This window comes from Zalophus californianus, chromosome 14 (assembly GCF_009762305.2).
Source record: "Zalophus californianus isolate mZalCal1 chromosome 14, mZalCal1.pri.v2, whole genome shotgun sequence".
NCBI classification, from domain to species: Eukaryota; Metazoa; Chordata; class Mammalia; order Carnivora; family Otariidae; genus Zalophus; species Zalophus californianus.
In genome coordinates this window covers 23,657,366-23,726,905 of record NC_045608.1, presented here as the reverse complement: position 1 = coordinate 23,726,905, position 69,540 = coordinate 23,657,366, and the positions used below count along the sequence as shown (strand labels likewise).

The window sequence follows — 69,540 nt, the reverse complement described above, 5'->3', positions numbered from 1 at the left end:
GCTTGAGGATAAATGTAAACAAATATTGACTGCATAAAACAATACCAATAATGTCAAATAGTAAGAGCATAAAATCAAGATAAAAATGAAGCACAACAATTGTTTTTTAAGTCTAGAGGGTTCAGATTGGAGTTGGAGTATACTAAGATCCGTGTATTGTTCCTGAGGAGAATAATGGTTAACGTTAGGATCTGCTAAGTGTGTAAATTAAGATTTGGGGGTGATCATTAAAAGAACAGAAACAGAGTATATAAACTAGTAAAGGGTAAAACAGAATTAATACAGGGAGAATTTATTTATTTTATTTATTTATTTAAAAGATTTCATTTATTTATTCATGAGAGACAGAGGGAGAGAGAGAGAAGCAGAGGGAGAAGCAGGCAGCCCGATGCGGGACTCAATCCCAGGACCCTGGGATCATGACCTGAGCCGGAGGCAGACGCTTAACCATCTGAGCCACCCAGGCGCTCCAATACAGTGAGAATTTAATCCAGCCATCACAGTCCATGTACTAACAGTCTCTTGAGTCTATAGGAAGAGGATGATTGGTACTTTCCTAGGCTCTGCCCTATGTAATTCTTCCCTTGGTTGATTTTAATCTGTATCCTTTGTCAGTAATAAATTGTAAACGTGCATATAACAGCTTTCACTGAGTTCTGAAAGTCCTTCTAGTGAATTATCAAACTTGAGGATGATCTTGGGAGTCCGTGAACTTGTCACTGGTGTCAGAAGTGTGCACTCCTCCCTATCTTCACAGTTGGTGAACTTTTGGACTGTCTAATCTCCTCCAAAAATAAAATGGATAAAGTATGACATGAAAGAAAGAAAGAAAGAAAGAAAGAAAGAAAGAAAGAAGAAAGAAGAAAGAAAGAAAGAAAGAAAGAAAGAAAGAAAGAAGAAAGAAAAAAGAAAGAAAGAAAGAAGAAAGAAAGAAAGAAAGAAAGAAAACCCTAGTCCCCTGAGATTTGGAAATGTATATGATACAAAGATAGGCAATGCTTGCTTTCACTTCCCCTAAAAACATTTAACTTTTCAGACACCATGACATTCCAATCTGTAGCCTTTGTCTAGTTAATTGTCTTAACCAAAAGCAAAATAAAACTTTTTTTTTTAAAGATCTTATTTATTTATTTAACAGAGAGAGACACAGCAAGAGAGGGAACACAAGCAGGGGGAGTGGGAAAGGGAGAAGCAGGCTTCCCGGGGAGCAGGGAGCCTGATGCGGGGCTCGACCCCAGGACCCTGGGATCATGACCTGAGCCAAAGGCAGACGCTTAACGACTGAGCCACCCAGGCGCCCCGCAAAATAAAACTCTTATTTCCCTGCGAGGGCCAAATGCGTACAGTCCAACTAGGCCCCTGTTTAAGCTCCCAAGGTTCCAGGAAAACCAGACTGCTATCTCCCCATATATTTCAAAAGGGATAAAGCCGAGACATCCCAAACATCTCTACATTATAAAAGCCAGATACTGGGGCTTATCCAGTTCTTGGAGGGATGTATTTACATTCCATCAGATTAGGGTAAGTACCTGGGATCCTTTCCATTCAATTCTAATAAGCAGAGTTTTTTCTTTTTCCTTTCAGGAGGGAAGGAGAAGGCAGCTGCTTTGCTCCTACTTATAGAAATGGAGAAAATTCATTGTTCTCCATCCCTCATTTATGATATATAACCCACTACTCACACAGAAAGCTTCCATCAGCTCTCACTGAATTGTCTGTGGGTCTAGGTACAAGGAACTAGGTGCAATGCTACTCTGGTTGTTAATCTGGTTGTGGGTATCAAGCAAAAATTCTTTCCTCTGACCCAGAAACCTCATGTTTCTGCAGTGTTTTATTTAAAAATTATATATCTGTGCGAGTGGGTTAAGACCTTGGACTCTTCACAGTTCTTAACAGAAGAGGCTATGAAATTCATTGACACAAAGTTCAAAAACAGGCAAAACTACTGTATGATTTGGGAAGTGAAATTAGTGATTCTCATTGAGGAATATAAACTGAAAGGGAGCACAGTTGGGAGGGCCTCGGGGGTGTTGGTCATGTTCTGTTTCCTTATCTGGGTGCTGGTTCTGAGTATGCTTGCTTTGTAAATCATCATCAAGCTATGAATCTATGACTTGCTATGTTAGTCCACGTTCTCCAAGAGTAGATGCCAAGATGACATTAGGGGTGCACAGGATTGGGGAGAATTCTGTGAGTATAAAAAGGGAGGGAAGCAGAGGAGGCCAAGGGCCTCCTGTGGTGCAGGTCTGAATCCAACCCTGCAGAGCCCAGAGTTACAGGGATGGGAAGCACAATATCCCCCCAATGGATCACTGGGTGGAAGTGGGATGGCTTCCCATACATTGTTGCAGAGTATTTCCTTCAACCTGGTGCCTTTAGAAGGCCAGTAATTCTGTGAGGCTGGCTGCCTCTGGATGGTGCAATAGGTGTTACAACACTGGATCCCATGGCCATGGGCCTACTCCTACAAATCCTTACATGAGAAATGGGTCCTCTGGTTGAATGCAATGACATGTAGGATCCCATGCCTGTATCAGGCATTCCACAGGCTGCTGGATAGTGGTTTTGGCTGAGACTCTCCAGGCAGAAAAGGCAAACCCCTACCCGGATTAGATATCTATCCCTATGAGGACAAACCAGTGACCTTCCCAGAACAGAAAATGTGCCTTGTAGCTGAACTGCCATTGAGTGGCCAGTTGGCCTCCTCAAGGAACAGTGGTGTATTGGGGAAACAGTGTTTTCTCTATTACTTTCATCCTTGTGTCCATCAACATACCTCTACCCCAAGCCTCATCTCTACATTCTAATCCTTTCCTTTCCAGACCCTTGACCAGACACTCAAACCATTGACTACCGCCCAGGAATCTATATGTATTCTTACCTTCGGCCACTTTACTTGCCATTACTAGCTGATGACTAGTTACAGCCCCACCCATCGGAAAGAGTTTCCACCTCCACTGTCTTTCAAGACCAACCCTGAAAGTAGCTATAATGTAGATTTGGTCTATTTTTGCCTTGTACCTGTATACTAAGCCTACCCATCCATAAATCAAACTTGAGTCTTTTCCTCCTCCTTCAGCTAGTCATTCAGGACCTCCATACAGCCTTGGGCGCAAAGTGGGGAGGGATTCTGGAGCAACTGTTGTATGCAACAGAGAAGCCTTAGGCTACCAGTTCATGTTGTTTACTTAGGCCCTCTAGTTCCATAAAGCCTTGATTATACTTCCCATGTGGGAAACAGTATGGAGGTTCCTCAAAAAATTAAAAATAGAAGGCACCTGAGTGGCTCAGTCGGTTGAGCGTCTGCCTTCGTGATCCTGGGGTCCTGGGATCGAGCCCCGCATCGGGCTCCCTGCTCAGCCTCCTCTGCCTCTGCTGCTCCCCCTGCTTGTGCTCTCTGTCAAATAAATAAAATCTTAAAAAAATAGAAATACCACATAATCTAATAATTCTATGACCAGGTATTTACCCAAAGAAACCAAAACCACTAATTTGAAAAGATACATATGCCCCTATATTCATTGCAGCGTTATTTACAATAGCCAAGATATGGAACCAACCCCAGTGTCCATGGATAGATGAATGGATAAAGAAATGTGGTGTATATGTACAACGGAATATTACTCAGCCATAAAAAGAATGAAATCTTGCCATTTGCAACAACATGTATGTACCTAGAGTGTATTATGCTAAGTGAAATAAGTCAGAGAAAGACAACTACCATATGATTTCACTCATATGTAGTATCTAAAACAAAGGAACAAAACAAAACAGATTTTTTTTAAAGATTTTATTTATTTATTTGTCAGAGAGAGAGTGCGCACAAGCAGGGGGAGCGGCAGGCAAGAAGGAGAAGTAGGTTCTACGCTGAGCAAGAAGCCCGATGCAGGACTCGATCCCAGGACCCTGGGAACCAAAGGCAGGTGCTTAACTGACTGAGCCTCCCAGGCATCCCTGCAAAACAGATTCTTAAATACAGAGAACAGACTAGTGGTTGTCAGGGGGAGGTGGGGGGGTGGGCAAAATAGGTAAAGGGGATTAAGAGATACAAACTTCTAGTTATATAATAAAAAAGTTATGGAGATGAAAAGTATAGCATAGAGAATTTTTTTTAAAAATTAGTTTTGATGTAGTTTTTGGGATGTAGGTGAGGTCTGGAGCCAATGACCAAGAAAGAATTCTTGAGATGTCTTTGGTGCAAAAAGCTGATTTTAGGGGTGGTTCAGTCGTTAAGCGTCTGCCTTTGGCTCATGATCCCAGGGTCCAGAGATCGAGGCCCACATCAGGCTCCCTGCTCAGCAGGAGGCCTGTTTCTCCCTCTCCCACTCCCCTTGCTTGTGTTCCCTCTCACAGTCTCTCTCTCTGCATCAAATAAATAAAATCTTAAAAAAAAAAAAGCTGATTTTATTAAAGCACAGGGACAGGGCCCATGGGGCAGAAAGGGCTGCTGTACCTGGTTTATGAGCGGTAACTGATTATATACTCAGGAATTGGGGAGGTATAGAAAAAGGGAGGTTTTCAAAAGAACTTTCATATGCTAAAGAGGACCGACAAGATACTGGAGGCCTTTTCATTGTCAAGTTAAGGTTGTTTTTCCCTCTGGTAAAGCATTAACATTGAGATAGTTGGGAGTTTCCTTCCGGAAGTTAGGTTATTGATAAAAATGCTTTTTCCTTGTAAATCACTAAGACATTTGTAAACTGAGGGAGACTCCTGTCTTGCAGGACTGTGATCTCTGTAAGTTAACCATTTGTTTTTCATTCCCTTAGCTTTAGGGCAACCAGGAGTGCCTGAGAAATGTCATACAGATCCCACCCAGGTGTGCGTCTGTGTGTGTGTGTGTGTGTGTGTGTGTGTGTGTGTGTGTGTGTGTGTGTGTGTGTGTGTGTGTGTGTGTGTGTCGGGTTGTGCTTTGTCCTCAGCTTGCCTTCTGCTTCCTCATCAGTTTGGCATAAGGATATACATACAGACCAATGGGACAGAACTGAGAGACCAAAAAAACAAAAACAAAAACAAAACCCTCGCATATAGGATCAGTTGATTTTTGACATGTTACCTGTCTCCTCACTTTTTTCTCCCATTCTCTTCAGCAAGGTTGTTTCATACATTTGTAAATTAAGATTGGTTTGTCACATTGGGCATTCCATCCTGGGATTCCATGGACCTCCTAAGTGATTCTTTTCTTGTGGTTGTTAATTTGCACACATTAAGATTCACTCTTTGTGCTGTGACATTCTATGGCCTAGAGGCAAAAAGCAACCTTAGCTTGACAATAGCCAGATCTCCAGGATCCTGTATGTCTTTAACATATGAAAATCCTTTTGGAAACTTCCTTTCTCTCTGCCCCTCCCAACTTAAAAGTATATAATCAATTGCTCCTCACAACCCCAATGCAGCTCTTTCTGCCCAGAGGTTCTGTGTCTGTGCCTTAATAAAACTACCTTTTCTGCACCGAAGATGTCTCAAGAATCTTAACCATTCGCTTCCAGACCCCGACATCTCACATCATTTTGGTGTCCCAAAGTGCAGCCTGAGTCTTCTCCGTGGCTGGACTCCCATCCTTGGTGCAAACTGGGTGAGTACTTTCTTGTCTCTTCCTTTACTTTCATTTCAGGGGCTTTTCAAGGAGTATGGTCTTATTGGAACACTTTCATGAAGATGGCTCAGGCTGCAATCCTTCTAGCCCATGGCTACTCTACGGGGAGGAGAAAGCCTGCCTTTTGGCTGGAAGTTACTACTCTGGCCAGAATGGTAGTAAGACCCAGAAACTTGATGCCCTCTCTTTATTCCTGTCCTTATACAAAGTTGTCTGCCTTAGGCACAGGACTGCCACCTAAGGCACCAGGATGGCTGCCAATCTTAAGACTCCATTGTGAGGGGGCACCTGGGTGGCTCAGTCGTTAAGTGTCTGCCTTCGGCTCAGGTCACAATCCCAGATCCTGGGATTGAGCCCCGCATCGGGCTCCCTGCTCCGCGGGAAGCCTGCTTCTCCCTCTCCCACTCCCCCTGCTTGTTTTCCTTCTCTCGCTGTCTCTCTCTGTCAAATAAATAAATAAAATCTTAAAAAAAAAAAGACTCCATTGTGAGGTTCCCCCTGATTGATCTAACGTGATCCCCTTCACATCCCTGGTCTAGGCGCTTCTGGCCACGGGACCTCCACTGGGAGCTGGCCGAAATCAGTACCCGACTGAACTGTTTCCTATCAGTGTCCTCTACTAACTACTTAAATTACAAAATTGGGTAATTTCCCCTTGTAAAACTTTTCTAGTGTTTTTCATGGTTAAAAATGGCAGGCTTTTCACAGCCCGGCACAGTATTTTGTTTCATTCACTGGTACCCATTTGTAGTCTGGAATGCAATATGGAAGCAGGGGGCACCCTAGCATCCCTCCTACAGAGCAGGGTGGTGATCATATCGATTTCATTTGAGGGACTCCTCCGGTTGCTTTGACACCAGGAACCTCGGACATATCCTGTGGGGGATGCCTACTCCGGCGGGTGGGGAGGGGGGAGGAGTTCTGTGGTAATGGACCTTCTCTACTTTTCTAGGAGTATAGGATCTTCAGTTTCCAAGGACTCTCCCTTGGGATGCCTCTTAACCCACTGGAAACAATTCAGATTGCACGATTAAAAAAAAAAAAAAAAAAAAAAAGCACCGGCCCTCTGCAACACTGCATGGCCTCAGTACTCCTTAGGAGACGAGGAAAATGGCCCATTAATGGGACATTAAACTTCAGTACGATGTATCAGTGAGATCTCTTCTGCAGGAAACAGGGCAAATGGACAGAGGTACCCTAGGTCTAGGCCTTAATGTCTGTAAATCAGGACCCCAACCCAAGGGCCTCCTGCAGAACGTGTTTAGCCGAATGTGTCTGGCCACTAACCAGGCTAGTAAACCCCCTCCTGATATATGGGATGATAACTGTCTAAATAGGCCTTCTCCAAATAAACCCAGGCTGCTGGAGGAAACACTAACCAAGGGGATGCTGACTCTCTCACTGTTCCCTCTAATAGACCCAGGTTTCTCTTGTGGTATGCGGGAGCTCTTCCCTCATTCATTTCCTGGGTTAATGGCCATGATAACTGGAACCAATGGTCTCTGGTTAGTCTATCCCAAGAAGGGGACTTTAAGTTAAGGAATATTCCCAAACAGCTGCCAAACTCCCTTTGTTTTGGGGAAGTTCTCTGTCTTCTCTGGCCCAACATGGACTGCCTGTTTCTACTTTAGTGGAAAGAAAATCTGTCTATTCATCTGTTCAAGCAGATGAGCTGTAGAACTGGGAGTCTTTTTTCCTCCAGCCTTGGCTGGTGATACCTCACCTCTTCTGCCTTCTCCTCCCCCTCCTCCTGTTTCTGCACCACCTTGAGTGCAGCCTATATAACTAGCTCCTCGTTCCCTCGCTGTCAAGGAGCAACGAGCACCCCTTCGGCGCACATCACCCGCTTCAGTTTTCCCACCAGTGTCCCAGGTAAAAATTGACAATGGGTAACAAATTAACTTTTAAGTGGACTCAGGTGGAAGATACTCGGTATTTAAGCTAATTTAAGTTTGTTGGGTTTAAGATAGACATGTCTTTTTTTTTAAGATTTTATTTATTTATTTGACAGAGAGATAGAGAGCACAAGTAGGCAGAGGGAGAGGGAGAAGCAGGCTCTCCGCTGAGCAGGGAGCTGGACATGGGGCTCGATCCCAGGACCCCAGGATCATGACCGCTTAACCGACTGAGCCACCCAGGCGCGATAGACATGTCTTTAGAGTTATCAAAATTAAAGATGAAACTTTTATTCTACCTAGGTTTACTAAGGTCATAAGCTCATGATCTTGATGAGGGAGCAGAAGGCTAGCTAAGCTGACACCTTACAACCTCCCTCCAACCTCCTAGGTGGGATATGTGATGTTCTTCCAGGAAGATCCCAACTGTCTTCATGTTAATGCCTTTCTAAAGGGAAAAACAACCTTAACTTGACAATGGCAAGGCCTCCGATATCCTGTGGGTCTTTTTTTTAAAAGATTTTATTTATTCATTTGACAGAGAGAGAGGGAACACAGGCAGGGGAGTGAGAGAGGGAGAAGCAGGCTCCCCGCTGAGCAGGGAGCCCGATGCGAGGCTTGATGCGGGGCTCGATGCGGGGCTCGATGCGGGGCTCGATCCCAGAACCCTGGGATCATGACCTGAGCCGAAGGCAGACGCTTAACTGACTGAGCCACCCAGGCGCCCCAATGTGAGCCTTCTTTAAAGACAGGAAAATCCTGGGACGCCTGGGTGGCTCAGTCAGTTAAGCGTCTGCCTTCGGCTCAGGTCATGATCCCAGGGTTCTGGGATCGAGCCCCGCATCGGGCTCCCTGCTCAGCGGGGAGCCTGCTTCTCCCTCTGCCTGCCACTCCCCCTGCTTGCGCTCTTTCTGTCTCTCTCTCTCTCTCTCTCTCTGACAAATAAATAAATAAAATCTTAAAAAAAAAAAAAGACAGGAAAATCCTTTTTTGAAACCTCCCTTTTCCTTACCTCCCCCAACTCCCAAGTACATAATCCGTGCCCCTCACAACCTCGTTCAGCAGTTTTCTGCCCACGGTTCCTGTCGCCATGCTTTAATAAAATCACTCTTTGGACCAAAGACGTCTCAAGAATTCTTTCTTGGTCGTTGGCTCTGGACCTCACCCCACCTAACCTCACCTGTATTCCAAAACCACATCAATCTCTGCTGCAATTTGTCAGCAAAAAGATGACTTAAAATAATGATTAATTTTGTCTGTCTCAAAGTTCCCATGAGTAATTGTTAAAATAGCTTTCAAAGTCTTTGGAACCTGAAACTAAGGTTTTGTTTGGATGATAAATTGGATTGAATTCATTGCGATGTGGGGAACAAAGGCAGAAGGAAATGTAGATAAAATTAAATTTCCTTATAACCTGCAGCCCATTGACAAATACTTGAGGCAGTTAGAGTATAATATTTCTGCAGGAAACTCCCAACTATCTTAATGTTAATGCTTTGCTAGAGGGAAAACAACCTTAGCTTGACCATAGACAGGCCTCCAGTATCCAGTGAGTCTTTAGGATATGAAAGGCCTTTTGTAAACTTCCCTTGTCTTTAACTCTGCCAACTCTATAGTATATCATCAGTTGCTCCTCACAATCCTGGGGCAGCAGCTCTTTCTGCCCAGGGGTCCTGTCCTCATGCCTTTTTTTTTGTTTTTAAAGATTTTATTTATTTATTTGACAGAGAGAGACACAGTGACAGAGGGAACACAAGCAGGGGGAGTGGGAGAGGGAGAAGCAGGCTTCCGGCGGAGCAGAGAGCCCGATGCGGGGCTCGATCCCACGACCCTGGCATCGTGACCTGAGCCGAAGGCAGACGCTTAACGACTGAGCCACCCAGGTGCCACTGTCCTCATGCTTTAATAAAACCACCTTTTTGTACCAAAGACATCTCTAGAATTCTTTCTTGGCTGTCGGCTCCAAACACCACCACTCCAAACAATTGGACAGTAAGTCTTTTCCAAATAAATAAGGTACTGAAGCATTGATAACTGAACATAAGGTTTATCTGCTTTTGACCTCTTACTGTAAAGAAACTAAAGATACTTGGGTCTGTCGGTAAACACGCTTCGTGCTTTATTACAAGATTGTAGTATGGAAAAATATGTTTTTAAAATTGTAATATGTATTCATAAATTTCAGATCTAAAAGATCTGAGAAATTTTATGAATTTCAGATCTCGAATTCTGGTGTAACAGTTCACAATTGGTTACTATTTAGTTTTCACTGGAGACTATGGTTTTTAAGTTAAAATTCTTCTGCTAAATGTAATTAAGACTGTTGGAGAAAAAAAGGCTTCAATCGAAATCTGAATGAATAAGTTGTAAAGGTTTACAAAGGGACATCATTGGAAAGGAATTTTGTAAGTGGTCAGGACTAAGTTTGAAATGAATGGATTTTTAAAGTACACTGGTATAAGATTACAACCCTGCTTTTCTTTCTGTTAAAAAGACAGTTTTCAAAGAAGAAGATAACAGGAAGAAAAGGGGAGTATGTCAGAGGGGGAGACGAACCATGAGAGATGGACTCTGAAAAAACAAACTGAGGGTTCTAGAGGGGAGGGGGGGAGGGGGATGGGTTAGCCTGGTGATGGGTATTGAGGAGGGCACGTTCTGCATGGAGCACTGGGTGTTATGAACAAACAATGAATCATGGAACACTGCACCCAAAACTAATGATGTAATATATGGTGATTAACATAACAATAAAAAAGACAGTTTTCTTGGATGGTTGATCCGCTCTTGATAAGAAAATGTAAACAAAGTTTTTTTTCTCTTTTGTCTGCTCAGAAAACCAAAGTTTCTATGTTTGGTTTTTATCAGGTCTTTGATTACTTAAGATAGTTAAAACTTCTCAATATTAAAGGAGCTAAGTTTTGGGGCGCCTGAGTGGCTCAGTTGGTTAAGCGACTGCCTTCAGCTCAGGTCATGATCCTGGAGTCCCAGGATCGAGTCCCACATCAGACTCCGGCTTTTCCCTCTGACCCTCTTCCCTCTCGTGCTGTCTATCTCTCATTCTCTCTCAAATAAATAAATAAAATCTTAAAAAAAAAAAAGGAGCTAAGTTTTGCTAATAACTATATAACCCTACCTATTTGCCCTTGGGAATTTCTTATTGCCACCTTGGTTAAATAAATTACTATTTAGGCATGTGCTTTTAAACTTTCTGAGGGTTTTAAACAAACTCCCTCAAGATTTAAATTGTAAATGAAGTCTTTTTGACTAATTAGGCCTTTTTATTTGGTATGTAAGTTACTCCAGAAGCACTGTTAAACAAATGATAAACCTAAGGTTATGGTGTAAATGCTGTAACTATTCTAGAGATTATACGCAATTCCTAAAATTTTTAATACATTTTGGTATAAGGCCATCACTTGATATTCTGATTATTGAAGTGTTATGTATCACAAAAATAACTGGACCTCCTTGTCAGCTACATCATAATGAATTCTCGTATCAGATCTTTAACCATGTCCATTTTTGAGTCTTTTGTCATTTATAGTTATTGTTCTTAATCTCTTATGAAACAAGTTTCATCTTCAAGGAGATTCATAAAAAGGGCTTCTGACAAATACAGGTTTTTGAGATCTTTAAAATCATAAAACTAAAATGGGTAAGAATTTCCAGAACTAACTTTTATTTTTTTATTTTTTTTAAAGATTTTATTTATTTATTTGAGAGAGAGAGAACGAGAGATAGAGAGCACGAGAGGGAAGAGGGTCAGAGGGAGAAGCAGACTCCCCGCTGAGCAGGGAGCCCGATGTGGGACTCCATCCCGGGACTCCAGGATCATGACCTGAGCCAAAGGTAGTCGCTTAACCAGCTGAGCCACCCAGGCGCCCTCCAGAACTAACTTTTAAAAGCTGCATTCCAACTGAACAAGAATTAGTAACATGGAACTAAACGAACTGAAGAAGATGATTATAGTTTTTGTGACTCTTGTTTGAAACATTGGGGGCTCTCTAGTGTTTGCTCTTGCAGATTAAGGAAACTTTCTCTCAGGATAACCATGACTCACAGAAATATAAAATATTCCTTTGTGAACAATTTAAAGTGTTTACCTTTTCTCTCTACCTGAACCCTCCAGAATACAGGAAACTCAGTGAATATTCTTTTTTCCATAGCAACTACAACTGTTTGCTTAAGTACAATGAGAATCTGTTCTTGTAACAGGACACCATTGGAAACATTGGCTATTTTACCAAGGCTTTGACTGGAATGTCATATTTGAGAGACATGCATAGACTCAGATATAACCATACAGCTTTTTTTAGTTAAGATTTTATTATTTTTAGAGGAAGAGAGAGAGGGTGGGAGGTGTGGAAAGAATCTTAGGCACAGCCTGAATCAGGGCTGGATCTCACAACCCTGAGATCATGACCTGAGCCCAAACCAAGAGTCAGACCCCTAACTGACTGAGCCACCCAGGTGCCCCATAACCATACAGCTTTAAGGAACAAAGGTTGACTTTATAAAACCAATAGAGCCCCTTGGAAATGTTAGTCTGACACCTTGCTCACAGAGTTCCCAGCAGCCTCACCAGGTGAGTAAAGAATGTCACTTCCTGGCAGGCAGAGGAACCTCAGGATATTTGGGGGATCTTGAGAAGAGGAATTCCCTGGCATCTACAGGTATTGCAGGCATGTCTGATGGCAAGCACTTGGCTTGGCTTCTGGCCCAGAAAGCCTACTAAAAGTTTAACTGAGATTCCTTACAAAAGTTCCAGCAAAGCAGATTTTAAAAGATCTGTATGATCAATCACTACTCTTGCTGAGCTTATGTAAATAATTAGGCCAAGTTTGTTAAAATTGGACTTGTTTGATTTGGCTATCTTTGATAAAAATGAGGGTGATTATAAAGAGAAAATACATTTCAAGAACCCATCTTTGTAGATAGATTTAAACACCCGAGACTCAAGACACTGGGTTTGTAATTTGCTCCCACCATTACCTTATATTTTTCTTTTGTTTCCATAAAGGTGCCTCTTATTAATTATACAATTATTTGCTAAATAAAATAGTATATGATAGCTAACACCACCTGCTACACAATTAAAGACTTAAATGATTCTCAGAATGGCTTTAGATGTCCTAACAGCAGCACAAGGAGGTGCACATGCCATTATTAAAACAGAATGCTGTGTATACACCCCAGATTATCACAAAAATGTCCCAGGACTACCAAAAGCTATGAATACTGGGGTGCCTGGGTGGCTCAGTTCGTTAAGCATCTGCCTTCAGCCCAGGTCATAATCCCAGGCTCCTTGCTCAGCGGAGAGCCTTCTCCCTCTCCCTCTGCTGCTCCCCCTGCTTCTTCTCTCTCTTTCTCCGTCAAATAAATAAATAAAATCTTAAAAAAAAATTTATGAATACTCAAATTAAGGCTCTACAAATCCTTCCCTCTTTCAATGATTGGTTAAGTTCCTGGTTCAGGGAAGGACTGTGGTCAACTATTAAGGTCTCTTTGTTGGCCTTCAAATTCTTTTTTTTTTTTTTTTTTTTACAGTGCAAGCTGTGGCCAGTTTTATTAAAGAAAAATTATGCATGATTTACTTTTCACCAGTCTGTTCTGGCATGCTTCGAATGATATCAGAATCAGCTGGATCAATGATAGCCAGTGTGCATACTCTGTAGTATTTCCCACATGCTGTGCCCAATTCAATATTATTGCCACTGTAGTGATGGACACCAGTTTTGGCCAACATGGCATAGTATTCTATTTCAGATTTCCTCAAGGCTGGGCAGTTGTTGGCGAGGATGACCAGTTTCGCTTTGCCATGTCTGATCATTTTCAGAGTCTGCTTGTACCCCAGCACGTACTTTCCACTTTTCATAACAAGCTGGAGCCTGGAGTTGATCGACTCCAGCGACTTTTTCGTCTTCTTTGCGGCCACCATCTTCCTGCCTTAGATGCGGGACGGCCCCAACCTAAAACCAGCCGCCAAAAATCTGGCCTTCAAATTCTTATAGCCATTTTAATTCTAACATGTTGCCTTTTTCTTTTTTTTTTTAACCTGTCTTTTTTTTTTTCAGTGTTTTTCTGTTTCGTGCCCAGACTCCCATCACTACAATAATTTCACATTGACAGATGGTCCTTACCGCCTACAGAGATACTTCTTTGCTGTCCAAATTGGACTCAGCTGCCTCTGCCTTTTGTAACTCCCGTATACATTCCCTGACTGACCAACGTTAACCCATAGGTCGGGACATCTCTATGCCCCTATTCAGCAGGAAGAAGCTACAGAAGATGAGACCTCCTGCCTTCAAGATTTAAGGGTCAGGGCACCTGGGTGGCTCAGTCAAGTGTCCAACTCTTGGTTTTGGCTCAGGTCATGATTTCAGGGTTTTAAGATCGAGCCCCCCTTTGGGCTCTGCACTCAGAACGGAGTCTGTTGGAGATTCTTTCCCCCTCCCTCTCCCTCTGCTCCTCCTCCTGCTCGTGCACTCTCTCTAGCTCTCCAATAAATAAATAAATAAATAAATAAATAAATAAATAAATAAATAAATAAAACCTTCAAAAAAAATTAAGGGTCAAAATTGTTCAGGGGGAAAATGATGAGATAAGAAAATGCAAGCTGAGGGCAAATGGCAAACTGACATTCCACACCCCCCCCCCCAAGGTAGGAGTGGTGATGTTTGAAGTAGGGTTCAGGAGCCAATGGCCAAGAAAGAATTCTCAAGACGTTTTTCTGTGCAAAATGGTTGTTTTTATTATAGCATGGGGACAGGACCGATGGGCAGAAAGAGCTGTATTCTAAGTGTGAGAAGAAACTAATCATATAAGATTTTCTATCCTGTGGAGGGGAGGGTGATGTTAGGTCCAGGAAACTGAGTCTATAGTCTGGAAATTGCTTTTTTCTTGTAATTTTTAATACAGTTGCAAATTGATGGAGACTCATGTCCTGTGTGACTGTGATCTCTATCAGTCCCTTTCCCTTGCTCTTGGGCAGCCAGGAGTGCCTGAGGAATGAATGTCACACATGGCTCAGTCGGTTAAGCAGCTGCCTTCAGCTGCCTTCGGCTCAGGTCATGATCCCAGCGTCCTGCATTGGGCTCCCTGCTCAGTGGGGAGCCTGCTTCTCCTCCCTTTGCCACTCCCCCTGCTTATGCTCTCTCTCTCTCTGTCTCTCTCTCTGCCAAACAAATAAAATCTTAAAAGAAAAAAAAAAGAATGTCACAGATCCTACCTTAGGAGGGTAGAGATTGCAGGCTGTTAACGATTGTGGTTTGCTCTCAGCTTGCCTTTTGCTCCCTCATCAAGTGGGACATTATACTATTTCTCAGGCACTCATGACTGCCCAAGAATAAAGGAAGGAAAAAGCCAATGGTCAGTTGATAAAGATCACAGTCATGAAGGACATGAAACTCCATCAGTTTGACACGATCATAATTATTTACAAGGAAAGCCCATCTTGAGGATAGTCAGACCTCCAGAAACCCATAGACTCAACTTCCTGGAGCCCTAAGGTCATGTTCCCCTCCATAGGATAGAAAACCCTATATATATATAATCAGTCACTCCTCACACTTAGAATGCAGCTCTTTCTGCCCAGGCGTCCTGTCCTTGTTTAACGAAATCACCTTTTTCACACCATAAAACATCTCAAGAATTCTTTCTTGACCATTGGGCTCCACGATCCCACAACGTCCCTATGGTGCCAAGACTCCTTTACTGCCATAAGTTCAAGCCAATGGATGATCTTTTCCATTTGGGGAGGTCCACATACAAGGATCATACAATACATTGAAATTAAAGTGCCAGTTTGAGCATTCATGTCAGTTAGACACCCAGAAATTTTTGTGCTAATCTGGAATGTATACACAGCATTCTGTTTTTATGCCAGCATAAAATCTACCTTGTGCAGCAGTTAAAACATCTGATGCCATCCTAGTTTGTAAAACTGCTTTATGCATTTGTGTTACTTCAGTATTTAATAGGGAAATGCTATCTTAAGTGTCATTTAGGGCTTTGACCGTGTACTTATTAAGAGCTTCTATGTGCCAGATGACATCCTTCAGTCCTAAAGAAGGATGCTAGGTGTTCATATCAATTAAACACAGAATGTGTCCACCATTGTTTTAAATTTGCAAGGTTGGCTGGCTTGGTAATGGTTTTAATAATATGTCTGTGCATCCAGGCAAAACCCAGAGTACAGCGGCCTATCCACTTTGGGGGGAGCCATGGCCACGAGTTAGAGCTGCAAGCCATTGGGTCCCCTTAGGCCTGGGGAGCCAGCCATCTAGTTTTGGGCCTCCTTGTCCCAGGGTCCTGGGATCGAGCCCCGCATTGGGCTCCCTGCTCCGCAGGAAGCCTGCTTCTCCCTCTCCCACTCCCCCTGCTTGTGTTCCCTCTCTCGCTGTGTCTCTTTGCTGTGTCTCTTTTTTTAAGATTTTATTTATTTGACAGAGAGAGACACAGCGAGAGAGGGAACACAAGCAGGGGGAGTGGGAGAGGGAGAAGCAGGCTTCCCGCGGAGCAGGGAGCCCGATGCCGGGCTCGATGCCGGGCTCGTTCCAGGACCCTGAAATAACCTGAGCCGAAGGCAGATGCTTAACGACTGAGCCACCAGGCGCCCCTACACTCTGGCCTTTAAAGAATGATTTTGTCATCCCAGCCACACAGAATTGGTCAAGGTGATAGCTGAGTTATACAATTGTTGGGGAATCTATTCCAGTTTCCAGCTGTTCAAATAATCATATGCCCATGGGGTCCTGTTATTATCCCCACAGAATAACAAGAAGATTGTGTATACATGAGCTATTGTGGCAATTTCCCTGAAGTTTACTTCAAGTTGTCTAGCATAGGCAAACAACATTCAAAGACAATTAGAACTAGAATTTAACATTTGCAAGGGTGTGTTATTGAAATAATTTTTCTCTATAATTACCCTTATTTCTAGAGATAGCCAAATCAAACCTAATTCATTTGAAAAACAAGTCCAGTTTTAACAAACTTGCCCTAACTATTTACATAAGCTCAGTAAGAATAGTGATTGATCATACAGATTTTTCAAAATTTGCTTTGCTGGAACTCTTCAGAAGGAATCTAGACTGAACTTTTAGTAGCCTCTCTGGGCCAGAAGCGAAGCCAAATACTTCTCATCAGACATGCCTGCAATACCTGTAGATTTGGACAAATTCCTCTTCTCGAGGTCCCTAAAATATCCTGAGGTTCTTGCACCTGCCAGGAAGTGACATTCTTTATGCACCTGGTGAGACTGCTGGGAACTCTGTGAGCAAGGTGTCAGGCCAACCGTTCCAAGGCACTTTATGGCTCCATGTTTCATAATGTCAACCTCAGTTCCTTAAATCTGGTCATATTTGAGTCTATGCATGTGTCTCTCAAATATGGTGTTTCAGTCAAAGCCTTGGTAAAATAACCAATGTTTCCAATAGTGTCCTGTTACAAGGAGAACAGATTCTTATTGAACTTATGCAAATAACTATGATTGCCAGGAAAGAAAATCATAGAAAAGTTTCCAAAGGGATTTTCATGTGTTAAAGAAGACTTACAGATCCTGGCGGTTGAGCTAATGTCAAGCTAAGGTTGCCTTTTGCTTCTAGCCAAGTATTAACATTGAGGCAGCTGAGTTCCTGAAGGAAGGTCACCTTGTCTGTCCCAAGTACTTGTCAATGGGCTGTACGTTATAAGGAAATTTAATTTTTTTTAAAGATTTTATTTATTTACTTGAGAGAGAATGAGAGAGAGAGCACATGAGAGGGGGTAAGGTCAGAGGGAGAAGCAGACTCCCTGCCGAGCAGGGAGCCCGATGCGGGACTCGATCTAGGGACTCAAGGATCATGACCTGAGCTGAAGGCAGTTGCTTAACCAACTGAGCCACCCAGGCGCCCTTAACTTTTTTTCTATATTTCTTTTGCCTTTGTTCTCCACATCACACACCATCCTAAGGTGGTGTGAATATTTGTATAAACCTTGTAATTATCCTTTGAGGAACACAATACGGAAGGTAATGTATATATACTAAAAGCTCAAACGCGCTGAATGTACATTTAAAATATACCACAAGTTCTATAGCTCTGCTTCGCCTTTTGTCATTTTTCAATTCACCGCTAAGGCTCAGAACATGTAAGTGGCCTCTCGGATCACTATACTTCTCTGAGGAAAAAAGTCTGCTTTTGATCCACTTTATCCCCCTAAGAGCCAATGAACCAAAGGGAAAGCCATAGGCGGCCTGTGGGGAGAACAGCCCAGCCTCACTAAGTGCCCCTGGCGGCCGCTTTTCCTCAGGAGGAGCCTAGTTCCGAGGGCGCCTAGCAACCGTTACCGTGACAACGCCACTGGCGCTCACTCACCTCCGTGTGGATTTCCTCTGTATCCCAGAGGGTACTGCGCTGTCGCGTAGCCTTCCGCCACTCTCCATCCCAACATGCAACGGGGCTCATAAAGTCGAGCGAGCGTCATCACGATGGTTATAGAAACGCCTGAAGAGGTGCGTTCGTTTAAACATTAAAACTGCCGTAATAGGTCCACAGATAAGAAAGAACTCTAAGGAGTGGTCTCAGTGATTTTTTTCGGAAAGTTGAGTTGTAAATTTCGGGGAGGAAAGCCAAATATTTCCCTAGGCTCGCTCAGGCACCGCATCGGGCAGCCCGCGCAGACCCGCGGCGTGGGGGCCTCGGGGCCCTAGGCAGGGCCCGTGCGGGAGGAAGTGGCGCTGGCTGTCCGCGCGGCGCACGTAGACCCTTCAGCGTGGAGCAATGGGAGGCCTGGAGAAGAGGAAGGTGAATGGGGCAGAAACCCGGGAGGGGTGGCCCTGGGGCGGGGGGAGGGAGGTGGGAGCGAGGGAGCCAGGGGACTGCACCTTTCCTGGCCGTGGCCACTCTTGCGTTCAGAAACGGCTGGGATCAACGGGATGAGAGACATCTATGAAAAGGGGTCCGAGGATGGGTGAGGATGGCAGTACTCGTCCGATGAAGCCCGGGAAAGAGCCCTGGAGTAGGGCTGTAAAAGAACGTTGGGAGTTGCCAAAGAAAGCCTCACTCCAAATGCAGACCGGGACGAAAGACAACTGTTTTCTGAAACAGTAATAAACATTACCATTACGTCAAGTTTATCATCTCCAAAACTTGTTATCTCTTCTCTGTTGAGCCTGCCCTGGACGCTGGGGAGGGAAACATAAACAATCAAATGTGGTCCGTGCCTTCCCCGAGCTCACTTTCTAGCGGGGAAAGGACATAAACAACCAAATAAAACGATCACATATTGTTAAATGTGATGTGAAAGATAAGGGTGGAGAATATAAAAGTATACTTACTTCAGTTAGTGTTGAGTTGAAAGGTCTCTCTGACTCAACATTTAAGCTGAAATCTGAAAGATCAGAAGATTCCAAATGGGTTCTGGGCCATGGGAGTGCTTAGCCAGCAAACCTAGCAGGGGAAACTCAGTGCCAAGACCGTTAGGTGGGGAGGACTTTCTGTGTGCAAGAAATTAGGACATCAAGATGGCTGGGGTATAGCAAACTAAGGGAAGAATGGCATTTGGTGAGTTTGAGGTTAGGGACCAGATGTGCAAGGCCTGTGAGCCTCCAGGAGGAGCTTGGATTTTATTCCAAGTGCAGTAGGCCTCAACTAAAGGAGAAGTACCGTGGTTGGTTTTTCAGGGATTTCTTGTTGCTGTATAGAGAATCACCTTGGTGGTATGAAAAGATTGGGGAAGGGATGAAGGTGAGGAAGATGTAGTTGCCTCCTGCTTCCTTCAGATTGAAAGTTCCTGTTGCCTGTTTGTGTTTAACCCAACACACTATTGGACAACCAGTAAGTGCTAGTGTTTGGAATTGGAAAGATATTAGATGGAAAATCTTCCCTTGCAGCACAGATGCAGCTATGTAAACAAATCACAATAGTTTTTAATGCTGGGTTTCACAAGCATTTCGAGCCAGATAACTTTTTTTTTTTTTTTTTTTTTTTGACACAGAGCACAAGCAGAGGAGCAGCAGGCAGAGGGAGAGGGAGAAACAGGCTTCCTGCTGAGCAAGGAGCCCCCAGAACCCTGGGATCATGACCCAAGCTGAAGGCAGACACTTAACTGACTGAGCTACCCAGGCGCCTGGAGCCAGATAACCTTTGTCATAGAGAGGGCTGTCCTGTGCATCATAGGGTATTTAGTAGCATCCTGACTTTTTACACACTAGGTGCCAGTGGCACTCAACAATCCAAAATGCCTAATTCCCTTCCCTCCATCCCACACACACCCAAGGAGTAAAATCACCCCAGTTGAGAACTACTTATCTACTTGATGTTTAAAAGGATAAGCATGATAACAGACGAGTGTGTGATGTAAGGCAATGGAAAACACTTTTAATGAAGACCTAACTTTCTGAGGCAGTCTGAAACTCATCTTTGTAGCCCCAGTAGACAGTTTCTTGAGGAAAGAATAAATGAAGCGTGTATTTTGTGACAGGGGGTGATTGTAAGGTGGGGGGTCATAAACATACTCTTCGAGGGGCTGTAGGCTTATCTCTTTAGAGCTAGACCTAGCCATCAGGGTCCCTGCTGCCTTAATGCAGAGGATGATCTTGTTTGGAAAGGACATTCTTGGTACAATGCACTGCTACTCATTATCATTGATAGATGGGAACATGAGGCAGCATCTTGGCACTACAGATATCCACATGGTTGTATCAGACAGTACGCTCCTTGGGGCTAGGTAGAGACCAGGCCTTCTGTCTTCATTGCCCTCATAGCATCTACCTTAATACAAGGAACATTGTAGAGGTCCTCTTATTTTTGTTAAATGAATGAATGGTGGAGAGGAGAGGCTTTGGCTTAGAGCATGCATTCTCAGGTATCACTCACAAGGGAACAAGAATTAGTTGAAGGGGTCTTAGATATTTCAATGGGGCCTGGTGGCTCAGTCGATTAAGTTTTTGACTTTTTTTTTTTTAAGAATTTATTTATTTGAGAGAGAGCACATGAGAGGGGGGAGGGTCAGAGGGAGAAGCAGACTCCCTGCTCAGCAGGGAGCCCGATGTGGGACTTGATCCTGGGACTCCAGGATCATGACCTGAGCCGAAGGCAGTTGCTTAACCAACTGAGCCACCCAGTGCCCTAAGCTTTTGACTCTTGACTTCCAGCTCAGGTTGTGATCTCAGGGTCATCAGGGTTCTGCACTCAGCGAGGAGTCTGCTGGAGATTCTCTTCCTCTGCACCTCAAGAGCTCTTTCTCTCCTCCTCCCCTTCTCTCTAAAATAAATAAAATCTTGGGGCGCCTGGGTGGCTCAGTCGGTTAAGTGGCTGCCTTCGGCTCAGGTCATGATCCCAGGGTCCTGGGATCGAGCCCCGCATCGGGCTCCCTGCTCAGTGGAGAGTCTGCTTCTCCCTTTCCCTCTCCCTGCCTCTCTGCCTACTTGTGCTCTCTCTCTATCTCTCTGTCAAATAAATAAATAAAATCTTTAAAACAAAAAAAAAGGACCACAGTACATAATAATCTTTGGTATGCCTGCAGTATTAACATTTCCTGGGGCTGTGAGAGGGGACAGTTAAGGGGGGAAACGGTCTAAAAAGGCTTCTGGTGGTAGGGGTTGGTTGTAATAAAAAGTTGAAAAAACTGGCTTAGGGGATTAGGCACTGAGGCTGAGGACTCAGACCTATGTTTGAATCCCAGCCCTTGAAAAGCTGTGTGACCTGGATAGGTTATTTCAATGAGCCTATTTCTTCTCAGTAAAATGGGAATTTTAATGGCACCCATGCCATGGTGTTGTGAGGATTAAATGAAATAATGTGTGGAAATCACTAATTATAACGGCTAATACTTAGAGCTACTACCAAGTACTTGGCGTAGCACCTGATCCATAGCAACCTTGTGGTCCCCAGCATCATGGAGATGTGTGTGTCCTTTACACCGATTATTGCAAGGACAGTGCAGGAAAGCATGTTCAGGCAGGTGGACTCCCTCCCTATAGCATTTCCTGTCCCAGAAGCCTCTTGGCTACTTGTCCACAGTGACTGTTGCCTCTGGCATGAGACATGCCCAGAGATTGATGTCATCACTGCAATCACTGCTAATGGTCAATTGGTTTTTTTCTCCCCAAGTATGAACGAGGCTCTGCCACCAACTACATCACCCGAAACAAAGCCCGGAAGAAGCTGCAGCTGAGCCTGGCTGACTTCAGGTGAGGTTGGAGAAGGGTGGACTAGGGGAGCCACGGGGGGGTGCCCGGGCAGTGAGTCACACTCAGTGATGGTGAAGATTCAGCCGCATCCCTGTCTTACCTGCGCTGCCACAAACTCTGTCTAGAATTCTGATAAGCCTTCCTCTTTCTTGTCTGGTTTTGCTTTAATGAGCTGTGCTTTGCCAGGGGTGGGTCTGTGGGGAAGCTGGAGAATGGGTCATGCCACTCTGGGTCATCAGAATGAGCTCACTGCTACAGTGCGTTGCTGCTTTCTGTCTGGGTCTTTGTCACCCATCCCCTCCCTTCTGGCAGAACAGACCTCTGATCCTGAAGCTAGGGGTTCTCAGCTCCTCGTAGAGTCAAATCCATAGTTTCATACAGCCTGTGGGCCCTGCTTTGTGGCCCACTTTTAGTCACCCAGCACCTTCCACCCTTACAGCCTCTGTCCTTCTAGAATGCTTTTCCCTCTACCTTTTATATTGCTGAAATATCAGTTTCTCAGTAAGTCCTTTCCTGACTGCCTTTGCTAAAAGGGGTACCTGCCATCTGGCCCCTGTCAACATCCTGATTGTTTCTTTTCTGGTGTGTGTGACAATCTACATTAGGTGATTTTCAGGGACTTGTGATTGTCAGATCCTGCACAGGGACATGAATTCTCCAAGGGCAGGGCCCCTGTTTTCCTTGTTCACTGCTGTTTTGTAGGCCTGGTGTGGCCAGGGTTCACGTTTACTGATAGAAGGAATGGCCTTTATCTTCCAGGCGGCTTTGCATCCTGAAAGGCATTTATCCCCATGAGCCCAAACATAAGAAGAAGGTTAATAAGGGCTCCACAGCGGCCCGAACTTTTTACCTTCTTAAAGACATCAAGTTCCTCCTCCATGAGCCCATCGTCAACAAGTTCCGGGAATACAAGGTAAGGCTGGGGCTCTAGGGTCTGGATGGCGTCCATCACTGCTCTGTGACCCACCAACTAACCATGGGCAGATTGTTTAACTTCTCTGAGCAAGCCTCAAAGAAATGTCTCCAGGATTAACTGAGATCACATGTGGAAATGTGCACAGAACCTGGCAAATGATTAATGCTTTACCTGTTGTACCTTTCCCCTGGTTCTTTTGGAAAGTAAATTTATTGCCTTGAAGCAAAGATGGTACTATTTCAGGGGCTCTTTGGTGTATTCTCTGCCCAAAGAAACTGCTCCTTTTAAAATTCTTTCTGGAATTGCTCCCAGGAGACCAAGCTTTCCATTCCATAAATGGAAACCATTAACTGCTCAAATGCCACAGGGAAAACAGAAACCTCATTAGACCAAATGCTGATAATTGAAAGTAGACTGTTGTTACTGAAGCCTTTGTGGAGCAGCCGGGCCAGGCTGAGCCCTGGGCTGGGAGAGGTGAGGCGCCACCTGGTGGCCACAGGAGACTGGCCAGCACCTGCTCCTGGCCCTCTTACTCAAGTCCAGGAGGTAGGTGGCTCGTTCTGTTTTGCTGCTGGGTTCTTTTAACTACTTAAACTCACTGCATTGGAAGAGGGCCTGTTGTGGGAAATGGCTATCTTGACTATTCAGCAGAGGTAGCTTTAGAGCCTCTGAAGAGCACCAAGGGCAGGCCTGACCAAAAGTACTTACAGGGAAGACATGAGTTGGTTTGGAGGACCTTCTGAGCCCATGCCTGGCCTCAGCTGCATTTTCCTGTGTGACCTAGCCCAAAACATGGACCCATGGCTTGTTTCACGCCCACACAGACTGGTGCTCAGAATGGAGGCCAGCTGGGCGCCTGGGTGGCTCAGTTGGTTAAGCGACTGCCTTCGGCTCAGGTCATGATCCTGGAGTCCTGGGATCGAGTCCCGCATCGGGCTCCCTGCTCAGCGGGGAGTCTGCTTCTCCCTCTGACCCTCCCCCCCTCATGCTCTCCCTCTCTCTCATTCCCTCTCAAATAAATAAATAAATAAATAAATCTTTAAAAAAAAAAAAAAAGAATGGAGGCCAGCTTTCCTGGCCCTGAGCCGCCTTGCCGGCAGGTCGCTTAGCCTCAGTTGGAAAACGGCTGAAAACATTGTGTTTTCATGTAAACATGTAGCGGAGTCAGCACATCTGAGTGGTTATCTCTGGTCATCCATCACAGGGGTGCACCAACCTGGCTCTACTCATCCGTGTGGGTCAGTTTTGATGTTTTTTGGAGTTTGCTCTTTTATACATCCCAGCTGAGGGGATCAGACGGCACAATCAGACAGCTGTGGTCAGCTTCAGGAGGCCCTGAGAGTCCTCCTGCCCCCTGTGTCCCTCTTTGGTGGAAGAGGGGTCTCCAGGAGCCCTTGGCCCCAGCATCAGTGATCTCTCTTCTTTCCCAGGTTTTTGTCCGGAAGCTCCGGAAGGCCTATGGGAAGAGTGAGTGGAACACTGTGGAGCGTCTGAAGGACAACAAGCCCAACTACAAACTTGACCACATTGTCAAGGAGCGGTAAGTTAGGGACTCAGTCCTAGCACTGGGACTAAGACCAGAATTCTGCTCAAGTTGCTGGCATCCTTTTGGAGGAAGCAGACCAAAAAACCAAACAAATTGCTAGCATGATTGCAAGTCACAGCAAGTGCCATGTGGGATGTTAACTGCATGAAGGGACCTGGGGGACATATGTTACCTACAGGTTTGTCAGAGTAGGTGTCTGGGGGCAGACACTTGAGCCAGCCAAGGGAAATATGGTCCAAGCAGAAGAAACAGCAGATGCAAAGGCCCTGTGGTGATTGAGATCCAGAATTCTGGGATTGCACCCCAGGTACATGGGGCAGACATGGCTGGGTGCCTCTGATTTTTTTTTTTTCTTTTTAAAGATTTTATTTATTTATTTGACAGAGAGAGAGCACAAGCAGGTGGAGCAGCAGGCAGAGGAAGAGGGAGAAGTAGGCTCCCTGCTGAGCAGAGAGCCTGATGCCGGGCTCAATTCCAGGACCCTGGGAGCATGACCTGAGCCCAGGCGCCCTGGGGTGCCTCTGATCTTAAGTGTTCTTGTCCAGCCTTCTCAGTAGTCCCACTCATCCATCGGCTAAGTCAGTGGTTCTTAACCAGTAGCAGTTTTGGCCCCCAGGAGACATTTGGCAATGTCTGGAGACACTTGTGGTTCTCATGATTTGGACATGGGGCAGGGGAAGGCATCCTACTGGTGTGTAATGGGTAAAGACCAGGGAAGCTGCTAAACACCCTACAGTGCACAGGACAGTTCCCACCACACAGAACAACTGGCCCAAATTGTCAGTGGTGGTAAGGTTCAGAAACCCTGGGCTAATGAATGTCCATCTTCTCTTGGGGGCTGACGGCTTGGAAATACTCACTCCAGGCTGGATGGACTTGGCACCACTGAGTCAGGCCAGCCATGGGCTAACAGCCTGACATGTGGTGTCCTCACCACAGCTCTGCAGCCTGCAAGCTGGGCGGCCCGAGAAGAGTTCCTGCTCCAAGCACGTCCTCCTCCAAGCGCGTGTGGAGCAAATGCAAACTTGCACTAGGAAAAAGCCAAGTGTCTGGATTCATGCCCACACCAGGTGGCAGTGTGGTTATGGTGTTGCAAATCTGTGTCACCCCCCACCCCGCCCGTCTCCTTAGCCATCGCCTAAAAAAAAAACAGGTGGCTCAGACATAGTTGGGCTGTTTCTACGAAGGTCCTGGCCCGTTTGGTGGGTTTGTGCGTGAGGTGTAGAAGGAAACTTGGAGGCACCAGAGGGGGCCCATTGAGGTTTTCCGCCTGAGCACCAGAAGACCTGATGCCCCTCCTCTTGTCTTGGAGAGGTCCCTGTAGCCTTTCTTCTATCTCAGTGTGGTTTGAAGACTGGCAGGCTCCTCCTGGTGTATTGCAGGGAGTAATGCCACCTTGGGCTGGAAGGACCCTGGCCATCTCTGGTTTCATGGCTTTCAGAGTCCCTTTTTGAAGCAGCAGAATGCTTTCTGCAAAAGAAAGCTTCCTGGAAGGCAGTTTGGGTGCCAGAGGCTCCGACAGCTGCTCTGGCTAGGGGAGGGAGGCCCGAGGCCCTGTCTGTCCACTTGTCCCCAGGCGTTTCCAGGGAGCTACAGGAGCCCAATTTTAAACCAACAGTCTGGTCCAACAATGTCATTTTCCAAATGAAATCACTGGGGTTGGGTGAGGCCAAGTGACCTATCCTGGGTCACACCTGGGACTGGAATGAGGTGTATTATACATATCCCAGTGTCCTCTCCATGACCCAGGCCCCCATCCCTCAGCAGGGCAGCCACACAGTAGTGAATCTTGCCAAGGACGGCTCATTCTCATCAGCTTCCTCATTTGTCACAGGATTCTTGGAAGCGCTTTCTTGCTCTGGCTTTTCTTGGCCCAGGACTGAAAAAATCCCAACATTTTTACCCTTTGGTTCCAATTGGTTCTGGAAACTAGACAGAGCGCTGGGTGATGAGGGACAAGACATAACTCACTCTGGTGACGTCTGGGGTGACTGACAGAGTGGACGAGGAGTCCAGCCCCCGCCCCCGGAGCCCAGGTTGACCAGGCTTGTGAGCACTGCCCTCCTGGCCGTGCAGGTACCCCACATTCATAGACGCTCTGCGGGACCTGGATGATGCCCTCTCCATGTGCTTCCTCTTCTCCACCTTCCCACGGACTGGCAAGTGCCACGTGCAGACCATTCAGTTGTGCCGCCGGCTCACTGTGGAGTTCCTGCACTACGTCATAGCTGCCCGCGCCCTGCGCAAGGTGAGCCCATGGCCACCGGGGGAAGGGGCCACCGCTCTGCTCCCTGCCCTGCCTCCCAGTGCTTTTCAGCCTACTGTCCCCTCCCCCTAGGTCTTCCTGTCCATCAAAGGCATTTACTACCAGGCCGAGGTGCTAGGGCAGCCCATTGTGTGGATTACACCCTATGCCTTCTCCCATGACGTGAGTATGCCCATTGGGAAGGTGGGGCTTGTGCTGGGGCCATTGCTCTTTCTCTGGCTCCTAGACAGATGTAAGGACTTGGGCAGAGGTGGGGTTTTGTTGTCCTGCATAGTCCAGCATGTGCTGGGTTCCCGAGTGCGGCCGGGGTAGGATGTGGGGTGAGGAATGTACCACACAGCATCATAGTGAGAGCCGGAGCCATGCTGTGTGCAGTCCTCCCCAACTGGGTGCCCTTGGACGTGTTCCTGCATTTCTCTGTGCCTCAGTTAATAAATGATGTGCTTCCACTTTCTAAGTCTTGTTCTGAGGATTTAAGGAAAAAAATCTCTCCAAGTGCCTGGTGCTTGGTCCTTTGGGACTGCTGAGTGAGCAGTGAGCAGCTTCCAAAGCTCGGACAGTAGCTGAGCCCAGCCCTACCTTCAGAGCCCTGGGGTCATCGTCCCGCTCTCCCACTAGTGGCTGCCAGACCTTGGCCAAGCTGCTGTGCTTAACTCCTCAGCTTCCCCTGACTCTCACCCAAGGCTGGGGGACTGGGTGAGGTGGGGGAGGGTGAGTACATGAGAAGCCACTAGCCCATGGCACTACTTCCTATTTATCTTGGTTTAGGCTGGGTGTTTTGGGCAGGGATTCACAGGGAGAAATCCTGGTTTTGCCTCCTCATGGGGCAGCATTAGCCTCTAGTCCCCCACATGATCTGGGCCAGGCTCTTCTTCTGCCTGACTTGTCATCCTGTGGGCCTGCATGTGGCCTGGTCTCCTGCCTGTGCCTGGAGCAGCAGATGCACCAGCATGGCTGGACAATCTGTTTGCTGACCAGGTTATCAGGTGCTGCGGGGTGAGCTGGGGGTCTGGGCCCCTCCCCTTTACTCTGGGCTGGCGGGGGTCCAAGGCCAGAACCCACTCTGACTGCAGGGTAGTGGAGATGTTTGGGGGCAGGCTGCAGTCCGTGGGTGAGAGGCGACTTGGCCCTCAGCAGTGCCCTCTTCCCACTCTCCGGGGCCGGCCTGTTGGCCAGAGTATGGCCCTTCCCTCTTCCCTGGTCCATCCCTCCTCTCCACCTCCTTCCTTCCTGTCTTCTTGCCATGCCTCCTTCCTCCCTAGCTCTCCCTCTTTTTCCTTCTCTCTGATGTTCCACCCCCATGCTGCTCAGACTGGTCTTTGTATGTCCTCCGGGTGGTGAATAGGGCCCTGTGGAGGCCAGCCTCCACACAGCTGGCCCTGGGGGAAGGGAACAGGCCGCCCATTCCTCCTTCCTCCCTGGCCGGCTCACTGCCACTACTTCCTCTCAGCCAGAGGATGGGGGACCAGTCCTGGGTCATTACTGAGGCCCTCCTGTGCCTTCTTCCCCTGAGCAGCTAGTGCTGGACTCCTCAAAGTAGGACCCAGGCAGGTAGTAGGTGGGCTGGGAAGTGGGGGTGATGGGACTCTGCTCAGCGCTGTGCTGTCGAAAATGGAGTTATTGGGGCGCCTGGGTGGCTCGGTCATTAGGCGTCTGCCTTCGGCTCAGGTCATGATCCCAGGGTCCTGGGATGGAGCCCCACATTGGGCTCCGTGCTCCATGGGAAGCCTGCTTCTCCCTCTCCCACTCCCCCTGCTTGTGTTCCTGCTCTCGCTGTCTCTTTTTCTGTCAAATAAATAAAATCTTAAAAAAAAGAAAGAAAGAAAAAGAAAATGGAGTTATGGAGTTAGTTCTCAGATGCTTCCCTAGCAGATGCTCTTGGAAGGACGGAGGTGTGAATGGGGGCACAGGTGGAGTACCTCTTGGTCCCTGCACCTTCATACCCACACTGCCTAATGGCAGAATAGAGAAACAGCACAAGGTCATGGGCATGCCTGGCATAAAAGGGATGTTGTGATCATTACCACTTTTGACCTTGTTCAGCATATTCTGCCGTCCAGGTCCTTGGGGGTCAACAGGGCTGGGCTAGCCTCCCTGGTTGTGGGGGGAGTGCTGCTCAAGAGGCGAGGCACTTCATCTGGCTCTCAGTTCCTTCCCCTGTTTTGCTTTATCAACTCCTCAAGGGCACAGATAAGCCCTGTCATGTCCTCTGCTTGCTGGGTCGGCAGCTCTCGAGGGTAGCCATGTGCTTTTGCCCCAAGCAGGCAGCTTTTCTCCTGCCATTTCTCCAGAGCTCCCTGGGGCCAAGCCAGGCAGCTGTCCCATCCTGTCCTGGGTCCTCAAGCTGTAGTTTTGCCTCTGGCTTGGGCCTGAGACCAGGTCGCTGAATTGAGTGTTCATCCCAAGCCTCCTGCCAAGGTGTGAGGGTGCTGAGTTCCATCCCCCCAGGCCGACAGACACCAGCTGGGCTGGTGATGGGGCTAGGCATGGGGGGGGAAGCTAGCAGGCGAGCCCTGGAGAAGATGTTAAATGAAGATTGTAGGATGACTCATAAAGAAGGATGAGCTCTGACCAGACTGGCCCTGGAAGGCCGCCTCTGACCAAGTCTGGTTTGAGCTGGGACTTACCAGATGAGTAGGGAACTAGGGCAGGGGCAGGGGAGCTCCAGCCAGTCCCTTTCATCTTCCCCTTTATGGCTTGGGGATCTGGCACTGGCCTCAGGATGCCCCTAACCCTGGGGAACCCTGTCCAGAGCCTCCCCCGAAGTGCTTGTGGTGGGACATGCCACACAGCCCCTTCTCATGGGGCGGGGGTCTGAAGTCAGGGCTGCCATGGAGGGGCCTTGGGCAGGCTGGAATGCCTCCCATGGGGGTTGTCAGTGCCGTCTTTCCCCTCTACCTGCCCGCACTGCCAATGGGTCCCCTGTGCCCCCCAGCACCCGACAGACGTTGACTACAGGGTCATGGCCACCTTCACCGAGTTCTACACCACTCTGCTGGGCTTCGTCAACTTCCGCCTCTACCAGTCGCTCAACCTGCACTACCCACCCAAGGTAGGGCCACAGCCCAGCCCAGGTCCTTCTCAGTGTGCAGGGGCCATGGCCCTGCTCTCCCCACATGGAGGCGGGGGCTCTGGCATCCTCTCCCTCTGACCTTCCCCCTGCCTCCCAGCTGGAGGGTCAGGTCCACACAGAGGCGAAGGCCAGTGAGGACACCTACGCGTTGGACTCCGAGAGCTCCATGGAGGTGAGAGAGGCTTCCAGAGCACTGGCCCTGCATCCTCCCACAGAAGGGTGGTCACTGGCCTGGGGGTGGGGTTGTGCATGGCTAGATGGGTGGGCTCGGGGCTTGCCCTTGGAACCCAAGCCCACTGACGTCCCAGAACTGTCACTGCTCCCCCTTCCCCACCCTGACCATGCTCCCAGACAAGACCTCCCACCTGTAAGCAGCAGCCCTGCTTCTTTCCTGTAGAAATTGGCGGCGCTGGGTGCCAGTCTGGCCCGCATGGTGGTGCCTGTGGAGGAGGAGGCTGAGGTGGATGAGTTTCCTGCAGATGGGGTGAGGACTGTGTGCCGGCGGAGGGGGGTGCCTTGGGACTGAAGGGTCTAGAGAGACGCTGGGGACCATCTCCGCCCTGTGCCCTCCAGTGCGGGGCTGGGCAGGCCCGACGGTGGCACGGCCTCTTTTGTGGCAGGAGACGACAGCGCAGGCGGAGGGCCTCAGGAAGGAGCTGGAGGCACAGGAAAAGCACAAGAAACTTTTTGAGGGCCTGAAGTTCTTCCTGAACCGTGAGGTGCCCCGCGAGGCCCTGGCTTTCGTCATCAGGTAGGAGGCTGATGGCAGCGGCTCTGCCCCGCTTTGGGCTGGGTCCCAGCCTGGACGCCCGCGGTGACCTCGGATGGTGGCAGCAACCACGCCTCAGGCCTGTACTGCACATTCACCGGAGTGGGTGTGCAGAGCGTTCAGCCCGAGCACGCGGGAGGCACTCACCCCCGGGCAGCTAGCACCACCTTCTCACCGGCTTAGGGCCAGCCCCCGCTGGGCCAGCACTGGAGGTGTCGGCCCGATGACGGGGGAGATCCCGGTGTGGGGGGAGGGCACGGGTGTGTCCTAGGAGGGGGAGCTTGTGGGCCACCTTCATGCTGGCGCTTCATGCTGAATACTCTTGTCCTTTCCCCCTGTGCCTGTAGGAGCTTTGGGGGCAATGTGTCCTGGGACCAGTCTCTGTGCATTGGGGCCACATATGATGTCACAGACTCTTGCATCACCCACCAGATCGTGGACCGGCCTGGGCAGCAGACACCTGTTATCGGCAGGTAGGTCCGCAGGGCTCTCATCCTTCTCTGTCTGTTTGGGTTTCTGGGGGCGGAGGTCTGTCTCCAGCCCCAGATGCAGAGGGGCTTCAGGTTGCTTCCATGACCTGTCTCTGCCACCAGGTACTATGTGCAGCCCCAGTGGGTGTTCGACTGTGTGAATGCACGGCTCCTCCTCCCCGTGGCAGACTACTTCCCCGGAGTGCAACTGCCTCCACACCTCTCGCCCTTCGTGTCGGAGAAGGAAGGAGATTATGTCCCTCCCGAGAAGCTGAAGCTGTTGGCCCTGCAGCGGGGAGAGCACCCAGGTGAGCGGGCCAGGCGATGGGGTGGATAGGTTCTTCCGGGCTGGCTTTGGCCTCACCTTATTGTTTCCCTCCTTGGCTACAAAGGTGGCAAGCTCCTGAGAATGGGACAGCAGGGGCACAAAGCCCTTTAAACCAGCCTTTGGAGTCAGGCTTAGGAGAAGGGAACACGTGTGTCCTACAGTCAGCTGTCACTTGATGTTCAGAGTGACCAAGCAGGAGCGGTCTGGAAGTTGTCATGGGTATTTACATAGGAGGTGGCAGAGCTCAGGGTTGGGGACCTGGAGTTTGCTCCGAAGGCAGCTGGGGCTGTGGGGAGAGGTGCCAGGAGGAGCCACAATTGGGACAGCCGTGCACTCTCTTTGGAATGTCTTCGTGGCTGAAGAGTGTGGTGGCTGGGCCCAGCTGTTGGTCTGCAGGGAGAAGGGGAGGCTCCTGGGGCTTTCAGAAGTCATTGGCCTTTTATAGGGAATATGGGTGAGTCTGAAGAGGAGGATGAGGAGGAAGACAATGATGGTGATGGTGATGAAGGGGGAGAAAATGAAGAGGAGGAGGAAGAAGATGCGGAGGCTGGTTCAGAAAAGGAAGAAGAGGCCCGGCTGACAGCCCTGGAGGAGCAGAGGATGGACGGGAAGGTACTGGGTGGCTGACGGGGGGCACAGCCTGGGAAGCAGCCACACTGGCCATCTTTGGTGCCAGCCTGGGCCCAGAAGGGCAAGAGCCAGGGGACTGGTGGGGGTGTGGGGACCCAGCATCCACAAGTGTCCGCCCTGTGTCCCCAGAGGCCCAGAGTGATGGAAGGCACCGTGAAGCTGGAGGACAAGCAGAGGCTGGCCCAGGAGGAGGAGAATGAAGCCAAGCGCCTGGCCATCATGATGATGAAGAAGCGGGAGAAGTACCTTTATAACAAGATCATGTTTGGCAAGAGGCGCAAAATCCGAGAGGTGAGTCCCCGCCACCCGCCTGAGACTCCAGGTGTGGCCACCGGATGTGGCTGCACAGGTGAACTTGGGGGCCAACTGGCTCTCCTCTGCGCAGACTCTGGGCCCTTTCTTAGCCTTTTTCTGAGGTTGCCCGTCTGGCCTGGCCCGGCCCAGCCCCTGGGGCCCCCGCCCAGGCCTGTATGGGCAGCTTGGTGTCAACAGATTGTGGCTGGGCTTTCTTCAGAGTTTCAGTCTCCTTTCTGACACCTAGCTCTTTCTGAGTTTACTGGCATCTGGGGACAGAGGTGTCCCAGCAGACTCAGGACCCACTTTCACAAACGACCACTTAATAGATGTGCATAAAGCAGGAGGGACTGTGGGAGGTTTGGGTTAGGTTTCTATTTTGTTTCCTCTTGTTCACAAAGCCATAGATGCTCATTGTAAAAAAAAAAAAAGTTTTTTTTTTTTTTTTTAAGTGCTTTACATACCAGAACTCTATAATCGATGATGCAGGAGTGCCTCACGATCCTGCCTTTGGGGTGATGTGTAGTAACAGCGCCTCAGTTTCTTCTGTGTGTGTAATAACAGGGGATTTTAGATCCATCATGCTGCATACAGATTGTTTTGCAGTGTGTTTTTCATTTAACCAAAGGGTGAATTTCTTGGCTATGACCTCATACAAGTGACCTGTTCTCTAGATAGGATTAGTTTTTCATTTTGAGGCATTCTTAGAAGACACCCTTGAGCACATCCCTGCCTCCCTCTGAAGTCTCTGCAGGGTATATTCACGGGCATGTAATTGCCAGGTTGAAAGGCCTAGGTATGTTTTGTAGTAGATGTTGCCAAATGGGCCGCAGGGGAAAGACCCTTCCCTAGCAACCTGGTGAAGGTTTGATTGGCACTCAGCTTTCCCAAGGAGGAAGGTAAAAATGGGGCAGTTGCTTCCAGCTCTGGGAGCCTGGGATCCTCCTTAACTTGTTATGGGCCCATTGAATCATAGAGCCCTAAAAGCAAAGGTAAAAGCTTGTTTTATTGCCTGAGGTTGTTCAATTAGTTGTTTTTCCTCCTGGTCATTTGCCTCTTTAACTTTCCTGGAAGCTCTGCCTTTAAGGGACAGCCTTGAGTAGGAAGAGGAGAGGTACCCCACAATCACAGTGTGATCCCCCCCTTTCTCCTCACAGGCCAACAAACTGGCAGAGAAGCGGAAAGCCCACGATGAGGCTGTGAGGTCTCAGAAGAAGGCCAAGAAGGCCAGGCCAGTGTGAGTGGTGGCAGCCTCTTGATGGGCGAGGCCCACTCTGGCTGTTGGACTTGGCACAGGCAGGCCAGAGGACCCAGGCTTGGTGGCAGACCAGTCTCTTCTGTTTTCATCCCCTTCCTCCCCCTGCCGGCCCTGGCTTCCTCTCACGCTCTCTGACTGGAGCCCCAGCCTCCGTTGGATGGAGCTCCCTGCTGGTGGCTGGGCAGAGGAGAGGCCTCTGTGCCCAGCCCAACTTGATGCTCCCAGGAGTCAGTGACATCAAGGGTAGGGGCCTGACCAAGCCCCTCACCGGCTGCTTCCGTTTCCCCTGGCTTTCTGCAGCGCCCCCTTCCCCCCATGGTTGGACCTGTGATTCTCCTGCTGCTATGATGGGGTGAGGGTGAGGAAGCATTTGTTATTAAACAGCTGGAGTTTTAGAACCAGTTGAATTCTATTTCATGAGCCTTCGTGGGATTGGAGAAGGGCCACTTAGTGGAGTCTGCCCTTGGCTCACGTTCCAGCCCAGGTATTTTTCCTCTGTGAATGGTGCTTCCTCCTGTGTAAATTAAGGGTAAAAATTCTGGAGCCTCTCTGGGGGGTGGGGGCAGGGGGCGGGGGAGGAGGGTTCAGTGATAATGTTATGTAGACTCAGTAGTGTCAAGTGTCTAGTAAGTAAGGTACTCTGTATATACCAACTGTGATTGTCATAACTTGCTGCTAGAGTGAGCCCAGAACGTGGAAGCCAGCACCTGATAGATCTGTGGGGCTTGAGTTGCGGGTACCAGCTTTACCTTGTAGGCTCCTTGGCAGAACCACCCGGTAACCCCCACTGTGGGTGTTGCATGCAGTCTGACCTGTGACCCTTGCTGGGCCATCCTTGCAGCTTCCCGCCTGACCCTACCAGTGCCCTTGCCGAGACCTGGAGAGACATGCCTTTACCCAGACGGCCAGAGCCTCACAGCAGGACCAGGGCCAGAAGCCAGGGCTCGGGATGGTCACTCAGCCCCTCCTAGATCAGGCAGGGAATTTCTGAATCGCCCCCTCTTGGGGGGCTGAGGGCTGTCAGGAGCAGAAGCCAGGGTGGCAGATTGTGGGTTTGGAACTGGGCTTCATATATCCCCAATCTAGGCACCTGAGGGCCTTGGCCCTCTTCCCCTCACTGTGCCCAGGCTCTGTAGAAGTTTTTTGGGCAGTGGCTGCAGGCCCACCCTGGGGAGGGGGGGACGGGGTGGGAGGAGAGTTTGGGCGGGCTCTGACAGAGGGACCAGAGGACCCAGGGCCCCTGTCTCGGCCGGGCCTTGCAGGGGGTGGAGAGGGCTATGTTATACTCTGGCATGCTCGTGGGGGTGGGGGGTGTGGATGTGTTTCCAGAGGCAGGGATGGGATCAGGGCCTTTGGAGCCAAAGCCTGCCACCCTAGGGAATGACTTGGGCCTGCCTGGGTGCGTGTGCATCCCAGGGCCATGGCAGGGGTGCTAGGGCAAGGCTGGAGAGCAAGCCAATCGGATCCCGAAAAATCCCTGGCAGCCATACGGATGTGGAATTTTCCCCATTCCAGAGTCGCCCAGTACTGGCGGGGGCAGCGGGGCTCTGACGCAGCCCGTGGCCCACTGAGTGGCCAGCAGGTTTTGCAATTCCCACAGCTGGAGCTGCACATTCCCAGCCCAGGCAGGCATTAGTTCTCATCCTTGGTCCTCCTCTGCAGTGAGGAGGGAAGTTGGGCACTGAAAGAAGGTGGATCATGGATGGGGCACCTGCATCCTGATGGTGCTATGCTCAGCCCTTATGGACACCCTGGAGAGGTGGGGTCAGTGGAGACCTCCTAGTGGCATGACTGGTTGGAGATGGGTCCCTTGCCTGAGCTTCCCTCAGGGGATCTTGGCACCCCCCTGCACCCCTCTCATCCACAGTTTAGACCCCAAAAATGTATGTCCCCAGCTTGCACTGACTCCCGAGCAGGAGGCCATACCTCACATTGGGTATTCAGGGCCCCAGCGCCCCTAATAAAAGTTCAGCAACTAGTCTAGCCACCTCCCTTTGCCCAGAGCTCAGCTGCCCTCACCACCACCACCACGCCACCCCGTTTCCCAGGCACCCTCGAATCCCCTTCCGGGGCTGGGAGCTCAGCCGAGCCTCAGGGTCCAGTGGTGGGACAATGGCCCCGTTGGCGCATCCGAGACAAACGCGCCTTGTTGAGCCGGCGGCGGGGGCGCTGCGCTGCGCTCGGGTACGCTGAATGCGGCTTCTGTGCGTCCCGGGCGAGCGCGGAGGGGCTGGGAGGGGGCCGGGGCCAGGCCGCCTATTGGCCGCAGCACCGGGGGACGGGCCAGGCTGGCGGCCGCACCTGGCCGCAGTGAGTGTGGCGGCGGCGGGAGCATGGTCCAGGCCCGGTGGAGTCAGGGGCCCGGGCGGGTACGCCCCGCCGCCTAGTGAGCGCCCGGGTGGCGCGGCCCGGGACCGAAACAGCCACGCCAGGCCCGAGGAGAACGGGGCAAAGGTAAGTCCTGGGGGCCCAGCACCCACTGCCTGCTTGTGCCCTGCCTGGGGCTGTAGCCGGCACTACCCAGACCTCCAAACTGGGACCGCGGGAGTCAGCGCCTCAGACCTGAGTGGTGCAGGAGTGCAGCAACCGCTCCAGGTTCGAGTGGCCTGCGGGCTGACAGAGGGTGGGCAGCTGGGGGGGGCCACATTGGTGTGTGCCCTGTCCTTGGTTTCTTCCTCATAGCCCCCTTTCCAGGTTTTTCCCAGTCCTCAGACATGGGTGGGTGGGGCTGGAGCTGGACTGGAGCTGGAAGTCCATTAATGATTAATCTTGGACACAGCAGCCTGAGCCCAGGGGGAGGAAGGGCAGGGATCTCCCCTCTTCCCACCAGCGCTTTCGAGAAGGGGTGGGGTGGGGGGCCATCGGACCAGGGGCTGGGGGTCAGGGGGAGGGGATGGATCCCCTCTGCTTGGGGAAGGCCTGGTCCTATACCACAGAGGGGGCAAAGCCAGCAAAGAGAAGCTTGTGGAATTGGGACAAGCCCTGATATCCAGGAAGGGCCCATAGGATCCAGCCGGTTGTTTCCAGGACCAGTGTCCAGGAGGAGGTCCAGCTTGGTCTGCCCCGTCATTATCAAGCCGGTACTTGGTCACAGCACAGAGCAAGACTGTGGTCTTTTCCCAGTAAGGCCCCCCTTCCCACCTGCCTAGAGCAGGAGAGGTGATGATCACACATCTGGCTGCAGTAACCCACACCAAGTAAGAGGGAGGGAGGGAGAAAGGGTGGGAGAGAGAGAGGGCACAGGCCTGACACCTGATCACCTGGGTTGCCAAGGTGACAGGTGCCATGAAAATCCTCAGGAGGACAGTCCAGTTGGGAGAATCCAACTTCTTCCTTTACCAAGAGGGTTGATCTGAGGCCCAGAGAGGGAAGGCCATGGGCAAGCCTGGACCAGAGCAGCCCCTACAGTGCCTGCAAAGGAGGGCATTCCCGTTATCCTAAGGGGGAAACTGAGGCTCAGGGTGATTCAGTGACTTGCCCAAGGTCACACATAGTTCAAAAGTGGCTGAGTTGACTACGAATCACAGGAGTCTTGTTCCAGCCCACATCTCAGGACTGCAGCCCCGCTCAAGACCTCTCTGCTGCTCTGGGGTCCTAGGCTCTTGGATCTGCCTGTGCTGCCCAAACCCCTAGCTCAGGACCCCTCCCCCCCTTGCCTTCCTAGCTCCCAGCTCTGGCTGACACTCGGGGGGTGGGCAGGCTGCTACTCTGGGAGCAGAGACAACAGAGCCCTGTTCCCAGCTGCCACCTTGGGCTGCTTCATTCCCTGCTTCTCACTCAGGGCAAGCCCTGCCTGAAGGAAGCTCCCTGTGGACAAAGGAGCCTGCCTGCTTCCTGTGTAACCCCTTGTCCACCCATGGGGTGGATGCCCTCTTGTCACCCAGCAAGAAAGGAGTGTTTCCTTGACAGTCCCCACTCTGGGCTCTGAGGGACTGAGTGTGTCACCCTGGGGAGAGGCAATGATTAACCTAGGCGAATGAGGCACAGATGGTAGAATTCCAGGCACGGCAGTAGGCTTGTGACGGGCTTCTTGCTTCATTTGGCCTGGGTGAGGAATATGGTGAAGAACAACCCCTTTTATGAGCGACAGGACCTAACAGGAAGGGCAGGAGTGAGCAGAGGTGCCCGTGGGGAACAGTGGGCTGGAGGCTGGAAGAATCACCAGGTGAGGATTGATGGTTGGGAAGACCTGGGGTCCCAGATGATACCTTCTCTCCCACCTGCCTGTTCCAGGTGGCTTGGCCACTCCCAGACCTGATCCCAGCAGTGCCCTGACTTGTCATGGGACTTTAGGCAAGTCCTTTCCGATCTGTGCCTCAGTTTTCCCTGATGTGAAATCTGGGGGTGAGGGAACTCAGGTCTGGAGCATGGGAAATATGGGGGTTTGGATGAGGAGGGTGGCCTTTCAGGAGTCTGCACTGGTGGGTCCTGTTTCTCCTGCCAAGTGGGTCTAGAAAGGTCATGATAATAATCTGAGGTATGAGCAAAGGGCTCTGCACGCCTCATTCCTTTTGATCCTCATAGCAAGCACGTGAGAGGGGCAAAATATTCCCACTGTTAAGAAGCTGAGGCTCAGAGAGGGGAAGTCACCTCCCCAAGATCGCCCAGCTGGGGACTGGGGGCGTCAGAATTCGTAGCCAGAGCATCTCAGCCTCTCCAGGAGGGGAGAGGCAGGTGGGCGGATCCAGGACATTGTGCATAACAGGTGTTCAGCACCTTTTTAAAACCTTTATTCTGTTACATATTTGTATGCAAGCAAGTGTATGACATTCCTTTAAAAAACATTTCAGTCATGCTAGAAGGTACAACGAATGATATGTATTCTCAGTAATTGGGAGTTAATAAAAAAAAAAACCACTGACTTCCTGGCTAACCTGTGTTTTGCCCCTCTGAAGCTACTTTGGGGCAACTTAGCCTTGATGGTGACTTTGCCCAGACAAGGCTGTATAGCAGGAAGAGCTTGCTTGTAGTTCTGACTTTGTCAATTGGCCCTTCACTAGTTTCTGAGCCTCGTGTCCCCACCCATCCTGTGGCTAGCAGGTGACCCTGGGAAGTCTATAGGGGTCCCAGGCATGGTTGCCATTTGAAATGGTAGAGAGGTGACCCTGCGAGATCAGAAAGTGCCTTCTGAATCGTCAAAGAACATTGCCCTCTTTCAGTCGGCTGCCTGACCTGGTACCTAGCTGGCCGCCATGCCCCCAGCCCAGGGGGGCAGGCAGTAGGGCCAAGACGTCAGGGCTGACAGTTTGGGGGTGGTCCTATGAACCAGCAAGTTGGGATTCAGCTGAAGTCCCTCTCTGGGTGATCCTCCCCATCTCTACTCCAGCACCCCACTCCAGAGGGGCAGAGTGAGGAGGCTTCTGGGTCCTTGCAGGGCACTGTCCAGGGCTCCTGGGTGGAGGGCCAGTCTTTCCCATCTGCACCTTTAACTGTGCAGCCCACACTTCCCAGCTTCTCTGCCCTGGACCCCTGTTGCTTCTTCCCCACTCTAGGACACTGAGGCTCGGAGAGGGCTGTGGTCGCACAGCAAGGGGGGGGGGGTATGGTTCCGACTAGCCACTTCTCTCTCCTCCTCCAGCCAGACTATAGGTTTTCAAAAATGGAAATATCTTTATTTTTCATTTTAATTCTTTTCCAAAGTAATACAGACTCTTCGTAAAGCAAAATCATATGTGTGTGTCTGTATTTTTTCACTTTATTATATATTATGGACATCGTTTAAATGAGTACATAATAAACCATGGAGTGAATGTCACGTAATATTTTTAACCATCCCCTATCGTTGGACATTTAAATTGTTTCTGTCTTTCCCCTTTGCTAAACTTTTGCACCCACCTCGGATCTCCTGTTAGATTGTCTTCTGTGAACAAATGAGCACAGGTAGAATTGCTGGGTCTGAGGATGGGCACCTTTAGAACTGTAATGGTTGCTGTCAAGTATGCAGTCCGAGAACTGTAGGGGGAGTCTTGTTGCTCTACTTTTAAAGTCTCCTCTAGGGTCCCCATGAGATTCCCTTCCAGCTACAAGAAACAGCCCTAGGACACCCTCACCCCCTCACCTTGTCTTCCAGAACCCTGTTCCTATGTGTGTGCATTGGGCAAACAGCATGGATGCCCATCAGTCAGGGAATGGTTCATGGGGAGCAGTGTTCCACAGAATGTTCTACAGCCAATGGCTTTAGAGACTCTTTATCTTTAACTCCTTGGGGGACTCTTGCCCTCCCGGCAGGACCCTTCACCTTCCTCCCCCTTTCTCTAGTGGATTCCATTTGCTTCTCTGACATCAGTTCCCACCTCTGTGCCCATGGCTCCCAATCTCTTTCCCCTGAGATCTCCCTCTTGTGCTCCAGGTAAGGGATCTTATTGCTCTTTGCATATTCTACAAGCATCCCACACATCGCTCAGACTCAGCTTGTCCTAAATGGAAATTGACATTGCCCATCCAACCCCAATACTAAACGTACCCCTTCTTAGGCTCCCCCACTCAGGGACCAGCTCCACCCCCAGCCAGCTCCACCCCTAGTCACCCCAACAGGGGTTCCTCCCTCCCCTCCCCCACATCCTATCGTTCACCAAACGTTGTCTATGCCATGGCCTGCAGATGGTTCCAGTTCATTCCCAGCCTTCTCCTTGGTCCAGGTCATTTCACGGCTAGCAGCTATAACAGCCACTGTCAAGGTCTGCTGGCTTCTCCCAGTCCTTCCCCATCCCTACTGTTCATTTTTCATCTAGCAGCCTGTGGGAATCCTGTTTCCTCACTTCTCTGCTGAAGACTTTCCAGGGTTCCCCACTGCCCACAGGATCCAGGCCAGATTCCTTAGCATGCTTCCCTGAGACCCTTCATCTCCTGCCTACCCCTGCCCCTTTTCTGGCTGTGCTTCTAGTCTCCCCTGCACACCCAGCCTCTGACGTACACACATACTGGACGTTCCAGCCAAGCTGAACATTTGTTAGTTTCTCAATTGCCCTGGGTCTTTGCACATGCTTTTTTTTTTTTTTTTTAAATATTTTATTTATTTATTTATTTGACAGAGAGAGTGAGAGAGCACAAGCAGAGGGAGCAGCAGAAGGAGAGGGAGAAGGAGGCTTCCCGCTGAGCAAGGAGCCCGATGCGGGGCTCGATCCCAGGACCCTGGGATCATGACCTGAGCCGAAGGCAGACGCCCAACCATCTGAGCTGCCCAGGTGCCCCTGCATATGCTTTTCTCTCTGCCTGGCTCATTCCAGAGTAACAAGTGCATTAGTTAATCCTAGCTGCTGTAACAGACAAGCCCCAAGTCCCGAAAGGCCTAGCACAATGGCAGTTTAGTTGTCATTTTCATGAAATCTATCTGGGTGTTTAGTGAGTGGTGATGTGAATACCAGTGTCCTCCCATCTCATGGCCCCTGCCCATCTCCAGATCATTGGAGCTGGCCCCATTCATCCAGCATACGCGAAAGGAGTCCACAGAGAATGTCTGCCCACCTAACATCAACAGCTATTATTCTGCTCACATTCCGTTGGCCAGAATTCAGTCACATGAGGACACTGAACTACAAGGGAGGATGGGAAATGTAGTTTAGCCATGTACTCAGGGAGAAAAGGGAACTAATTGCCTTTGGAAATCTGAAAACACACAGTAGCTTCTGCTAGGGACCCCTAATCCTAGGAAGCCTCCCTGAGCATGCTCTTCCTGCAACCCCCGCTCCCCAGCCCCCCTCCCCCCCCCCCCGCTGACTGGATCAGGTGTTTGCGTTCCAGCAAGCCCCACCAACGTGTCCTCCATCACAGCACCTGCAGCTGCCTGCTCCTCTTACCCCCAGGACTGTGAGCCCAGAACTCTGGCACGGGAATCATGAACCCTAGCGCCAGGCACAGTGCAGGTGCTCCCTAAATAACTTTGGAACAGATCAATTTAAAACTAATTGTCACAAAAAGATGTCCACAATCGATTGACATGGGAGGGGGGGAGCAAGTTAAAGAAAAATGCGCTCCCCCAAAGAGACCCCTTCTGTCATCTGTATGGGTTTATGGACAGAAAAAATGTGGGGAGGCTTGTGCTAAAGTTTTAAGGGCAGTGATCTATGGGGATGGAGCTCTTTTCATTGTCTTTGCATTTTTCTGTAATGTCTGAATTTTTTTTTCAGTGATCATGTACTGCTTTTATAATTAAAAACTTTTTTTTTTTTTCTGCTGGGGTGGGGGGAGAACCAGCCAGAGATGACATCACTATCGATACCCTGAGAAGGGAACCCTCTGGCAGGGCTGGAAGCGTAGGTTCTGCTATCAGTGCTTCCTACTCTAGAAAGCTCTGCTTCATGTGGCTCTTCTTTACCTGCCTTTCCACCCCACCACGACCTCACCCAGAGCCTGACCTCCACTCCCCCCTGCCCAAGATCCTTAATCTCTTGTGACATGGGGCTTGTCACATCGCGTCTTTGAGCTTCATCTCCCTCCTCTATGAAGTAGGGGTGGTAACAGGGCCTCCAGTGGCAAGGATTATGAGGGCATGTGATGCATGGGAAGTCCTGAGCACAGGACGGGAGTGTGTTTGGTCAAGAGTCCACACTCATAAACCACCTCTCTGCTGTTTGATACCAGCTCTGCCCTGATTCACCCCTCCATACCTTTATTTATCTGTTTTCAAATTAGGTCAGTCCAGAACAGATGAACACTCCCGTACCTTGGGCCAATCCAGCACTCAGAGAGATATGGACTCTTGGTCCTCTGTGGCTGTTTAAGCTCTGGTATTTCATGGGACCTCGAGGGCTGCTCCCAGGCTGGGTGGGGCTGTGAGGGAAGAGGCAAAGTGTCGGAGCAAATGTCAGATGCCTGCTGTTCCTTGGGAGGAGTTGGCAGCTGGTCAACCTATGAAAGTGCTCAGTATGAGATAAATGACTGTCGTGATAGTTATTACTATTAACCGATGGTCAATTACTATTAACCTTGGTCCCTAGAGCCCCTGTGCCTGACGGAAGGATGTGAGGTGCTTTTCTGGGCATCTTCTGTTCATGGCAAGGCTGAACCCAGACCCTAAGACAGACCTAAACACAGCTAGAGTGGGGTGTAAGAGATTTCAGTGCCTCTGGTGAGCCTGAGGGCCCTTGGGGTTTAGGACAGGGCCCCTAGAACTGCCTCTTCTTGCCAAGACCTGGGGAAGGATTGGCATCTGCAGCAGGCCCGAATCTCTCCAAGCTGGTCCACGGTGTCCTGTGCGCTGACCCCCACACCGGGTGCAGACAGGAGAGGCATGATCGTATTGCGTCTTTGATGAAGGACTTGGAGCTCACAGGTGAAATCTCATCAGACTGATCCTCCCAGAGCTGGTCAGGTTCTCTGCCCCTAGGAGGACTCCTGGGTGAGTTGCTTGCTCTGGGGCCTCTGCCGATTTTAGACAAACCTTGGTCTCTGGTTGTGTCTCGGTACTTTTAAGCCCTGGAATTTGCCAAGTGTGCATTTGGATTTTCTGACTGACGCTGACTGTCCCCGGCTAACTCTGTGACCTTGGACGGGTGAGTTCATCTCTGAGCCTCCGTTTCTTCGCCTGGAGAGTGGGCTAATCACGGTGCTTAATGCATGGGGCAGCATTAAGATGAGGGGGACTTAATGAGATGCTGGGACTTAATGAGATGCTGTCCGAGGAGCAATTCACCTCCCCGACTCTCCGCAGAGCTCTGCAGCTGCTTGTGTCCTTGGTCCAAGGACACCTGAGACCTTGCTGAGCCCTGGGGTGAAGGAGCTGCCTGGCTGCGGAGGTCTAGAGGTAGTCAGGGACCACCCGGAATGTGCCCCTGGCAGAGGGCCCGGGTAGCACCTGCAGGGTACAGGCACATGCCACCTGCTATCCCCTAGGAGGGACCTCATGAATATTCACACCGCTGGAGCATTAGGGAGCCAGCCAGAATACTGCTGGGTGTCATTGGAGCATACCTGTTTCCCAGTGACCGGAGAGGCAGCCTGGGAGTCAGATGTGGCTCAGACAGGGAGAGGAAAGGGGCAGCCAGCCACGGCCCAAGGTGAGTGTGTCTTCTTCCTCCACCCCTGCACAGGGGTCCCTGGGGGAGCAGGACACCTGAGACCAAGGCCTGCCTGGTAGTTATGCTGTAGGACAGAAGGTTTACCATCCTGGGCTCGGTTTCCCTATGTGCATGCTGTGGCCATGAGTCCTGTTTCTCCTTCCTTCTCTAGAGGGTGCTGGTCCAACTGAACGGGAGGATTGCTGGGCCTGGCCTGGAGCCAGCTATCAGCATAGATGGAGGGCGATGTGGCTAGGGTAACCAAGAAGGATAGGAATAGATGGGGTGGGCTAGGGAGGGGGCGGACCATCGCTCCTGACTGCCTGGGACTGTCACCACCATAGGCAGAGGAAGAGACCCAGATTCTAGTTCTCTCTGCTGCTGCTGTGCTGTGTGACCTTGAGGGTGGCCCTGCCCTCTCTGAGCCTTAGCCTCCATGCTGTGCTATCTTCCCAATTGGAAGCTGAGGCTCAGGCCACACTGTAATCATCCCTGGTACCCCATGGCCTTGGACCTGGGGCTGTCTGCTGACTGCAAGCCTCCATCATGGGCCATGGGCACACACCTTGAAGGGGCCATGACTGGGACCCTGGGAGGGCAATCATAATGATGATAATAATAATGATGGCTACCCATGCCCAGGGAGTGTCTGCTCTGTGCCAGCCCTGTGCTGGGCACTTTCCTTGTGGGACAAGGAAGATCTGCGTAGCGCCCTGTGATGGGGGGGTGGAGTTGGCACCATCATTTTAGAGGAGAATCTGAGACCCAGAGAGGGACACAGCCTTACCTAGGGCACACAGAAAGGAAGCAGCAAAACTGGGTCTCAAACGCAGGACCCTGGCCCCAAGGTGCTGGCTCCAGGTGGCCCTCAGTTGTGTGACTCACACATGTGGCTCTCACCCACTCATGTTAGCCCCGGCTACATTCTGCCCTGAGGGTCATGGGGGTCATTCATCAAACATTTACCTGGTGCCAGGCTCTGACAGCACGGGGATGAGTTACCTTCAGGCTTGCTTGCAGCCAGGCACAGAGATCTCTCCTCCCATAAACCTGGGCCCAGGAATCTGGGCCTTGGTCAATAGTGATGATAATAATAATTAATATGTATTGATCTCTGCCTGTGTACATGCATCCCCTTATTCAAATCTCAGTCTCATGACTGTTCCTCTCAGCCAGGCTCCTGGCTGCCAGCCAGCCCGTCTGGACCTTGGTCTACCCAGGGACTCTGCCTGTGGTTACCAAGGGCCCTGTTTGCCCTGATCTTGGTGCTATGTGTCCATCGTACACATGAGGAGACCAAGACGGAGAGGCTGAGCAGCATGCCCAAGTCCACAGAGACCAGGCAGGAAGGGAACCATCAGCCTCGAATGCCTCAGGCTGTTGACACAGTAGGGACCAGCCACCAAGGCCCCCTCTGTTTCTCTACTTCTTCCTGGCTGCCCTGGCCCAGCCCACAGAGGCCAGACCCTGCTGTGTTGCTGGGACAGAGCCCCATTAGCCACACTTTGGCCTCCTGTGGTGGATCTTCTGGCTGCACACACACTTCCTGCGGGCTTGGGACTGAGCTTGGGACATGGCAGGCAGGGGCTGCCACAGACAAAGCAGGAAGATGCATATTGGAGGCTGACAGACTTGGGCTTGAATCCCAGCCCCTCCCCCTGCCTTGCCGAGTGACCCTAGGCAAGTCACATCACCTCCTGGAACCTCGATTTCCCCATCTGCAAAATGGGGGTGACAGTGGGGTCAGCCTGCTGGGATAGCTAAGCAGAATCAGTGAGATGCTCTGGAGAAGGCCCTGCCCAGGGCCTGGCTCATAGCAGGGGCTCAAAAGTGAAACCTGAGAGCAGGCATGTTTCAAGGAAGCCCGAGTGGCAGAGTGAATGAGGGAAGTGAAGCCATGATGGGGAGGTTGGGGGCGCTGTCCTGGGCCGGGCTAGGAGGAGCCTGATTGGTGGTTCTGGGAAGCTGGTCTGCCCCCTACTGCTGGGCTTCCACCCCAGAGCTTCTGTCATCAGCCTCCTAGATTTCCAGAAAGTGTCCTGGTGAGTGGGGCTGGTGGGGCAAGAGTGGACCCTGGGGATTTGGGGAGGGCAGGAATTTTACCCTCCCCTGTTTTAAAGTCAGAGAACCCAAGGTCTAGGGCCCCACTCAGGGTTTGGGCCCAAGTCTGAGGCTCTGGCCTGGCTCTAGGCTCTGCCCTGTTTTCCAGTGGGCCCTAGGAGACAGTAGCCCAACTGGGGCACTTGATGCATGGAGCTGGTTTGTGCTGGGAGCCGGCAGCAGCCACTCCTTGCTCAGGGGAGCCCACCCTGAGGGTGACAAAGACTGAGACCAGGAGCAGGTCCCCAGGGGCTCAGGAGGGAAACAGCTAACACTCTTTGAGAGATAACTACATGCTAATTGCTTTCTTTGCCTCCTCCATCTCTGAAAGAGCCAGTGTGTGGGGGGGTGGGGGGGTGGGCTATCAGCTTCCCAGTTTTACAGAGGAGAAACTGGGGCTCCATGGGGGTTCCTGTGATTGAAACACAGGCCTGGGGCCTCCAGAGCCTGGGGTCAGCACCTCCCCCTCCATGACCAGACTGGCTAGCCACCTTACCCCACCCTGCATTCTTTATCACCTGTTATTTAAATATATTAAATACATTTTATTGCCTTTTTTTAATTAAAAAAGTAATACATGCTCCCTTTTTAAAAAGCAGTTGTTACAGAAATGCATAATATAGAAAAATATTCCCGTGTATACCCCTTTTCCTACCTACGCAGAGGCTACCACTGTTAAAATTCAGAATACTGTCCTCCAGTTGTTTCTGGGCCTACATGTATACATATATGGATTTGGGGGCATAGTGTTCTGGAACTTTCTTTTTTCCCCATTATTAGATCATGATGTGTTTTTGAGCCAGTCCACTTAGCTCTGTCTGTTTTGTTAATGGGTACAGAGGACTCCATCTGGGAACAGGCCTTGGTTTGTTTAACAGTCCCCCACTGATGGACATTGAGGTCGTTCCTAATTTTTTAAATTTCTGGCCAAGCTGCCATGAACACCATGTCATGTGGGATTTTGCCCAAGTGTTTCTGTGGAATCGTTGGAATTTGGAGAGCTTATACCTTCCTCCTTCGCTAGAATGAACTGCCTTCTGGAAACATTCTCCCCCATTCTCATTTACCCTTGACTTGTTCACCTTGCCCACCTAAGAGTGAACAGAGATACGTCATTGTCATGAGGGAGGCCAAATTCCCTCTTGCATAGTTTCTTCCTCTACACTTTGCTTCCTTACGTCCTTTCCTGTGACGAGAAATTTCTAGAGGATGAGCAGAAGACTCAGGGACTGGTGCTGGCTGGTGGGGTGGGGCCTGGAGTGCCCCTTCTCTGAGAAGGGTTTATGGGTGCCTTGGGTAACTTTCCCAGAGGGAAACATGTGGGGTCCTCCTCCAGGCAGGCTATGTAGCCTCTGCCCCCAGGGATGGTGGGGACGTGCCGTGCGTGTGGTCACGGGGCAGCATGCATGACTGCTTGTGGCCTCAAAGGCCCAAGGCCTCCACGCCGCACGTGTTAGAGCTGGAGTGGAAAGTTTTGTGCCCTGGTCTTACAGCTGAGGGGAGGGGGGAAGGCGCCCTGAGCCCTGACTCTGTCCTGGACCCCCCATCCCGCAGCATGAACTGCCCTTACAGTTCATGCCTCAGTCCCCCACCGTTACGGCTGCCACAGTTAGACCAAAAGACTAGACCAAAAACTCCCCAAACCCAAAACAAACAGACAAACAAAAAGGACACCCAGTTAAATGTAATTTTCAGATAAACCCTGGATAATTTTTAGCATGTCCTGTGCAATATTAAAATTAAACAACTTTTGGGGCACCTGGGTGGCTCAGTCGTTAAGCGTCTGCCTTTGGCTCAGGTCATGATCCTGGGGACCTGGGATTGAGCCCCGCATCGGGCTCCCTGCTCAGTGGGAAGCCTGTTTCTTCCTCTCCTGCTCCCCCTGCTTGTGTTCCCTCTCTCGCTGTGTCTCTCCCTGTCAAATACATATATAAAATCTTAAAAAAAAAAAATTAAACAACTTTTGGGGCACCTGGGTGGCTCTGTTGGTTAAGCGGCTGCCTTCAGCTCAGGTCATGACCCCAGGGTCCTGGGATCGAGTCCCACATCAGGCCCCCTGCTCAGCGGGGAGCCTGCTTCTCCCTCTCCCTCTGCCTGCCGCTTCCCTTGCTTGTGTGGGCTCTCTCTCTGACAAGTAAATGAATAAAATCTTTAAAAAATAAATAAATAAAATCTTAAAAAAATTAAACAACTCTTGGGGTGCCTGGGTGGCTCCGTTGGTTAAGCGCCCAACTCTTGGTTTCGGCTCAGGTCTTGATCTTGTGGTAATGGGATCGAGCATCGAGTCGGGCTCTGCGCTCAGCACGGAGTCTGCTTCAGATCCTCTCTCCCTCTCTTTGCCCGTGTCCACGCTCGGGCATGTGTGCGTGTGCTCTCTCTCTAAAATAAATAAATAAAAATTTTAAAAAAGATTTTATTTATTTATTTAACAGAGAGAGACACAGCGCGAGAGAGGGAACACAAGCAGGGGGAGTAGGAGAGGGAGAAGCAGACTCCCCACTGAGCAGGGAGCCCGATGCGGGGCTCGATCCCAGGACCATGGGACCATGACCTGAGCCGAAGCCTAACTGAGTCACCCAGGCGCCCCATAAATAAAATCTTTAAAAATAATAAAATTATACAAATTTTATTCATTGTTTATCTAGAATTCAGATTTCCCTGGGCAGCCCTGCCTGCTGGCAATCAGAGAGAGGAGGTAGGTTTGTGCGCAGAGGCCTGGCTGTGTGACCTGAACCCTCTCCTTCCTCACTCTGAGCCTCAGTTTCTCCATCTGCCTGCCCTATGGACCCAGGGGCACAGGGATCAGTGAAAAGAGATGAAGAGCCTCAGCCCCTCACTGCGCAGCTGGGAAGGGTGGCCCAGGAAACAGGTGGTCTGGCTGGGTCTTTAGAAAGCTGAGAGATTCAGGCCCCGGGGAGGTCCCTGACCCCTGCTTGTGAATAGCCCTGGCCCCAGGCCTGGGGGGAGGGAGCACCGGGAGAGGGTCTTTTTCTGTCTTACAAGATGATTTCATTACCGGATGCCTGGGTGGCTCAGTCAGTTGAGCAGCTGCCTTCGGCTCAGGTCATGATCCCAGGGTCCTGGGATCGAGCCCCGCATCGGGCTTCCCACTCAGCGGGAAGCCTGCTTCTCCCTCTCCCACTCTCCCTGCTTGTGTTCCTTCTCTCGCTGTGTCTCTCTCTGTCAAATAAATAAAATCTTTAAAAAAAATAAAAATACAAAATGATTTCATTACGAAGCCCCAAAACATATAAGGTAAACTGATGACACCCAGGTACCCACCCTACCCTTAAAAATTAAAACTGAACCAGGCAGTAGAACCTGCTTCCTGCCCCATCTCCCAGTCTCTCTCTGCATTGGCTTTGCCCGCCGTCTCTGTCTGCACCCCTGTCGCTGTGTCTCTCCAAGCGTTTGTCTCTCTGTCCCTGTGTGAACCTTGCTGGGGGGACCACAGAGCCGGCAAAGGGCAGTCCCAATGTCAAAGGCTGCCCTCGACCCAGCCAGGCCTGGGGCAGCAGTGGAGGCTCCCTGGGGCTGGCCTCCTGATGCTTGCCCTGCTCTGTGACCCCACAGGTATCTGAGATGCCGCTGCCCCAGAAGAAGCGCTGGGTGTCCATGGCCAAGGGGCTGGTGCTGGGAGCGCTCTTCACCAGCCTCCTGCTGCTGCTGTACTCCTATGCTGCCCCCCCACTGCACACTGGCCTGGCCTCCACGTGAGTGGCTCTCGGGGCGGGGGAGCAAGCAGTGGGGGTTGGGGGTGGGGCACCCTGGGCCCTGCATCATGCTGTGCTGGATGTGCAGAAATTATGCTGATTAGGGCAGAGCTCACTGTGTAACCCTGGGCCTCAGTGTCCTTCTCCGTGAAGTGGGCATAATAGCAGAGCCTGCCTCATGGAGCACGAGGATCAAATAACACTGTCTGTGTACACGGCAGGGATTATCCTCATCTGAGGCTCCAGTGGGGCTGGGACGTGGGGGTGACTTGTCCAAGAGAACTCCACGGGCACAGGGCCCAGGCTCAGACTGGGCTCTGCTGCCTCCAAGCCTGGCTCCTAACCATGAGGCTAGCCCACCTCCTCAGGGGGCTGCTCAGCCCAGGCCTGGTATGGTTTGTGCTCTTAGTTGGTGGTATCAAGTTGAACTAGAGGAAACTACCGAGAATTGACTATTTTTGGTCAAAAGCCGACCTACAAAATTTCATGTGGTCCAACCTAATGCTAATTCGTGATAACATGTACGATGTGGTGGCCACGAATGAGACAAGAACCAGCAAGCTTGTCTCACTTTGATCTCACACCAACACCCCAGACGGGCCTGTTATTTTCCCCATTTCGTAGATGAGGAACGTGAGGCCAAAGAGACCAAACCACACGCCCAAGCATCACAGCCTGGACACAGGCCTGTCTGGTCCCGTGTCCTGGCCTCCCTGCTACCCACCATCCCCAACAGGCCTGATCTTTAGACACCAGGGCGCTGGGGGTTCTGCCTCCCGAGGGCCCCCAGCAGCCCCTGAGGCTCTCCCCACCATTCCGTCCACAGCAGGACCCCAGAGGGCACAGCGCCCTGCGCCCCGGCGCCAGGTGAGCCCGAGGCACTGACCCCGGCCAACGGCTCTGCGGGAGGGTGCCAGCCTCAACGCGACATCGTGTTCATGAAGACGCACAAGACGGCCAGCAGCACGCTGCTCAACATCCTGTTCCGCTTTGGCCAGAAGCACGGGCTCAAGTTTGCCTTCCCCAATGGCCGCAACGACTTCGACTACCCGGCCTTCTTCGCTCGCAGCCTGGTGCAGGACTACCGGCCCGGGGCCTGCTTCAACATCATCTGCAACCACATGCGCTTCCACTACGAGGAGGTGCGTGGTCTGGTGCCGCCCAACGCCACGTTCATCACCGTGCTCCGCGACCCCGCCCGCCTCTTTGAGTCCTCCTTCCACTACTTCGGCTCGGTGGTGCCCTTCACGTGGAAGCTCTCGGGCCGTGACAAGCTGGCCGAGTTCCTGCAGGACCCAGACCGCTACTATGACCCCAACGGCTACAACGCCCACTACCTCCGCAACCTGCTCTTCTTCGACCTGGGCTACGACAGCGGCCTGGACCCCGGCAACCCGCAGGTGCAGGAGCACATCCTGGAGGTGGAGCGCCGCTTCCACCTGGTGCTCCTGCAGGAGTACTTCGACGAGTCCCTGGTGCTGCTCAAGGACCTGCTGTGCTGGGAGCTGGAGGACGTGCTCTACTTCAAGCTCAACGCCCGCCGCGCCTCGGCCGTGCCGCGCCTCTCCGGGGAGCTGTACCGGCGCGCCACGGCTTGGAACGTGCTGGACGCCCGCCTCTACCGCCACTTCAACGCCAGCTTCTGGCGCAAGGTGGAGGCATTCGGGCGGGAGCGCATGGCCCGCGAGGTGGCCGCTCTGCGGCGCGCCAACGAGCGCATGCGGCGCATCTGCATCGACGGGGGCCAAGCTGTGGACGCCGCCGCCATCCAGGACTCGGCCATGCAGCCCTGGCAGCCGCTGGGCGCCAAGTCCATCCTCGGCTACAACCTCAAGAAGAGCATCGGGCAGCGGCACGCGCAGCTCTGCCGTCGCATGCTCACGCCCGAGATCCAGTACCTGATGGACCTTGGCGTCAACCTGTGGGTCACTAAGCTCTGGAAGCTCATCCGGGACTTTCTGAGGTGGTGACATCCCGCCCACTGGCAGCTCCCTCTGCCCGCTGGATCGCCGAGGAGGGGCTGGGCGGGGGCCCGCCGGCCTTCCCTGTGTCCTCCTGGTGCCCCCCGGCCCCGCGCCCCCAGCTCTGGGGGGAATGAGGTGGGGCTGCTGCGGGGGCGCGGCCAGCCGGGACTGGGTCCATGGCACACAGGGCCTCAGATCAGTATTTGACTAATTCTAGCTTTTTTTAAGAATTAAATCCCCTTCCCTCCAAGGAAGAATGTTCTATTTCCTGCCTCCCCTTAAAGGGGAGAGTTCAGAAGTAAAGGCATTTGATGTTGTGTTTTTTGTTAATCAGCCTCAGTGGTGCTGACTGGCGGGGCCCTGGGTGGGAGGTGACTGAAGAGGATGGGGGGACCCGCAAGAGAGCATGGCAGGTGCCTGAGTGTGTCTGTGGGACAGAGCCCAGCGGTGTGGCAGGGTTTGGTGTGCACCTGTTACGTGCTGAAGCCCTGTGTGGTTGAAGGACTCCCAGGAGCTACCAAGCCCTGGAAGATCATGTGTGTATGTGTGTGTGTGTAGGTGTGTGCATGTGATCATCCTGGGGCTCTACCAGTCACTGACTCCAACTCAACACTGGTTATGTGTCCAGCATTAGGCTGAGTAGGTAATTTCAATTCATCTTCATCAAAACTCAGCAATGTGGGAACTGTCATTTCCTCATGTCAGAGATGAGGAAGGGAGCTCAGAGAGGGAAAGTCATCTGGCCAAGATCACACAGCAAGTAAGTGGTAGGACTGGAACAGGGGCTGGGAGGGATGGAGTGTGTGGCCAGATTAAGATAGAGTCCATGTGTGCGTGCGTGTGCGTGTGCGTGTGCGTGTGTGTGACGGGGAGGGGGGGAGTGCCTGGTATAGCACTGAGAGCAGGCCCCGGGCCCAGGCTGAGGGTTCCTTGTATAATCTCATTAATCCTCACAGTCACTCTTTGAGGTAGGCACAAATACCGTCCCATATTACAGATGTGAGAATTGACATTCTGAGAGATCGAAGGGACTTAACTGAGGTACACATCAGACCCAAAACTAAACCTTCTCCCTGGGACCCCAAACCCCTTGCAGCAGTGTGAGGATGCATCAGCTCTAACCACTGCCTCCCTCGGCCTCCCCAGGGGGACAAGGGCCCTTTCTGGGGCAGAGGACTTGTGGGTCTCTAACTAGGAGCCAGCAGCCAGACATGAAATGCAGAAACCACAGCCAAACGAGTTTATTGGAGAACTGTCTGTACCAGGCTCCAAGCCAAGTACTTGTACACCTTTATCTGAATATCCACAACATCCCAGCTTTATAGACCAAAGCTCAGAGAGGTTAAGTGATTTACTGAAGGTCGCACATCTAATTACTGCCAGAACCAGATTTCAAGCTGGATTAGTCAGCTCTTAACCCCTCCCTGGATCTGAATCAGTCTTTCTCCTAGGAGTGAGTTTCTGGCCCAAGCAAGGTGGGAAGAAGTTAGGGTGACCAACTCTCTCAGTACCCTGGGACTGTCCCAGTTTTTGCACTGAAAGTTCCCAAATCCCAGGAAACTCCTCAGTCTGGGCAACCAGGATGGTTGGTCAGCCTGGGAGTTTTGAACCCACCAGCCCCCTGGAGCCACCGCCGGCACCCTCCTAAAGTTCTCTGTAGCAAGAAATAAGTACATTTTTGAAGCTTTATTTAATTCATATGGAAAGAACTAAGCAAAAGAAAGGAAGAAAGAAAGAAAAAAAGAATAGCTAAGATATTATTGACTCCAAATTCATGAGATAATCTTCCCCCACATACTTTTTATTAATCAAAGAGAGGTATGAGTTAGTGCAATATGGTAGTATCTTGGGTTTGTGGAACCTCATAATTTTATTTCCTTGGACACTTAAGGGCCTATAAATACCAATAATAATATTATATGTCATCGAATTGTTTATTATTAATATTGGCACTTCTAAGCCCTTAGGGATCCAAGGAGAATAAATCTGGCAAATAGTAGATGCCAAGAATATAAATTGCTCCATTAGTATTTACTATTTGCCTGGTTTGTTTTAAGAACATTAGCGTTAGTAACTCATTTATTAACATAATTAATATTTTAACAATGAGTAGTTGCCTGGTACTGAGCGAGCACTTTGTGCTCAGCTCTGTGCCCTATGGGAACGTGGACAATTCCCTTTGCTCTCCTGAGGAGGCGACCAAAACACAGAGAAACTGAGCAACAAGCCCAGGGTCACCCAGGTCACTCAGACACCAAGGGCTGGTGCTTGCAGCCTCCAGACCCTTGGTGCCATTCCAGTTGGCCACCTCAGCCTTGGGATGGAGGTCTTTTCCATGGTTGAAAATGTATGAAGTCTCCAAGGGGCATGCCTGTAGGAGCCAGACTGCTCTTGCCATACCTGGGCAGCAGAGGGCGCCATGGTGCCAAATTTGGTCTTAGCCGGTCAGGACGTTCCCAGCCGCCAGGGGCTGGGGGCACCCACGGTTAGGCCTGGGCCTACAGGTGAAAGCCAGGGCGAAGGTCATGGCTGGCCCCTGCGAGAAATTCAGTGGAACTACCTGTTCGTCTCTGTTATGGGATGAATTGTAACCCCTAAAAAGATATGTTGAAGTGCTAACCCCCAGTTCCCTATGACTGACCTTATTCGGAAATAGGGTCTTTGTACATGTAATCAAGTTAAGATGAAGTCATCAGGGTGGGTCTTAATCCAATACGGCCGGTGTCCTTATAAGAAGTGGCAATGTCATGTGTATCTACACACAGGGACAATGCCATGTGAAGACAGGCAGAGATTGGCGTGGTGCAGTTACAAGCCAAGGAATGCCAAGGGCCGACAGTGACCTCCAGAAGCTAAGAAGAGGCAATGAAGGATTCTACCCAGAGTCTCAGAGGGAACATGGCCCTGCTGACACCTTGATTTCAGACTTCCAGCCTGCAGAACTGTGAAAGAATAAATGTCTGTTGTTTTAAAGCCATCCAGTTTGTGCCGCTTTGTTACACAGCAGCCTCAAGACACATATACGTTCTCTGTGCCCCGGCCCCTGCTCTGGGTCCGGCCTCTGTCCCTCACCTGGACTCCCTCCCCCAGGCTTGCCCCTGTGACCCACCTGTAGCCAGAGGCCAGCCTCGGCTCCGAGCCCTCCATGGTCCCCCTCACGCCTGGGGAGAAGCTGTGCAGCTGCACACGTCTGTGGCTTCGCACGTGCTGTTCCCTCTACCATAAGGCCTCCTTCCCACTGCAGGCCTAACATTGCTAAGTGACTTCAAAGCAAGCTCTGTGGCCTCCTCTGGATCTTCTTCCCTGACAGCCCAGCCCTCAAGCTAGCTTAGGGCCTCTGGGCTCCCCCATCTCAGTTCCGCTCACTCAGGGCCGCAACTGTGGATATGCTTGTCTGCGAGGCCCTGACAGTACACTCCTCCGGGACAGGATCTTCGTTTGTCTTGACACAATCAGCCTCTAGTGCCCAGGCCAGTGTCCGGGACATAGTTGGTTTTCAATAAATGTTGAAAGAGGAAAGGAAGGAAGGAAGGGAGGGAGAGAGGGAGGGAGGGAGGAAGGAAGAGAGGGAGGGAGGGAAGAGAAGAAGGGCGCCTGGGTGACTCAGTTGGTTAAGCAACTGACTCTTGATTTCAGCTCAGGTCATGATCTCAGGGTCACGGGATGGAGCCCCGTGTTGGGCTCTGTGCTCAGTGGGGAATCTTCTTGAAATTCTCTCTCTCTCCCCCAACTCTCTCTTTAAAAAAATAAAAGAAGGGAGAGAGGAATGGAGGAAAGGAGGGAAGGCGGAAGAGAGGAACCAGAAAAGGGAGTGTGAAAGTAGGGCAGAGTAGGGAGAGAGAACGGTGCTTCCATCCTTGAGGGCCTTCCAGAGCCTACTTGCCTTGAGTGACCAGGCCCCCATTTTCACTGGAAGGTAACACGTTAGCCAATGCATGCAAGTGCAGGAATGAGTTAACAGGTTGAAAAGTCGTGTGTCGCTGGGATGGGGCACAGGTCAGGTAAGCTTTGACAGGCGTGGGTAGAGGTAGGGACCCTGGGCAATGCTTGCTCTGGGGAGTAGGCAGGCCCTGGGCAGGCTGGGGACAACCTGGGGGTGCTAGAGAGCATTAGAGAAACTGAGAAAGGAGAGGTAGCCCTTGCCAACTTCCCTTGCCATCACATCTAAGCCCTTACTGAGCACCTTCTGTGTACAATGCACCATGCCGGGTGCTCAGGTGGGAATATACAAAGATGAACCAGACTCTCAGGGAGTCTGAGGCAGAGAGCTGTGAGGGGCTCACAACAGCTGGGCAGAGAGAAGATGACAATGAGGTATAGGACTTTAGTCAGGGAGGGGAGACTCACTTGCCAGCAAATAAAATAAATCAGAAAGATGGTGGATGCAAGATGATACTGCAAGGAAAGGCATTCCAGGGAGAAGAAAAAGCTGGACAGGGAATGGTGGAGAGGCAAGCGGCCTGAAATAAGAAGACGAGCAGGACAAATCAGCTCCGGAAGGACCCCAAATGGTCTTGCACTTCAGGCTCAGGGGTTTGCAGTTTCTCTCCGTGGTAGCAAGGAGCCAAGGGGGGGCTTTGGAGCAGGGGCAGGATGTACTTGGAGGCAGGCTGCCGGAGGATGGACCAGAGGTGCTGGGAGTCGGGAACCTGGGAAGGGGATAGGAGGGCCTGGACCAGGGAAGGAGCAGGGGTGGGTGGCCTGCATTTGCCCCAGGGGCTAAAGCTCTAGTCTATGGGTCTATGGGGGTGCTGAGGAGGTCCCGTCCTGCAGGAGAGGCAGATCCACTCTAGTTACCCCCACGTAAGACCAAGGGAAGACCATCGCAGGGCTCAGCCAGGTCACCCAGGTGCGTGTTCTGCCTGGTGCTGGGCATGTGGGATTCAGTGTCTGGAGCAAGCACCAAGTTCAGACAGTCTTGATTGTCACTCAACTGCTGCACGGCCTCAGGCCTTCTGCTTCCCTCCTCCAGGCTCTGTTCAGATGGGGAGGAACAGTCTGGGGCTCCCAGAACACACGAAGCCTTTGGCCTCGAACCAGGAACAAAGCCCGAGCTGCTGGGGCCCTGCACATCCGCTCAGCCTCACCACTTCCCGAGGCCCTTCTCCAGCCTCCAGAGCCACGCGCCCAGCAGACCAGCAGTGCCCGCAGGATTGATGGCGCCTGGAGCGGCCCTCCACCCAAGACCATGGAAAGCTGGTGTGTAAATATCCTCAGCCCTCAGGTGGGAATTCTGAGGTGCCTGGTCCACACTGCCTTCCACTGGTTCCTATGAGGATTGAGCTCTGCCTCACTTCCCATCTTCTGTCTCACTCCCCCCTCTCCCCTACTTTGGTCCCCCCCCATCACCTCTGGAATAAACTCCCTGCATTGGAGCCGTGGTCTCTGAGTTGGCCTCTGGGCGAACCAGACTGAGACAAGTACCTACCGTGTGCATGTGTGCAAGGCCCCACGGACACAGCATGCTCTTGTTACCGGACCGAAGGGGGTCCGCTCATTGGTGAGCTACAGGCGGAGATTACACCAGGTGGCGTTGCCTCTCAAAATTATCTTTATTTGCAGCAAATAAGGAGATCTTGGGGAATAATTTCCAAAGCCGTGCCTCCCTGAACAGGGGTAAGCAGGTTCCTTTATTAGGGCTTGGGGTGAATATTCAGAGGGGGATTTTAACATCATAATGAAGCTAACCGTTGGACACTTTATGATTCACCTGCACGGGCAACGTCCTCAAGTGCTTCTTTTCCTGTTCCAGCACTTTGTCAGTTTCCAAAAGGTGAAATGGAGAATTAGGCAGAGGCTTCTAGGAGGGTCCTGAGTTCAGGGAGTCAGGGGGTCTCACCGGTGACAATCTCATGTGTCCTTGTCTTGGGCTCTGACTCTCTGCCTGTCCAAGGGGGCATGGAGACAGTCTGTGGCCAGAAGTCCCCTGTCACCCCTCACCCGAAGGCCGAGTTACACACCCACCTGCTGGGTCTGGACCTGGGAAGTCTCTCCTCATCCTAAAGCCACGTGCTCTAATAGCTGCTCCTGACACATCGGGTCGTAGATGGAGCCTGGGACACATCGGGACACAATGACAGCGGGTTCCAGGCCTTTGTTGGGGGTGAGCAGTGGCCAGCCCAGCTCAAGGAGACATCTGATGGGAGTACGAGGTGGGGGCCTGAGGCAGGGTGGACAGCTGCGTGTGTGTGTGTGTGTGTGTGTGTGTGTGTGTGTGTGACAGCAGATGGTGTCACTTTCAACACGCCCACATCAATGTAGTGGGGCGAGCATCACTGTCCTCTTTACAAATGACTATTTGAACCCAGGGCAGCGAGTCCAGGGACCATTGCCTCAGGGACGTATCAAGGAATAGGCCCTGCAGGTCACCTTGAGGTAGGGAGTAGAGGCCCAGGAGGAAGGGGCTGGCTTTCTCGGGGAGGGGTAGGCATGGCAGGGCAAAAGACAGGGAGGCCTGGGGGAAGCCACAGAACAGGACCTGAACACAAGACCAGAGAGTCAGACCCCATCCTGGCCACCGTGGGAGCACGGGTGGACAAGTGGGTGATCTGATTGCAACAGAAGACTCTGGGCCAGGTAAGTTGGGGGAAAGAGCCCTACACTGGCCTCAGTTTCTCCTTCTGTCCCAGGAAGGCCCTGAGGTCCCTCCGAGCTCTAGAGCTCCGGGTCTCTTCCCAACTCTGAGGGTCTTGATGGCCAGAGGCCACACTGGCACTACCCAATAGAAATATAACAAAAACCACAAATGCGAGTCACATGTGTCATTTCAAATTTTCTAGTAGCCACATTCAAGAAAGTAAAAAGAAACAAGTGACATAAATTTTAAAAATATATTTTATTTAACCCAATATAGCCAAACTATTATCACTTCAACATGTAATCAATATAGAAATTATTACTGAGATTTTTTTTTTTGGAACAACTCTTTGGAATCCTGTGTATATTTCATACACGCAGCATATTTCAGTTTGCACCAGCCACATCGAGCGTTACGTAGCGGTGGATGGCACAGGTAAGGGCTGTTGGCCTGGAAAGGGGAGGCAGGTCACGACCCTAGCTATGGTGGCCGGGGCGGGGGGAGGGTGGGAGGTTAGGCATGGGTTTTCCTCCCTAGCCTGTGAGGGTCTTTAGGATCTTTCCCTCGTGGTTGCCCATGGTAAGCAGGGGCTCCAGGGAGATTCACACGCTTCCATGAACACAGAGGGAACAATTAGGCAGTGGAGGCACCCATTCCTGCCCTCAAAGTGTTCTGCATCTGGAAGAGGGCATATTCCTCCTAGGTCAGGAATAAACCCTGTTACAAGAAAGCTGAGGTCAAGAATTGGGTTCAGATGTGGGCTGAGCAAATCACGAGTTCGGGCCTCAGTTTCCTTACCTGGCGAATGGGTATAATGACAGTATCATGTCGGGATTAATTTAATGCTTAGCACAGAGCCAGACACCCCCTTGTGTCCTTGAAGAGAAAGGTTAACAGCTCATTTGGGGTGGGGGGGCCCACAGAGAAAGACCTTTGAGCCCTCTTTTGGAGGCTGAGCAAACTGAGACCCGGAGAGAGAGGAAATGACCAAATCAAGGCCACACTGGGGTTGCTGACTCTTTGTCCAGTGTTCTTTCCTCTGCCAGATTCACTTTTGAAGTTTGGCCTTGATCCTCAGTCAGCAACTCTTGGGGCCTGCGTATAGAAAATCCCCTCCCAGCCTAGGTCAAGCTACCCCTCACTTAGGCCTGGACGATGGGCTCTGGGCCAGATGTGTGATTTGCCTTCCAACTCTGACACTCGCTGGCTGTGTGACGCCAGGCAAGTTGCTCAACCTCTCTGAGCCTCAGATTCCATGTAGCTTACCCTCCCACCAGAATTGGCTCTGAGGATGGAGATCAAGCATTGGAAGAGGGCTCCTCCCTGCTCCCACAGACCTGAGGGAAGAGTCTGGCATATAACTCCAAACTGTATTTAATCCACGTTTAATCCTTTTTGAAGCTTTGGCCAACTGACTTGTTATTATCCCATTTCCCAGACAGAGAAAGCTAACTGCCTGACTTGCCCCAGACCCTGGTTCCCCTAGCACTAGTGGGTCCTCTCCTAAGGGTAGGTGAGATCTGCTGGCCTGAGGGTGGCTGGCCAATCCCCTGATGGCACTATGGAGGCCCTCTGACCTGGGTATTTCCCCACTCTGTCCTTTGTTCCGGGACAATGTCCAGGATGTGCTATCTGTCCTGCCCAGCCCTCATGACGACTGCCTCCTACTCTGGCTTAAATTAGGGACAGAGCGTGGAGTGGAATGAAGGTCATGGGCATAAAGAGGAGTGTATTAGGTATCTATTGCTATCTCTATATCAATTATAACAAATTACTCCAAAACATAGCCATTTAAAATGGCCATAAACATTTCTTTTTTTTTAAGGACTTTATTTTTTGTCAGAGAGAGAGAAGGAGAGAGAGAGCGTCAGGCAGAGGGAGAAGCAGCCCCCCCCCCCACCACCACTGAACAAGGAGCCCAATGCGGGACTCGATCCCAGGACCCTGAGATCATGACCTGAGCCGAAGGCAGATGCTTAACTGACTGAGCCACCCAGACATCCCAAACATTTCTTATCTCTCAGTTTCTGTGGTCAGGAATTATGGAGTGGTATAGCTGGCTTGTTCTGGTTCAGGATCTCTCACGAGGTTACAGTCGAGATGTCAGCCAGGACTACAGTCATCTGAAGGCTTGAGTGGGGCTGGAGGGTCTGCTTCCATGCTGTCTTCTGTATCTGGCAAGTCGGTGCTGGGCTGTTGGTAGGGGTCTCAGTTCCTCCCCGACAGGGCATTCTCCGGACAACATGGCAGTTGGCTTTCCCAGAGCAAGTGATCCAAGAGAGCAAGGAAGAAGGGGCAACGTCATTATGACCAAGCCTTGTAAGTCATACCCCATCTTTTCTGCAGTATCCTCTTGGTTACACAGATCAGCCCAGTTTAGTGTCAGAGGGGACTAAATAAGGGGGTGAAAACCAGGAGGTATGGCTCATGGGGGACCATTTTGGGTGGCTACTTCCAGGAGTCATACTACTACCTTTTGAGCACTTATTCTGTGCCAGGCACTGAGTAAGATAATCTGTGTTTATCATTGCCTTTTTTTCTTTTTTTTTTTTTTGCACAACAACCCAGTGATGTAGGTACTATTATCAGCCCCATTTTGCGTTGGAGGAAACTGGCTCAGAGAGGTTAAACCGCTTGACTAAAGTCACTCAGCTAGCAAGCGGCCAAGCCAGGTGAGTCTGACTTTAGAGTCCAACTGTTTACCATCTTCCCAGAGAAAGAGCTTGGGGAAAAAGGCTAGAGAAGAGGTTTGCTCTTGAGATAAATGTTGGAATCCCAGGAACCTGATGCACAGACAAGAAACCCCTTTTCCATGGCCCTGAGAATGTGGTCAGAGTTCCCACACTCAGACTGCTTCTCAGTGGAATAAGGCTGGTATCAATTTTGGCTGCTGGGAGGAAACCAATATAAAACCATGTCAATGGGGCCTGGGGGGCTCAGTCGGTTAAGCGTCTGCCTTTGGCTCAGGTCGTGATCCTGGGGTCCTGGGATTGAGTCCTGTGTTGGGCTTCCTGCTACCCCCAACCCTCATGCTCTCTCTCTCAAACAAATAAGATCTTTAATACATACATACATACATACATACATACATACATAAAACCATGTTGACGATCACACACACCCCAACTAGTGCAGAGTACACAGGAATTCACATGCCTGAATGGAGAGAGAGAGAGAGAGAGACCTCAGAATACTTAATATGTGATCAACAGCTTTTGTAAATCTGTCAGGGCAACTTGCCTCTGAACAGGTGTATAGTTTATACAAGTTATGACACTTTCCCAGCTCAAAGCCTTTGCGCAGACAGTTCCCTCCACCTACAAATGTCCCTCAAACTGCCACCAAAGCAGAAAAGAATCCTACCTGGAGTCCTAAAGACCCAGTCTAGGGATGCCTGGGTGGCTCAGTCAGTTAAGCAGCTGTCTTCAGCTCAGGTCATGATCCCGGGGTCCTGGGATCGAGCCCCACGTCGGGCTCCCTGCTGAGCAGCTTCTCCCTTTGCCTGCCACTCACCCTGCTTATGCTCGCTCTCTCTCTCTCCAACAAATAAATAAAATCTTGCCTCTTACTAGCTGGGTGAGACCTGGGGCAGGCGACACCCTTCTGTTGGGTCTCAGTTTCCTTGTCTGTTCGTGGGAACCTAGACCCTTCTGCCCACCTTGCAGGGTTGTCATGAGGCCCATGTGAAATCAATGCAGAGACCAGTGCTGGGACCAAGTGAAACCACTCCGTCCTCATCAGCTGGGGGCACTTAGCCAAAGTGCTGCAGCAGCAGGTAAGAAGTGGAGTGTGAGCCCAGAGAGACAGTGCTGGCTCCTAGAGAGCCAGGGAGTGGCCCCGGCAGCAGGGGTAGGCCTTGGGGCAGAGCACTGTCGTTGCCAGCCTACTGGGACTGCTAAGTAGGACCTGATTTCCATTTCTTTATAACACCCACTGGCTGTTTTTCTGATCATAATATCAGGGCACACTCATCATGGGAAACCTAGAAAGTGTACACAAAAGTGTCATGAGAGTCATAGAAATAACCTGTAATCCCACCAATACCATGAGGTTACTTTACAGATAATTTTTTTTAACACAATAGAGCTCCTACATAATATATTGTTTTGTTCGTTGATAATTTCAGGAACGTTTCCCCAAGTCATTAAAAAATGTCTTTTTCTCTAGTGTAGCTATAAGGCTGCAGGAGTTTCCAGAGGAGTGGTTCTATGTGATAGACTTAAATATCCCCTTCCTGGCAACCCCACTTTCTCAGCTGGACAGAGCTAGTTCCATCAGCTCCATGAACGTCTTGAATTATAAATCTGAGGACTGGGCACCTGGGTGGCTCAGTCGTTAAGCATCCGCTTTCGGCTCGGGTCGTGATCCCAGGGTCCTGGGATTGAGCCCATCTCGGGCTCCTTGCTCAGCGGGAAGCCTGCTTCTCCCTCTCCTGCTCCCCTGCTTGTGCTTGCTCTCCACCCTCCCCATGTTAAAAAAAGAAATAAAATCTTAAAAATAAAGAAATAAATCTGAGGACTGAAGAGTGGCTGGCAGTGGTGAAGAGCTCTATTGTGATGTTATTTTTAAAAATATTTATTTATTTTTTATATTTAATATTTATATTTGATATTTTAAATATTTTATTTATTTATTTGACAGAGAGAGATAGTGAGAGCAGGAACACAAGCGGGGGGAGTGGGGGAGGGAGAAGCAGGCTTCCCGCGGAGCAGGAAGCCCGAGATGCGGGGCTCGATCCCAGGACCCTGGGATCAGGACCTGAGCCGAAGGCAGACGCTCAACGACTGAGCCACCCAGGCGCCCTATATTTAATTTTTAATTTTATAACTCCCTTCAGGGTTCCGAAGACCCTTTTAGGGGGCCCTCAAGGTCTATACAATTTTTCATAGTAACGCCTAAATGTTATTTGCCTTTTTCACTCCCATCCTCTCATGAGTGTGCACCAGAGTTTTCCAGAGGCTACGTGATTTGTGATGACATCATTGCTCCGTGATTTGTGATGACATCATTGCTCTGAATCTAAGGGAACACATTGGATTTCTTTTATCACTGGTGAGGCTAGAATTTTTCTTCACGCTAATGGTCTATTTTAATTTTTTGTTTATTTGTTGCTTTCTGGTGTCTCTTACCCATTTTCTAGAAAAGTATTTTTCTTATTGATTTACAAGTGCTCTTTACATATTCAGCACATTGACCTTTTCTCTCATATTTGTGGCATTTTCCCCAGTTTGTAGTTTGCTGCTAACTTTGACCTCGACTTTGTGTTATGTTGTTTCATTTGGGAGGCTTTTCCTTTGATTTCTCCATTGCTTTTATGCTTAAGTATTTCATACCTATCATAAGATATGTTAGGTATTTACCTCTGCTTTCTTCTACTTTGTCCTACAGTGACCCTATTCCTTTGTCTGTGCACCACCATTGGCTATCTCAGAACAGCTTGTGCAGGAACTGACACAAGCTTGCCCCCCAGTTCTCGGGGTGCTGGAGCTGTAAAAGCAGGTTGACTGGAAGTGCAGACTCTAAGGAAAAGGAAGCCCAGGTCAGAGACAGCCTCTTCTCAACTTTAGGTTCCAGAATGTGCTAGTCTCAGTCCCGACTAAGATGGCCAATGGGCCAACACCTCAAGAGATGGGGGCAGGGTCCCGGGTCTGGAAGGGCAGGCCTAGGGGCAGGAACAGCTACCTATGCTGAGACCTAGAGCCTCTAGGCTTCTGCCCCCAGGGGCACCAGAAACATGCCAGGAACGGGGAGCAGTATGCCACAGGACAGCCCTGGGCTTTGCCTCTCTGGTCTTTGTCGAGCTTCCCTGAGCCCCCACAAGTCCCCTCTCCTCCTCCCACAGGCAACTTGAGCAGGGGCTGCCAAGTTCATCCACCCTGACCAGCCGCCCATGGAGTTTGGGGGCACCATGAATGACTTGATGGCAACCCCAAGGGCCTGACCCTGCCTGACCAAGGATGCCCAGAGGATGGGAAATGAGGGGTGATGACCATGGTGTAGTGCTTACTCACCAGCCCTCACCCACAGATCAAATATGGAGGCAATGTGCGCAAGAGGTACTGCCTGCGCAACCAGGTGAGGATGAATTATGAGCACACGGTGACCGTGGCCTGAGGCTCCTTCATGCAGGTGGAGGACAAAATCCTGTTCCCGGGCTGTGTGCTCCAGTAGGCAGCCATGGCAGCCCTGGGCACAGCCGGGAGGGACCCGGAGCCCAGGCAGGTGTCATTACTGGGGTTCTGTCCTCTGCAGGTGGCAGTGCACATTGGATGGGGTGGATATCAGCTTCGGGGCTTTCCTGAAGACCAAGATGAGCGAGTGGCAGCAGGCAGGGGAAGATGGTGGAGGTGCTGCCCATTCAGCGCTACAAAGCCCATGTGGTCCCTGAGGACGGGAGCCTCACCCGCCTCAAGGCCAGTGTCTATAGGTATTGGCAGGAAACAGCTCCACTTGGAGCTGGGGGCTGGGGGCTGGACTCTTGATGTGCATCCGGCTTTTACCAGGTAGGGGCCCCTGGCTCCAGTAGACAGAGCGTAGAGCTGGCTTCGGACTCTCAGGCATGACAAGGGCTCCCTGGTCTGGGTCCTGGCACAAGGATTTACACCATGGAGGGCGAGGTCCCGGGTGGGGCACCCTATCTGAATGTACCTCAGTTCAGATGTCCTGAGGTTCGACAACATCTACATCATTCCAAACACATCAGCTCCTCTGTAGAGCTCCACAGACCAAACCTTTATGGAGAAGATGGAGAGATTCTAGGCAAGCCTTGTGGCTCCCATAGCCTCCTCTTTGATCTCTGGGTCCACAATGAATTCACAGCCTTCCCTGGCCAGACCCCCTGCAACATCCCTAGGGATGGGAATCCTACAACGGCTGCTCCCAGCCCATTTGTCACAGTGGGTCTACATCTTAGGAACCGCTGGGACTATGTCCCAGTGGTGGCCAGACAGCCACAGCAAAGCAACCAAAACATGAAAAAATGAAGGCAGTGAGCCCTGGGAGCCCATTTTTAAGGGCTCACCATGTACCCCTACTCAACGATCTATTCCAGAATTTTGATAGCAAGTTTATTCAACTGATTCCCAAATCCAGTGGCTAGTTCCTATCATGATAGGAATCATGATTCTACCATGTTATCTTGCACAGATGGCACCAAGGTGCTGGGGCCAGTGGGTAGGGGGAAGTTGGCTGGAGAAGTGCCACGTGGGCTGCAGTCCAGGGGGGGAAGGGAGGGCACTGGGGAGCCAAGTCAAGGATAGAGGGATTTCCCTGGCTTGGGTCCCTTGGCCCCATAATCTGCCATATCCCACCCACCATTCCATCTGTTTCTAGCAACTGCCCTCACTGCAGTCTTCTTGAGGTATGGGCTGAAGGCCAGAGCTGTTGGCCAGATAATGGACATATCCACAGCGGTGCCCACCTGCCTCCTCTCCTACTGCCCCCCCAACTCAAAGCCTCCACTCCAGGCCCACGCTCCCCTGCTCTAAATCTTGGGCTTTGCTCAAGCTGTCCCCTCACCTAGAAGGCCCACCTTTCTCCTCTCTGTACAGATTTTCTCTCCAGCAGGCAGTGCTGAGTCAGAGTGAGGGCATGTACTTGGTGTGTAATTCACACCCATGAGATTCTCTCTTTTTATTGTACAATCCTGGGAGCTTCGACAAACGCAAACAGTCCTATGACCACTGCCACAATCAGGACACATAGCAGCTCCATCTCACCCAAAATTCCCTCCTGCGGTCCCTTTGTCATCAACCCCTCCCCCACCCCAGCCCTGACAACCACTGATCTGTTCTCTAACCCTGCAGTTGACTTTTCCAAAATGCCAAATTATACGGTATGTAGCCTTTTGGATCTGGCTTTCTTCATTCGGCATAACGCCTCTGAGAATCATCTGTGTTGTTGCCTGTGTCAATGGTTGTCTCCTTTTTGTGGCTGAAGAGTATTCCATTGTGTGGATGCACTGCAGTGTTTATCCATTCCCCGGTTGAAGGTTAGCTGGGTTGCTTCCAGTTTGGGGCGATTACTAATAAAGCTGCTATATCCGTGTGCAGGTTTTTGTGTGATCCTGTTTTCATTTCTCCAGGGTAAATAACCAGGGGTGGGAATCACTGCTGAGCCATATAGGAAGGGTCTGTTTAATGTTCTAGGAAACTGGCAAACTGTTTTGCATCATTTTGCATTCCCACCAGAGCATTTGAGCATTCCATTTGCTCCACACCCCTGCCTCCGCATCCTTGGTTATTCTGATGTTAGCCACTCTAATAGGTACGTGGTGGTATTTCTGTGGTTTTAATTTACATTTAATTTACATCACTAAAGACTAGCGCTGTTGAGCATCTTTTCATGAACAGAGCATACTCCGTGAGATAAGGCAGACCCAAGTTCAAGTCCTGTTTTTGGCTTACTGTGTGACCTTGACCAGATCTCTCTGAGGCTCTGTTTCCTCACTGGCAAACGGGGAAGATAACGGTACCTACCTTCGGGTGGTTGCTAAGAGGAGAAACGAGATCCACAGGCCAACAGTGAGCATGGTGGGTGGGGCGGGGGGGTGAACAACACTGCTCAGGAGTGCTGATAAGTGTTGGGGCCCACCAGAGACCCCACACATGTCCCCCCAGCTTTGCTCAGGCAGCTTCATCTCACCTGCTCTGCTCACTCTGGCTGTCCCAAAGGCCACTCTGTCATTCACGTCAGCTCTGATCTCCCAGTGCACCCTGGGTCTGGTGCCCTCCCCATCATCTCCTCCAAGCTGGCTGCTGGCTTGTCCTAGCGTGGCCAACCCTGCCCCTGATCTCTTACATCTAAGTCTCAGTGACCCTCTTACTTCTGTCCCTGAATTTGACCTTCCCATTTATCCTGTTTCTGGACATTCTTCTCTTAATTAGCCAATAGCTCAAAACACCTGCTCTCCTCAGGCCATTAGAGAGCCATCCCCCATCCCACCCTGCAGGAACCTCTTGGCCAGATCCAGGGCATGTGTCATAGGTTCTCTGTGGCTCTTGTTCAGTCTGTGCTAGTTCAGTGCCTGTTGGCTTCCACTGCCATCAGCTTGTGAACTTACACATCTTTCCATGGACTCTTTCCTCGGGGCAGTGACTGCCCCTCCAGACTTGGGAGTGTAGTCCCTAGTAAATCGTCTTGCATCCATCCCAGTTCAATAAACATCACAGAACAGTAATGCAGACTGCAGCTGTCTACTTGGGCCCTGAGTGCAAGGCATTAGGCCTGCAAACTCTCTCTGGCTCTCAGAATATCCCCCATTCTGAGGGTCGGTGCAACCTTGGCCATGCAACAATGATTCTGACTGCAGGGCAAGAAGCCCCTTGTGCATGTCCCTCCCTGCCGCCCTGGCCAGGCCTGGCCTTGTCCACTCACCCAGGGCCTCCAGGACACCACCACCCTGCAGCCATATCAGAGGCTTCTAGTGTACCTTAGGGGCAGAGGGGGAAGGAAGGCTGGAAGTCTACGCTCTGGGAGCACAGATGGCCCTTGGCCAGAGCTGGGTGGGCTCTTGTACATACATAACTGAGGAGTTGGTGGGACACACAGGAGCTCCTGACATTTCCCATCCAGTGTCCACTGATAGTCTCAGCCCTGGGCCAGTGCATAGCATGCAGCAGGTGCATAGTGAATGAATGAATGAATGAATGATACCAAATTCCTCCTCCTCTGCTGTGTGTAGGCCTCTGATGCATTTCCAGGATGCTCTGCTAAGAGGCTCATCCCCTGTACCACAACTCCAGGGTCTCCTGTCTGACCCACGGTCTCCTGGGCCTGGGCTTTAGGCTGGCAGCCAAATGGAGCTCCTCATGGCCTACAACTTGAACTCAGCAAGCAACAGATCTCAGACCAGCCTCGCCACCAGAATGGGCCTTGGGGCCTGAGTTCAGGCTTCGGAGAACTAGTTCCCCTTCCAAGGACAGAGAAAGCTTTGGTGTGGCTCAGCCCACGGGGCTCTTCCAAGGCCTTGATGCTCATTCTACAGCTCCTGCCTCTTATAATGGGTCCCTACTCAGCCTTTGTCTCTCTCTTTCCTCTCCTCAAATCTGCCCTACACCTGGGCTTAACCTTGCATTCAAAAGATCCTTTCTTCCTCTCTCTCTCTGCTTCCTCACCGAGTGTGTCCTGTCCAGAGGAGCTGGTCGGGCTCCACAGGGTCTGTGTGCTGACACGTCCCAGCTGGGGTACCTGGGGTGGGGGAAGGCAGGGACTCCAGAGTCCTGGGCTCTGGGCTCTTTGTCTGTGCTTCTGCCTTTGAGGGAAACAAAAACAACAACAACAACTTGTGTTTCTCAAAAGTTAAACACAGAGGGGCTCCTGGGTGGCTCAGTTGGTTGGGCACCTGCCTTGGGCTCAGGTCTTAATCTCTGGGTCCTTGGATCGAGCCCCATGTGGGGCTCCCCGCTCAGTGGGGAGTCTACTTCTCTTTCTCCCTCTGCTGCTCCCCCCAACTCCTTCTCTCTAAAATAAATAAATAAAATCTTTTTTAAAAATGTTAAACATAGGGCGCCTGGGTGGCTCAGTTGGTTAAGCGACTGCCTTCGGCTCAGGTCATGATCCTGGAGTCCCGGGATCGAGTCCTGCATCGGGCTCCCCGCTCAGCGAGGAACCTGCTTCTCCCTCTGGCCCTCCCTCCTCTCATGTGCTCTCTCTCTCTCTCTCATTCTCACTCTCTCAAAATAAATAATAAATAAATCTTTAAAAAAAAATGTTAAACATAGAATTGCCATATGACCCAGCAATTCCACTCCTAGGGAGATACCCCAAAGACTTGAAAAGAGGGGTTCAAACAAAGACCTATACACCCACATTCACAGCAGCACTATTCCCAACAGCCAAAAGGTAAAAACAACCCAAGAGTCCACCAACAGACTAATGGATAAATACAATGTGGTGTATCAACACCACAGAATATTATTCATTCATAAAAAGGAATGAAGTACTGATACAAGTTAGAACATGGATGACCCTTGAAAACATGGTGCTAAGTGAACAAAGTCACACAGAAAATGTCACATGTTGTATGATTCATTTTATGTGAATTATCCAGAATAGGTAAATTCATAGAGACAGAAAGCAGACTGGTGGTGGCCAGAGGCTGGGGAAGGGGGAAATGGGGAGTGACTGTTCAATGCAGGTTCTCCTTTGGGGTTGATGAAATGTTTTGGAACTAGCTAGGAGTAGTGGTTGTACAATATTGTGAATGGACGAAATGCCACTAACAGTACACTAAAAAGGTTAATTTTATGTTATGTGAATTGTATCCCAATAAGAAATTTTTTAAATTTAAATTTAAATATTTTAAAAATAACATTTGTAGGGCTCAGTTGGTAGAGCATGTGACTCTCTATCTCGGGGTCATGAGTTCAAGCCCTATGCTGGGTGTAGAATTTACTTAAAAATAAACAAACAACCAAATAAATAAAAATAAAGTAACATTTGTGGATTCCTTTACCCCAAATATAAAAGTAACACACATGCAAAGAAATAAAATCCACAGGGAAATATGGGTTGGCCACACAGTCGTAGAAAAATGAAAACTACTTAAAGAACAGAAGGGCTGACCAACTTTATAAAGTCAGACTTTAAAAATAGTTGGGAAGGGGGTTGAAGAATTAACTGGCACCAGGGGCCACACACAATAACCAAGAAGGATGTGTCAATAGTATGTTCCAGGGACTCCTGGGTGGTTCAGTCGTTTAAGCATCCAACTCTTGGTTTCGGCTCAGGTCATGATCTCAGGGTCATGAGACTGAGCCCCGCATCAGTCGCCATACTCAGCACAGAGTCTGCTTTAGATTCTTTTTCCCTCTTTCTCTGCCCTTCCTGCTCATGCCCTCTCTGTAAAATAAATAAATAAATCTTAAACAACAAATGTTGGCAGAAAGCAGAGAAAGGGGGACCCTCCTACACTGTTGGTGGAAATGCAACCTGGTGCAGCCACTCTGGAAAACAGTATGGATGTTCCTCAAGAAAC

At 50.5% G+C, this 69,540-nt stretch overlaps 3 protein-coding genes across 9 annotated transcripts; 2 read left to right on the top strand and 1 right to left on the bottom strand.

Moving 5' to 3' along the window:
- Positions 1-13,014: 13,014 nt before the first annotated feature.
- On the bottom strand, positions 13,015-13,476 carry LOC118356267 (60S ribosomal protein L30-like). Its single transcript, XM_035723957.1, has one exon. It carries the CDS (start codon positions 13,427-13,429, stop codon positions 13,082-13,084), a length of 348 nt encoding a protein of 115 aa, XP_035579850.1. The 5' UTR covers positions 13,430-13,476; the 3' UTR covers positions 13,015-13,081.
- Positions 13,477-18,165: 4,689 nt separating this feature from the next.
- On the top strand, positions 18,166-33,615 carry PES1 (pescadillo ribosomal biogenesis factor 1). The gene is made up of 15 exons (XM_027577517.2): positions 18,166-18,275; positions 21,585-21,664; positions 22,424-22,577; positions 24,011-24,120; positions 26,203-26,374; positions 26,465-26,554; positions 29,328-29,444; positions 29,563-29,637; positions 29,863-29,949; positions 30,086-30,216; positions 30,582-30,707; positions 30,828-31,012; positions 31,478-31,644; positions 31,792-31,953; positions 33,114-33,615. The coding sequence occupies exons 1-15, from the start codon at positions 18,252-18,254 to the stop codon at positions 33,195-33,197; spliced, it is 1,764 nt and encodes a 587-aa protein (XP_027433318.1). The 5' UTR covers positions 18,166-18,251; the 3' UTR covers positions 33,198-33,615.
- Positions 33,616-35,513: 1,898 nt separating this feature from the next.
- Positions 35,514-53,957, top strand: GAL3ST1 (galactose-3-O-sulfotransferase 1). Of its 7 annotated transcripts, XM_027577654.1 has the most exons (4): positions 37,257-37,379; positions 47,955-48,004; positions 48,883-49,022; positions 49,849-53,957. In XM_027577654.1, the coding sequence occupies exons 3-4, from the start codon at positions 48,892-48,894 to the stop codon at positions 50,990-50,992; spliced, it is 1,275 nt and encodes a 424-aa protein (XP_027433455.1). In that variant the 5' UTR covers positions 37,257-37,379; positions 47,955-48,004; positions 48,883-48,891; the 3' UTR covers positions 50,993-53,957. The 7 variants fall into 7 exon arrangements, with proteins under 7 accessions (XP_027433453.1, XP_027433452.1, XP_027433450.1 ...); XM_027577652.2 differs by lacking the exons at positions 37,257-37,379; positions 47,955-48,004 and adding an exon at positions 35,514-35,668; XM_027577651.1 differs by lacking the exon at positions 47,955-48,004 and having other exon boundaries at positions 37,250-37,379; positions 49,852-53,957.
- The last annotated feature ends 15,583 nt before the right edge of the window (positions 53,958-69,540 follow it).

Bases quoted from the DNA above. Each gene is read 5' to 3' on its own strand.
- LOC118356267 (XM_035723957.1), bottom strand. From the start codon at position 13,429: ATGGTGGCCGCAAAGAAGACGAAAAAGTCGCTGGAGTCGATCAACTCC.
- PES1 (XM_027577517.2), top strand. From the start codon at position 18,252: ATGGGAGGCCTGGAGAAGAGGAAG. The intron at 24,121-26,202 runs GTAAGTTAGGGA...CTGGCCGTGCAG, and splicing joins GACCACATTGTCAAGGAGCG to GTACCCCACATTCATAGACG. The intron at 30,217-30,581 runs GTAGGAGGCTGA...CTGTGCCTGTAG, and splicing joins GCCCTGGCTTTCGTCATCAG to GAGCTTTGGGGGCAATGTGT.
- GAL3ST1 (XM_027577649.1), top strand. From the start codon at position 37,272: ATGGTGAAGAACAACCCCTTTTATGAGCGACAGGACCTAACAGGAAGG. The intron at 37,380-48,882 runs GTGAGGATTGAT...GTGACCCCACAG, and splicing joins GAGGCTGGAAGAATCACCAG to GTATCTGAGATGCCGCTGCC. The intron at 49,023-49,848 runs GTGAGTGGCTCT...TTCCGTCCACAG, and splicing joins CACACTGGCCTGGCCTCCAC to CAGGACCCCAGAGGGCACAG.